Source organism: Ictidomys tridecemlineatus, chromosome 3 (assembly GCF_052094955.1).
Source record: "Ictidomys tridecemlineatus isolate mIctTri1 chromosome 3, mIctTri1.hap1, whole genome shotgun sequence".
Taxonomy (NCBI): Eukaryota; Metazoa; Chordata; class Mammalia; order Rodentia; family Sciuridae; genus Ictidomys; species Ictidomys tridecemlineatus.
Window position 1 is genome coordinate 126,608,961 of NC_135479.1, and position 72,089 is coordinate 126,681,049.

The window sequence follows — 72,089 nt, forward strand, 5'->3', positions numbered from 1 at the left end:
ATAAATAACACTTCACTTAAAACCTGAGGGGAATAAGAATTCTCCCAGTAAGGATATTATGTAAAAGATTTTCCAGGCTTTTGTTAAATTAATGTACTTTCTTCTCATTAAAACTTTTTTTAAAAGTCTAATGAAGAACACATACTTAACAATGCCATATGACACAACTATAGTATTGTTAATTAAATAAAGCAGCCCAGTATAGTTGTAAACATTTTAAATGTAGTAAACAAGACTTGGCATATCTTTTCTCCCCAAAACTTGCCATTACAATGCTCTTTATGAATAATTATTCTTCCTGGAAAATTTTTCAGGTATATTTTAGTATTTTCAAAAATAATACACTGAAATAATATGTGAAAAGATTTAGTCATGGCAATTTCACTGAAGTTTTTATTGCCTCTGTTGGTAATATGACAGGGATTGTAAGAAACACAATTGAACTTACAGAGATATGCAGATGATATTTACTAAAGATAACCTTGATTCTCAAGTATTTTTATATGTGGGTACTTCTAATTTTATACATTTTACTATTTAAAAAGCATTACATTTTAAAATGTGTACCTGTTCTGACATTTGGCAAAAACGAAACTGTACCTGTGGGTCAGTTTGAAACAAAGAATCAGCATGGGGAGTTGACCAGAATGAAGACTGAAACACTTATGAATTAAAGCAATTCAAGTTGTGTGTGTATGTGTCTTCCTCTCTCACAAACTCGCACACACTCACACATACATACAACCATACGTGTAAGCATTATTTAGTACAAAATATCCCTGTAACCATTTATCCTCAGAATAATCACACCACATTAAATCAATTTTCTCTTTTCAGCCCTAGTAATAGTTTTGTTTAATTCTAAGATGCCATCATAGTGAACAACCTTAACTTTAATGCTACATAATTATATTCAAGGTTTTATGTATTTTTGTTTATAATTACACAGTAATTATAAATGTTTAGTACCAAACTGATGACAAACACTATTTTGTTGAAGAGGGCTTGCATTTAAAAGGAAAATTCTGTAAAATCCAAGGCACTAGGCCACAACCAATATCAGATTTTTATGAAAAACAATTTATATTGGGGGAAAAAAAGGCTAATGTGATCTTATTTCAAAACACAGCATACTTGAATTAGTCAATCTGAAAACAATAACATAACTTGAAATCTTTAAGACAGAAAATAAAACTTGAATCTTTAAGACAGAAAACACATATATGTATCATTTAAATTTTTTTCATAATTGAAGTTCCTCTTCATATTTACAAAAATTAAATCAGGAAATACTGAAAACAGCAGGATTCTTTTCCTTCTTTTGTTTTTCTTTTATAATAACCAATTCCTGTAACTTGAACAGAAATTTTATAATTTTTCTTTCTGCAGACTTACATTCTTCAATTAAAGTTATGATTGGAATATTAATATAATATCTATGGGATAAGCTTTTTAGTCAATTTCCAAATCATGTAAATAAAAAGCAGTTTTAATGTCATTGTTTCTTAAAATCATTTCCACATCTGCATAAAACGTACTGCTATTCTGAAGTACATACATACATTCCTTTTTTAATACTAGACTTTAGAGAGTACCTGGAAATACCAAGCAATATCTGTTCCTATTAAGAGACCACAGTCATCTAACGTTTGAAGTTCAGCATTTTTAACATGCCTTACGGAAATGTTTAAGAAACCAATAAACCCTTCTTCACATGTCAGTAAATAAGCAGAGAAATGAGCACTTTCAGCAGGAAAGCAGTTCATGGGTCTTGTAATAAAAAAAAAAAATGCATACAAGAGAGTATTCTGCTTTGATGTGAAAACTGAACTAATTTGAGTGAAACAAAAACAGTAAAAAGACTAAGTTTACAAAAATAGAAGCCAGATTGGTATTTTGCATCAAGTATATGCTTGTTTGAAAATCTTTGCTCCTGAAGTAAATATTTGGCAACCACAGTGATTAGCAGTTAAAGCAATTTCAACAAAATAAGAAGTCATCAAAAATGGACTACTTTTCTGAAAGAGCAGTACCTATATTATATAGATTGAACTTCATGGCTCATCACAACCATTTCCAAAATTTAATTCCTACTATCTTTTTATAAATTAAAAGAATTTCATTTGTGTTCCATAGTGCGATGACCAGAAAGAAAAAAACAAAAACAAAACAAAAAACCCTTATGCCTAAATTTAGAATATTGTATTGTGTGGCAATCCAAAACATTCAAAACAAATTAAATAGTTTAACTTATTGATAGGCATATAAGCATTTCAAAAGCATAATGAAATCCAATTATGTAGCGCATAATGTAGATAAGAGTGGAATCTAACATTATGCAGACATTTTCTAAATAAAAGCTCCCTGTAGGACCATTATATATAAACATGGGTAAAGTTAAATGCAGACTAGTTCTGTGAAACCTTTTTGAAATTAATGAGTCTGAAACACATTTTTCAGGTAGGCACCAAGTTATCCTAAAAATTTTTCACGTTGGTTATTTTGACGTTTCTTTCATCAGATTCTCTACTCACATCGACAACACATGTGATTTGTCAGGAAAAAAAAAAATATCCCCCCAAACCAAAACACCATTTCAGATCCAGTACACTTAAATATATCACTCTCATTGGAAGTGCTATCAGCATAGTCTTTGCAACTAGCCCAAAGCATATATTTAAGAAGTTCTTATAAATTGTTTGTGATGTTCATTATGTTTAATTCTTATGCCAAACTGTTTTCTGATGAAGACAGCATTGTGCTTTATGCGAGAATGGAAACCTCAAAATAATCACCATAAAGCTTCTAAGACTTATGGGAGAATAAACTAGGATGGTCCACAGATATAAGATGAAATCCACAACGTTGGAATTATAAATGTTTAGAGCGGCCCAGACTAGAAGACAAGCCCAAACCACCATTAGAAGAATGAAATACGATATGGTCCAAGATGTATCCTTAAAGTTTTGTCTCAACCCTCAGTTTGAATTGTGAGGATTGATCTTCAGTTCAGTCCAGCCAGCAGAAATTGACTGTGCAATTTTCCGTTGTATTTATTGTACAGACTATGTACATTCTAGAAGGTTCCTTTAGTGCTACACTGTTGTACTTTTTGTCCCAGCAATTTGAGGGCGTGCAAATTCCACAAAGTCATCAATGAGAACAGGCCATGCTCCTGGGAAAAAAGAAAAACCAAAGTAAGGCTAATATTTTAATAGATTCCTTTGGTGGGGTTTTGTTTTTTTTTTGTTTGTTTGTTTGTTTGTTTGTTTGTTTTTGGTACTAGAGATTGAACCCAGGGGCACTTAACCATTGGATCACATCTCCTGTCCTTTCTTACATTTTGTTTATAGACAGGGTCTTGCTGAATTACTTAGGGCCTCACTGAGTTGCTGAGGCTGGCTTTGAACGATCCTCCTGCCTCAGCCTTCTGAGCTACTGGATTATAGTCGTCATGTACCACTGTACTCAGCCTTTCTTTGGTTTTTAAAAAATATTTTCCTAAGAGTTAAATTATATCATTCTTATCTTTTACCACTAATAAGTCTTTCAAAATTCAAGCTTTGTAGTTTTTACCCCAAATATTCCTTGTATTCTCTCTAATCTGTTAATCCAACATATGGTTGCTCCCTAAGTGATAAAAATAATTCTTCTGGTAATCAATCAATACTACAGCATTCTGGTTTCCTGAAGGCCACTGAAGTCTGGCAACGGAAGTAATTTGATCAAAACTGGCAGCCTAATGGATGGCCATTAAGTGATGACATGCTGCCAGTGCTGTGAGCATAGCAGGAAGAAACAAGTTTCCAGGCATTTTGTGGTACTCTTAAAAAGAAAACTAACAGCAAGTATCAAAATCTATTCTATTTCATGAAAATAAATGACTAAGATTTTAAATTGCACATATGCACATCGCTACATATCCTCATGCCAATCTCCAAATCAGGAAGGTCTCTAATTTTGCATAAAACCTAACAGAAAGCCTAATTATCAGGCATATGTAAGATTAAACACAGTGAAGACAATATATGACAACAAAAATGGAGAGAAGACATCATCCCTGGTTAGTTTAAATGGTTCCAGGACACTTATAAAGAGGTCAAGACCAGCCATAGAAGATTTTTCTAATACTACCATATTTAGCAATCTCATCCTGCTAGGGCTGGGGATATGGCTCAGTTGGTAGAGTGCTTGCCTTGCATGCAAAAGGCCCTGGGTTCAATCCCCAGCACCAAAAAAAAAAAAAAAAAAAAAAAAGCCATCCTGTTAATTTTCGAGGGGGATTAGGTAAGTATGTGTGAATAAATCAATTTAAAACAACAACAAAAAAATGTATATAGTGGTAGTAGATGGCAGCATCATTTTTATGAAGAAATAGCAGAAAAGTAATCAATGAATGTTTACTGAATACCTATAGCTAAAGTGCATTTCAAATTAGACAAAATCAGTGAACTTAAAGAGCTTGCAAACTAGCAGAAAACAATAAAAATACATAGGAGTAAATATAAAAACACATTAAGAAGAGAATATATTCTTTTAAGTGAAAATCACTCATGCTTTTCCTATGTTTTTCTGGCAGACACGAATACTGGTTGGCTTTTTTTCTTTTCTTTTGCTGGGGACCAAACTCAGGGCCTCACACATGCTAGGCAAGTGTTCCAACACTGAGCTACACCTCTAACCCACTCACTGGATTTTAAAGAAACCAAATGATATAGATGGTAAAGAAAATGAAGGCACTGCATACATTTAAAATAGCATACATAGGGGTTGGGGGCATAGCTCAGAAGTGGCAGTCTTGGCTAATGCCCAGGACCTTTTGGCCTTTAAACTGGTCCTGAAGCAGAGATAAGTGAAGAAAGAATACTACTAAAAATAGAGAACTATATCTTGGGAGCTGGGGTTGTGGCTCAGTGGTAGAGTGCTTGCCTAGCATGTGCAAGGCACTGGGTTCGAATTTCAGCACTGCATATAAATAAGTGAACAAATAAAGGCCCACCAACATCTAAAAAAGATTAAAAAAAAAAACTATATCTTCATAGGATAAATTGAACACTCTGAAGCCCCAAAACCAAAAAATAAAAGAGAATAAATAAAAACTCAGGAGGAAAATTCAACTCTAAGAAAAACAGCTTCTGGATAGGAGTTCGGGGATATGTGATAAAAAGAGATTAGAGGCTGGGTACAGTGGCTCATGCTACAACGCTAGCAGCTCAGGAGGCTCACAAGTTTAAGGCTAGCCTCAGCAACTAAGCAAGGCCCTAAGCAACTCTGTGAAACCCTGTCGGTAAAAAATAAGAAGGACTGGGGATGTGGCTCGTGGTTAAGCACCCCTAGTTTTAATCTCCGGTAACAAAAAAAAAAAAAAATTAAAACAGGGCACACCTACAATCCCAATGATTCAGGGAGGTTGACAGAGAAAGATTCCAAAATCAAGGACAAAAGGGGCAATTTAGTGAGACCCTGTTACAAAAAATACAAAAGGGCAGGTAATTTACATCAGTGGTTAAAGTGCTCCTGGGTCTAATCCCCAGTAACGCCCCCACCACATAAAAGATGGCAAATTATTAAAAAAAAAAAAAAGGGCAAAAAGTTTTATTACCTTCTTCATCGTAATTAGACATGTCATCTGCAATCATTGTACTGAAGTCTAAAAGAAGATTCCAAGTATCTTTTGGTATTGATCGTTTATGATGTTCCTATTGAAAAATAAAAACATTCATATCACTTTAAAGAGTTAGAAAAAAATAGTCCAGATGACACTAAATGTAAGAATGCAATTCTGATAATCAAAAATTTCTTATTCTATGTCTATTTACATGCTCTGAAATGAGTAATCATGCTCTAAAATGTTAATTCCTCTTTATATACAGCATAATCATGGAGAAAATATATGGAACTATAGAAAATGTGAACTTACCAACAAAAATTTATTCCATAAGTCTAAGAATTTAAATCTTCCATTAAGCACTAAGTTCCAGTAGGCAATGGCCATTTCTAGATCTGTAAGATTAAAAATAAATTATGTACTTCCATAAATATCCTATAAATATTTGTCCCTGCAAAAGAATAAGAACTAAAGAAAGCCTTTTAAAAAAACAAAAAAACAAAAAAAAACAAACCACACTTGTATCCTGAATACTTATGTACTAAAAATTTCCTAAAGTTTGTATCCTGTTTTCTCATGATGAATGGTGAATGGTCCTTCAAGGCCTTCCTTCATAATAAAGTGATAACACTTTACCACTTACCTCACAGAACTATCCTACAGTTTAAATTAGATCATGTAGTTCAGCCCTTAACTAGTCACTAAGTATTCAGATGTTAGTTAATGTACACCAAGGCAATTTAAACATTTTGAGCAAGATAATTCTTTGTTGAGGGGGGTTGTCCTATGCATTGTAGGATTTTCAGTAGAATCCCTGGTCTCTACCCACTCAATGCCAGTAGCAGTCTCACTCCATACCCAGTGGAGACAACAAAAAATGTTTCCAGATATTGACAAAGATTCCTTGAAAGGCAAATTTGTCCACAACTGGGAATCAATGATACACAACTATAGGATGGAATGCAAAGGACTACTACTCACAATCCTAAAAATCTCCCACTCCAAGTTAGTCCTGACCACAAAGAGACCATCAAGAATACTGATATAGGCTGGGAATGTAGCTCAGTGACAGAGTGCTTACATGAAGCTCTCAGTTTCATTCCTAGTACTGCAGGTAAGTAAAATAAAAACCAATAATTAATACATATGTATATACACACACAAATACTATATGAAGGGACACTTGGTCTCAGAGCAGAGACAACTGAAGCAATACTACCAACATGATAACTACATCTGTTATATGACAGCATGAGCTAATCTCTTTCAAGGAATTAAAACAGAAAGTAATCTAGCTTTTATGAGCAAATTTATATGTCCAGAACACAATCTGGGGACACATAAGAGATTAGGAAAATGCACACCCACAATCTGAGCTACTAGGGAAGCTGAGGCAGAAAGATTGCAAGTTGGAGACCGTCTAGGCAGCTTAGTGAAAAACTCTGTCACAAAATACGAAAAAAAGAAGCTGTGAATTTAGCATGAGTAAAGTCCTAGGTTTGATGCCCAATATCTTTAAAAAAAATTGTATAGAATTAATCTAATCTCACTTTCTCTTATGAGATTTCTTAGAATGCTAGAAGGGGGAGGTATTCAACATCTCTCTAATGATACAGAATCTGAAATCTAATGAAGAGAATCTGAAACTAGGATAATTAACAGTTAATTGATTAAACAACCATTTCCCCAAGCGTTAAGAGAATAAAGCCAACCTGAAGGAAAATCTCTCCAGAAACAGTAATATTCTATGTTAATAATTCCACTCCACTCAAATACTCCTTAGTGATTTGACCAAGATATGCTAAAGCTTGATTATCATATCTATACAGCTATGTCATCATCTCTGCTAATTCCCCTTCTATCCTTGTAGGAACTCAAGAAGACACTAAACAACTTTTATCAGAATTCCGTTTAAATTTTCAGACTGGTTAATCCCCTTTATCATTCCTAGCCATTAATCCAAACTGCAAACCTATCTGGTAATCTACCTTTTCTATTATCCCAATTCCTGTAACTGGCCTTTTCCTCCCAGATTTTTGTTGTCTCTGTAGGTCCTCCTTTCTGATCCTCCAGTGGCCCTCGAATGCCCTTTACAATATAACTAAACTCTGCATCCTGAACTTTTTTAGAGAATGCACCTTCAACCCTCTTGTGTTATCTAAATCCTAATTTACAGCATTGGTTTCAAGTGACAGCTGCATTTCCCTCTCAAAAGAAGGTGGACACTTTTCTTAGATCACCACTACCACCTCTAAATCACTACTCTTTCACCTTCATGCTTTATGAAATACCTAAAAACTAAATCTATCACTTAATCCCTTCTCAGCTCTATCCTTCTACCAAGCTCCTAATCAAATCTGCCACATTTGCTGACATCTTTGGTAACTGGTTCAGTCCTTCTTGATCCCATGTTCTGTCACCATTCTGAAGGTCTTCAATGCCCACGTAAAATGTCATATGACCACACACTCTATTAGGACAGTTACTACCTCTACTCTAGTCCAAAAGCAAATGTTCCTCTAAAAGATACGCTGCCAAAAGATGACTGGAATTAACCAAACAAATTCAGTTAAACTGTAAGAGCTTTAATCAACATGCAAACATCAGCAGCATTTTTAATATGCCAATAAAGAACATGCTAAGAAAGCAAGCAATCTCACTCACAAAGGCGATAAAAGAAAATACACAGGATTAAATTCAACCAAAGATCTGAATCCCAAAATGTCAAAAAATGGTAAAACACCCCAAGTTCGTGGACAGAATTGATAAAATGTCCATAGCTACCTAAAACAATTTAAGGATTCAATGCAATCCCTATCAAAATAACAATGCCATTCTTCACAGGGAAAAAAAACAACCTATTATTCATATGGAAACACAAAAGGTCTCAACGGCCAGGGATACATGACAGAGTGCTTGCCTAGTATGCATAAGGCTCAGAATTAAATCCCAAGTACCGGGAAAAGGAAAAAAAGAATAAGTAGCCAGAGCAATCCTGAACAAAAAGAATAAAGCTGAAGCCAGGAATGATGGCATATGCTTATAATCCCAGCTACTTGGAAGGATGAGGCAGGAGGATTGCAAGCTTGAGGCCAGCTGGGGTAACTAAGCAAGATACTGTCTACAAGAAAAGGTGGGTGGGTGCTGGAGATATAAATCAGAGAAGCCTCTTGGACTCAGTACCACCAAAAAAAAAAAAAAAAAAAAGAAAGAAAGAAAGAAAAAGAGAGGGGGGAGGGAGGGAAGCGAAGGGAAGACAGGGAAGGAAAGGAAGAAAAGAGAGAAAGAGAAGCTGAAGGTTTCATAATATCTGATAAAGTATAGTAATCAAAAACATCATATGGGGGGCTGGGAATGTGGCTCAAGCGGTAGCACGCTCGCCTGGCATGCGTGCAGCCCAGGTTCAATCCTCAGCACCACATACCAACAAAGATGTTGTGTCCGCCGAGAACTAAAAATTAAATATTAAAAATTCTCTCTCTCTCTCTCTCTCTCTCTCTCTCTTTAAAAAAACAAAAACAAAAACAAAACAAACAAAAAAAAAAAACATCATGGTATTGGCTTAAAACAGACACACAGATCATTGGACAAAACAGAAATCCCAGAAATAACCCCCTGCATCTACAGTCAACTGGTTCTTGCCAAAGATGACGATGGAGAAAGGGCAGCCTCTTCAATGCATACATAGTGCTGGGACAACTAGATTTCCATATGCAGAAGACTAAAATATATCTCCTATTTGTTGCCATATGCAAAAATGAACTCAAAAATGGATCAAAAACCTAAACAGATGACCTGTATAATGATGAAGCTACTAGGAAAAAGAAGAAACACTTCAAGACATCCACACAGGAAATGACATTTTCTAGATTAAGACCCCAAAAGCACAGGAAATAAAGGCAAAAACAGATAAATGAATTTTGTCAAACCAAAAAGCTTCTGCATAGAAAAGGAAAGAGTGAGGAGATAACCAAAAGAATGGGAGAAAATATCTGCAAACTATTCATGTGACAAATGACTACTCCCAGAATGCAAAAAAGAACTCAAACGCTGGGCACAGTGGCGCATGCCTGTAATCCCAGCAACTCAGGAGGCTGAGGCAGGAGGATCACAAGTTCAAAACCAGCCTCAGCAACTAAGCAAGGCCCTAAGCAACACAGTGAGACCCTGTCTCTAAATAAAATATAAAAAGGGCTGGGAATATGGCTCAGAGGTTAAGTGCCCCTAGTAATAAAAACAAGAAAAAAAAAAAAAACCCTCAACAATAAAGAAAAAATGAATAAATGACCTGACCAAGTATCTCTCAAAAGGTCAAATACAAACAACTAAGAAATATGTGGAAAAAATGCTCCTTATCCTTAGCAATTAGGGAAATGCAAATCAAAATCACAATGAATTATCATGTTACTCTAGTTAGAATAGCTACTACTAAAAAAAGTCATGGGGCTGGGGTTGTAGCTCACTGGTAGAATGCTTGCCTAACTCATGTGAGACACTGGATTAAATCCCTAGCACCACATAAAACTAAATAAAGATATTTGTATCCATCTACCCGCCCCCCCCAAAAAAAGTCACAATTGCTGACAAGAATGCAGAGAAAAGGGAACTGTTCTCTTAAACTACTGGTGGAACGTAATATAAATTAGTGTATCAATTTGAAGAGTATAGAAGTTTCTCAAAAAACTAAAATCAGATCTACTGTACATCCAGCTATTCCACTTCTGGGTATATATCCAAAGGAAGTGAAATTAGCACATTAAAGAGACTATCTACTCCCCATGTTTACTGCAGCACTATTCACAATAGCCAAGATACAGAATTAGCAGAGGCACACATCAATGGATGAATAAACAAAGTATGCTATATATACACAATGAAATATTACTCAGACATAAAGAATGAAGTCCTGCCATTTGCAGCAAAATGGATGGAAGTGGAGGATATTACATTATGTAAAATAAGATACAGAAGTGCATGTTCTCTCTCACATGTGGAAGTTAAACTTGAATTCAGAATAATAATTACTAAAGACTGGGGGATAAACAGAGATTGAATAAATGTACCAAAACACAGAAGGAGTTCTGGTATTCCACAGTTCAATAAGACAACTACTGTTCACACTGACTTATTATATACTTTGTGAAGATCTAGAAGTAGTTCAAACCTCCAAATATTAAAAAAAGAGATAGAAATACTAATTACCCCAATTTGATCAGTTTTACACCATTATACATGTATTGAAATAACAGACTGAATCCCGTAACAATAAACAATATTTCATGTTAATAAAAATTTTAAGTAAGATATCCTGGAACTTTATGCCACTTGTTATGATTTGGGTCTGGAATGTCCCTCAAGGTCTGTGTGTCAGAAGCTTGGTCCCCAAAGCAGCAAAGTTCAGAAAGTAAAGTTTTGGAGAAATGATTGGATCATGAGGGCTCTGGCCTTATCAGCAAATAAATCCACTAACTGGTGAACAGACTACTGGGAGGTGGTGGGCAGGTAAGGCATGGTTGGAAAAGACAGGTTAAGGCATATACTTTGGAGACGTTTATCACGTCCTGGTGTGTCCCACCTCTTCCCTGGATGCCATGAACTAAGCAGCATTTTTTCTGCAACACCCTTTTGCCATGATGTTTCTGCCTTGGGGCTGGTTGGTCAAGGACCCAAAACTCTGAAACCTGTGATCCAAAATAAATCTTTCCCCCTTTCAAGTCCTTATTGTTAGGTATTTTGTTACATGAAAACCTAAAACTGAAAATTGGTACCAGGAATAGGGTCATTCCTGTGATTATACCTGACCTGTGATTAAACCCCTGAAACTGGTTTGCAGGATTTTGGAAAAGTTTAAAAATGCAGGCTAGAAAACCCTTAGAATGCTGTAAAGAGAGTTTAATGGATCATTCAGGTGTGAGCTCAGAAGACAAAAATGCCAACAGGAACATGGACAGTAAAGACTATGTTCAAAAGATTTCATATGGAAAATAACTAGAAGCTACATGTGTTACATTCAAGCAAAGAACTTGTTTAAATTTTATTCCCTGAGACCTGGGGCTAGGCAAAATTAAAAGTAGCAAACTAATCTAGCAGAATAAATTTCGAAACAGCATAGCAGTCAAGTGGTAGTACATGTGGCTTTTAGTTAGGTTCACTGTTGAGAAACCATAAACAAAAAGAGCAGAAACATTTGGAAAATTGGCAGTATTGCCAAATTTTGGCCAAACTGTAAATTTACACAACTTACAAGTGTGAAAAATTAGGGCCAAGCAATCTGTGTTTGCTTGAGATATTATCACAATTAAAAACAAAGAAGTATTTACAGAGACAACAGGAAAGATGCTTTGAGGCATCTCCAGAATTGGTAAGACTCCACCCATGACAGACTCAAGAACATAATGAAAGCTCATTTGAAAGATGTTGCTTTCAAAGGAGAGCTGGAACATCCTGCTCACAGAGGGCTAACTAGAAAGTTGTTTCCCCAGGGTTCATTTAACTGTGCTCAGCTACCCTGGTAGAGGCTGCTACAGTGTCCAGCTATTCTTCAGCTGTTGGCAGACTTTGGCATTGTCCATATGGTGCTGGCTTTGCAGGAATGCAAAATCCTGGAGTTTTAGTTTCATGAAAGAAGGAAGGCTTGGGAGACCAAGCAGTATGTGTTGGGGCTAGGAATATCTGCAAGCAGTCCCTGAGAGGGTGATGTCTGACTCTGTCCAAGTGAAGTCAAAGCTGCATTAGATACCCTAAGTTAGAGACGCCAGAAACATGGAACATCTACCAAGGAACATTGCAGGGAATGAGTGGAGCCAGCCCAAGAGAGGTGCCATGTGGGCTGCAACCAGCAAGACCACCAGGGCCCATATCTAGCCACTTACATATAACCCTGGATATCAGACATGGAACTAAAAAAAAGACTTATGCTTGTCTTGCTTGGTTTCCATCTTGCTTTTGGTCCTATCCTTTCTATACCCCTACTCCTCCCTTTTGGAGTGGGAATATTTACTCTATGCCATTGTATGCTGGAAGTATGTAACTTTAAAGAACAGACACAAAACCTGGATTTTTTAAGAAAAGGTAGAATTGATTGCAAGGATTCATGGGACAGAATGCATTTTGCCTTGTCAGACAAACGTGGGCCTCTGGAGACAAGGGGAACAATGTATGGTTGGATCTGGAATATTACCCAATGTCTCATGGGTTGAATGAATGCTTGATCCCCAACACAGCAATGTCCAGAGATAGGAATTTTGGGTGGTGATTAGATTATGAGGGTTCTGACCTCATAAGTGGATCTACATCAACTGGATGACTGGGATGTAGTGTTAACTGTAGGCAGGTAGGGCACAGTTGGAGGACGTAGGTCACTAGGGATGTGCCCTTGGAGACTTCATTTTATCTCAGGCCCTTTTCCCATCCCACCACTGGACACCCATACCCTTCTGCCATGATGTTTCTACCTTGGAGCCAGTCAATCATGAACTGAAACCTCTGAAACTCTAAGCCTACTCTAAATTGTTTTGTTAGATATTTTGTTCACAGCAATGACAAGCTAACATACTACTCAAATTATTCTGACTCCTAAGCTTTAAACACCAATATTTCAGGGGCTAGGAATGTGGCTCAAGCGGTAGCATGCTTGCCTGGCATGCGTGCGGCCCAGGTTCAATCCTCAGCACCATAAACAAACAAAGTTGTGTCTGCCGAAAACTAAAAAATAATAAAATTCTCTCTCTTAAAAAAAAAAAAAATATTTCACATATATTCTTAGTCACTACTGATCTCTTGCTCTTTTTCCCTTTTAACATTATAGTTTTTCTTCAGTCTCAAGATCCCTTCCTTTATTCACTTTCCATGGTACTTTATTTCAACCATACTCTTTCTATATAATCCTCTTAACCTTTCCTTTGTCTTTCAGGACACAACTGCTCTCCAAAATTATAATCCTGAATGAGTACAATCTTCATTTCTCCTTGACAAAAACACCAATTCAACACTGATGCCACCAAATTAATATCATATAACTTTAGCAAGATGTCCACTGTTCTACCTACTAAAAATGGCCATCTATAGGACTAGGGATGTAGCTCTGTGGCAGAGTGCTTATCTAGCATACATGAGGCACTGAGTTCTATCCTCAGTACTGCCAAAGAGAAAGAGAAAACAAAAGCAAGCAAGTCACCTTGAAATGGAGGTGTTGGCTCAATGGCAAAAGACAAGATCAGCATAAATAAGGCTTGGGATTCAAACACCAGTGCGCGCGCGCGCGCACACACACACACACACACACACACACACACACACACACCCCATCTTTTTAATCTCCCATCTAACCAGGTCTTGACTTCTGCAAGGACAGGTGAAACACATCCCCAAATTGACAGACTGCAACAAAGAGCAGGCATTCAGAAACTGCTGAATGAGCTGTGTGCGGTGGCACACGCCTGTTATCTAGTGGCTCAGGAGGCTGAGGCAGGAAGATCAAGAGTTCAAAGCCAGCCTCAGCAACTTAGTAAGGCCCTCTCTCTAAATAAAAAACTGAAAGGGATGGGGATGTGGCTCTCAGTATTTGAGTGCCCCTGGGTTCAATCCCTGGTACAAAAAAAAAAAAAAAAGAAAGAAAGAAACTGCTAAATCAATAAACATCTCATGGTTTTACAAACAAATGAATACTTTTTTAAACCTTAAATCTATCATTTCCTGTCAAACTCAATAGAAAAGGTACCTCGTACCTCCTCTTCTTTTCTATTCAAGATGCCTTTCATCTGTTTATTCCTGCTCTGTTAGCATCTTCATTTTTTTAATATTTATTTTTTAGTTGTAGTTGGACACAATACCTTTATTTATTTATTTATTTATATGTGGTGCTGAGGATCAAACCCAGGGCCTCACATGTGCTAGGTGAGCGCTCTACCGCTGCGCCACAAGCCCAGACCAGCATCTTCACTTTTTAAGGAATCTTATATATTGATTAGCTAGCTGGCCTCTCTCTATACTTGGAACTTGCTGTTCCTCTGGCTTTTCTCACTCCACAGAAAAACATGCTTAGGGATCACCTATCTTTTAAAAATATTCCTTGGACTTCTTATCCCCTTTACTACCTACCCTTTTACTTCTTCCCTTCACAGATATCCTGAAATAGTAGATGTGGTATTCTACTTTTATATATAATTTGTTTCTAAAACCATGTATGAAAGTCAAAATCAGATCCTCCAATTTTGGTTTCTTTGGGGGGTTTTTTTGGTAACAGAGACTGAACTCAGGGTCACTCAATCACTGAGCCACATCCCTAGCACTATTTTGGATTTTATTTAGAGACATGATCTCACTGAATTGATTAGAGCCTCACTTTTGCTGAGTCTGGCTTTGAACTGTTGATCCTCCTGCCTCAGCCTCCTGAGCCACTGGAATTACAGGTGTACGCCACTACACCTCCACTCAGATCCTCCAGTTTTAAGAGTACTAAAAAATATTATCAATTCCTAATTGTACCTCCTTTTTAGTCTTTAAAAGTTCTATACTCAATATTCCTTCCAGGTTGTTTAATTCTGTCATTCACTAACTCGACAGAGTGGTCTGGCTTAAGCACAGTAAATAATCAAATGAAACCAAGATTTGCTGTTATTAATATACTTGATTTCACTTCACTTCAAATGCATTAAATTTATGAAAACTAAGACTAGTGTTGGTAGTTTTCTCCATTTTCAAATATTTTTTATAAAACAAGGATGACAGTAAAATACTCAAATACCTACAACCATAAGACATGTATTTGTCAGCTGATCACACTAAAGAAAGAATCTGACAAGTTAAAGAGTACATATGTATGGTATATGAAAGTTCAGGTTGCAAAAGAGGAGAAATTATTGTGGTCTACATTTAGGGTCCCACTGCTTCACTTCCCACACACTCTTTAATACTAGTAACTAGTATCTATCTTTGTTGCTCACCTTACAAAATTCAGTCATCAGATAACTCTGGTTGCCAAATTAAGTATTTTACTTTTTAATTTTTTTTTGTAGATGAACACAATATCTTTATTTATATGTGGTGCTGAGGATCAAACCCAGTGCCTCACATCTGAGGGGCAAGCACTCTACCACTGAGCTATAGCCCCAGTCCTCAAATTAAGTATTTTTTATGTTCTTAATTTATTTGTCTGCCATATTTGATAGAACTGAGCACATTGGCTGAATAGAATTGTCACTTCCTTCAGCTTTAGATGACAGTACTGTATCAATTTTTCTCTGTAATCTTAGGCCTTCTCATTCTCTTTTACTGGTTTATCTTCCTCCATTCACTTATTAACTAATGCTGGCATTCTGTAAGGTATGTGTTAATAATAATGACTTCTGCTTCCTTCAGCAGATCTTCAAACCTATACCTTTTTTCATGTTGTATACTCGACCACCTCTAATGATCACTAAATCAGAAAAATCTTCCAAGTTCTGAAAAACTCATAGCTACCTACCCTCAAGTCATCTTCAACTGGGTACTTAAAACAACTCAAATTCAGCAGGGCTAAAAATTAACTCATTTCTTACCTCCTTAGAACTGCTATTCCTTTCACTCTCAGTGAATGTCATAACACCCCACAATGTTTCTCAATGAAAAACAATTTCTGGGGCTGTGGTTGTGGCTCAGTGGTAGAACTCTCACTTAGCAAGTGTGCAAGGCCCTGGGTTCCATCCTCAGGACCACATAAAAAATAAACAAAATAAAGGTATTGTGCACAACTAAAAAAAATAAATAATTTTTAAAAATTAAAAAAAAAAAAAGAAAGAAAGAAAGACAATTTCTGATAGTGAGGAAATGTTCCAAGCATTGTAGGCCATTTAGCACCCCTATGATGCCAGTACAAACCCTTGGTCACTGTGACTACCAAACAACAACCCTACAGATTTCCAAATATTCCCTAAAGGTATTTAAATTCCCTGGGGAAGGCCCATTTCCTTCCTCATCTCACACATCCAATAGAAGCACTCTCGTTTTGTCTCTTAAGTACATTTTACATTTATTTCTTATCCCCAGTGGAGGGCCTATGTTAGGATACTCTTCAGTTCTAGCTTACTCCATGCAACAGCTCCATAACCAGTATCTCTTCATCAAGTCCTTCTATTCCTTTTAAAAGGACCAGTTCTTAGAGATGGGCTTTTTTGAATGAATCTATTGTTACTTCTATGTTAAAATTCTCCAATGATTCCCTGTAGTATACAGAAAATATCTGTATGTGTAGTCAAATGAACTTACTTCAGACCAGTGAACGTGGTAATCCCTGCACTTGAAATGGGTTTTTTCTTTTGGCCTCGAAAATATGCATCCATCAAGGCTCAGAAACTATTATCTTATTAAAACAGCACAAACTCCCCTGGATCAAGATTTCAATGCTGCTAACTCCAGGTTCTCAGAATAAGCAGTCAATAAATGTTTTTTAATTTAAAAGTCTTAAAAAGAGTAATAAATTAGAATTAAGAGCTGACATACATAGGATTAAATTGTACAAGGATGTTAATTACCCTAGTTATAGGGAAAAAATGCTATTTAGATATGAGTGACAAAGACAACAGGCTCACTAGACAAGAGGCAGCTGGACACAGTAATTTAGAGCATGACTTTTGGTCTTGTAAACATCAACTCTTCAAGACCCTAGTTATTGTGACACAGGCAACCAAGTTGACCTCTTTGTGATTCGTTTTAATATAAAGGTAATAGTACCTACCCTCGATGGTTGTTGTAAGACTGACTTAATATATATAAAACATTTATAACAGTACCTGATGAGTCCTTACTATTACCTCTATTTTAATCATTTTTAAAGTTATCATAGATTCTGAAGAACTGAAAAAGAACAATTCAGGATAAATTCTAAAAACAGTTTTCTCTAAAATTGAATAGCTTCCAGAATGAATCCTTAAGTTTAATTTAAAATGCAAAAAGATACTCTCAATGTCATTCTATTTTTTGTTAGTTTATTATTTTTTTCCAATGTCATTATTTCAAACAAAAATCAACAATGGCAATGTGGGATTTCATAAAAAATGATCAGTTGAGTGCAGAATGAACATGGAAATGAATTAACAGTCCTAAGGGGAACAAAATGTCACCAACTGACTAGGGTGGATGGAATGATGATTAAAAAAACATTCACAATGCCTTAATTTTTTTAAGAAATACCTAAATTAGTACTATTTGCTGACGATATGATTCTATACATAGAAGACCCAAAAAAACTCCACCAGAAACTTCTATAACTAGTAAATGAAGTTAGCAAAGTAGCAGGATACAAAATCAACACCCATAAATCAAAGGCATTTCTGTATATTAGTGACAAATCCTCTGAGAAGGAAATGAGGAAAACTACCCCATTTATAATAGCCTCAAAAAAAAAAAAAAAAAAAAAAACTTGGGAATCAAGTTAACGAAAGAGGTGAAAGAGCTATACAATGAAAACTACAGAACTCTAAAGAGAGAAATCAAAGAAGACCTTAGAAGATGGAAAGATGTAGCTTGCTTTTGGATAGGTAGAATTAATATTATCAAAATGACCATATTACCAAAAGCACTATACAGATTTAATGCAATTCTGATAAAAAATCCCAATGGCATTCCTCATAGAAATAGAAAAAGTAATCATGAAATTCATCTGTAAAATAAGAGACCCAGAATAGCTAAACAATCCTTAGCAGGAAGAGTGGAGCAGGTGGCATCGCTGGCAACCAGGGAGGGTAGGTACTATTATCTTTATATTAAACTATACTACAGAGCAATAGTAACAAAAACAGCATGGTATTGGCACCAAAACAGACTGGTAAACCAATGGTACAGAATAGAGAATACAGAGACTAACCCACAAAATTACAATTATCTTATATTAGACAAAGGTGCCAAAAACATGCACTGGATAAAAGATAGCATCTTCAACAAATGGTGCTAGAAAATTGGAAATCCATATGCAACAAAATGAAATTAAACCCTTAACTCTCACCATGCACAAAAACTTAACTCAAAATGGATCAAGGACCTAAGAATTAAACCAGAGACTCTGCGTCTAATAGAAGAAAAAGTAGGCCCTAATTTTCATCAGGTTCAATTAGGCCCCAACTTCCTTAATAAGACTCCTATAGCACAATAATTTTTTTAAAATTTTTTAGTTGTAATTGGACACAATATCTTTATTGTATTTTTATGTGGTGCTGAGGATCAAACCCAGGGCCTCGCACATGCTAGTTGAGCACTCTACTGCTGAGCCACAATCTCAGCCCCTAGCACAAGAATTAAAAACAAGAATCAATAAATGGGATAGAATCAAACTAAAAGTTTCTTCTTAGCAAAAGAAACAATCTGTGAGGTGAACAGAGAACCTACATCCTGGGAACAAATTTTTACCCCTCACACATCAGACAGACCACTAATCTCTAGAGTAATAAAGAACTCAAAAAAGCTAATCACCAAAAAAATAAATAAATAAATAACCCAGTCAACAAATGGGCCAAGGACCTGAACAGACACTTCTCAGTGAGAAGAGGATATACAATCAATCAACAAATGTTCATCATCTCTAACAATTACAGAAACGCAAATCAAAACTACTCTAAGATAGCATCTCACTCCAGTCAGAATGGCAGCTATTATGAAGACAAACAATAATAAGTATTGGTGAGGATGTGGGGAAAAAGGCGCGCTCATACATTGCTGGTGGGACTACAAATTGGTACAGCCAATATGGAAAGCAGTAGGGAGATTCCTTGGAAATCTGGGAATGGAACCACCATTTGACCCAGCTATCCCTCTCCTCATTCTAGCCCCAAAGGACTTAAAACAGCATACTACAAGGACACAGCCACATCAATGTTTATAGCAGCACAATTCACAATAGCTAAACTGTGGAGTCAACCTAGATGACCTTCAGTGGATGAATGGATAAAAAAAAATGTGGCATATAGACACAATGGAATTTTACTCAGCATTAAAAGAGAATAAAATCATGCATTTGCATGTAAATGGATGGTGTTGGAGAAGATAATGCTAAGTGAAGTTATCCAATCCCCAAAAAACAAATGCTGAATGTTTTCTCTGATATAAGGAGGCTAACTCATAGTGGGGTAAGGAGGGGAAACATGGGAGGAATAGATGAATTCTAGATAGGGAAGAGGGGTGGGTGGGAAAAGGAGGGGGCAGGGGATTAGCAAGGATAATGGAATGTGATAGACATCATTATCCAAACTTTATATGTATAAAAACACAAACTGGGTGCCAACATACTTTATATAAAGAGATATGAAAAATTGTGGTATTATGTGTAATAAGAATTGTAATGCAAAAAAGTACATGTCTAAAGACATACATTGGCATGAACATACTGTATAGCAAAGATATGAAAAATTGTGCTCTATATGTATAATAAGAATTGTAATGCATTCCACTGTCGTGTATTTAAAAAAAATAAAATTTAAAAAATAAAATTAAAAAGAGAAATCCCTACAGTTAGGGATAATATAACAAAAAGCATACAGAACGTACTCATAAGTAACTGGAGTCTACTCCTAGTTCTACCAACTATAAAGTTATGTGTTTTTAATAAGTCAGTCCTTGAGTATTTTAATATAATAGAATAACATTTTTTACTTAGCTCAAAGGGTTGTTATGAGAATAAAATGAAATTTTATAGATGAAAATGCTCTTTTATTTTTTTTAATTTATTTTTCTTTTTTTTAGTTGTAGTTGGACACAATCTTTATTTTATTTATTTATTTTTATGTGGTGCTGAGGATGGAACCCAGGGCCTCACACATGCTAGACAAGATCTCTACCACTGAGCCACAACCCAAAGCCCTGAAAATGCTCTTTTAAACACTATAAATCATTTCTAAACATGAAAGTAAAAAAAGATTTTTTTTTTTCTTTTTTGACTCAGGGGTCTCACTACATCATCCAGGTAGGCCTGGAATTCCTTGGTTCCAAATCCTTCTACGTCAGTCTCCTGAATGATGAGTCTACAGACGTGCACCACTGCACCTAGCTTTATAATAAATGTTTAATAATGTTTTATAATCAACTATAATAACAATGTTTAATAATATTTTCAATCAACTACTCAGTTATAAGATTTTAACTGAACCGTAATTCACAATAAAATGACCTATAGACTTTACTTAGTCTAACAAAATTTCAGCATGGTCCTTAAAATGCCACGGCTGCTAAAGAAAATATATCATCTTTAAACAAAATTAATAGAATGACCAGTCTCACAAATAATAATATATCAACAGTGCTTTATATTAAACAGCCCTCATCCGGAATATTGTGTTCAGTTTTTGTTTATTTATTTGTTTGTGGGGGTAGTTTACTGGGAATTTAATCCAGCAGTGCTTTACCTTTCCCTTTGAGCCTCTTCCCCAGTCCATGTATTTATTTATTGGTTGATTGGTTGGTTGGTTAGTTGGCTGGCTGGGGGAACTGAACTCGGGGGCACTCAACCACTGAGCCACATCCCTAGCCCTATTTTGTACTTTATTTAGAAACAGGATCTCACTGAGTTGAACTCTCAATCCTCCTGCCTCAGCCTCCCAACCTGCTGGGACCATAGGCATGCGCCACTGTGTCCAGCTTATTTTTTATTTTGAAACAAGGTCTTGTTAATTTGCTGATGCTTTCCTCAAACTTGCAATAATCCTCCTGCCTTGGCCTCCAGAGTTACTGGATGGTGTACCACCATGCTCAGATTCATGTTTAGCTTTAAGAGCTCTCTTTTGAGAGAAACCAATGAACTGGAAATGTGTTTGGCGGAACAGTAACAGGAATAACAAACACATCCTCAAATAAAAAACAAAATAAATTGGAACGCTGAACTGAGGGGAAAAAAAATACAAGGGGTAAATGATAGTAATCTTTAAATGGTGAGACTTCCTCTTTGTCGCACTAAAGAACAAATAAGAGCAATGGTAGAAGTTATAAGGACAAAGATGTTAGCTTAATAAGGAAGAACTGAGTAAGCACAAGTTATTTTGTGACAGAACAGACAACTTCCTAAAACAATGTTCATCCTGTATATTCAAAAGGAGAAACTAAATGAGCATCAGGGTAGGTTAGCTTTTATAGAGGACTTTAAGAATCCCTTTCAAATTTAAAATGCTAACAAGTATCAAAAATGGCAGATGATTGAATCAGATGGTGCTAGACAAAGCCCCCTAGCCTGATGTCCCAAGAAATAAAGTTATATATGGCTCAGGGTGTAGTTCAGTGGCAGAGCTCTTCTCTAGCTAATCTAAGAGGCCTGGGTTCCAACCTTAGCACTGAGAGAAAAAAGAAATGTAAAGAAAGTTAAGGCAAAAAAAGGAAAAACACCAAAACTCTCATTGTAACCAGCATTTTTTTTTGGGGGGGGGGGTACTGGGGATTGAACTCAGGGGTACTCAACTACTGAGCCACATCCCAACCCTATTTTGTATTTTATTTAGAGACAGGGTATCTCACTTAGCACCTCGCCACTGCTGAGACTGGTTTTGAACTCACCCCACCGGGCACCAACACAGCTATTTATAAACAAACCACAATGCTGTTACTATCACTCTGCCAATTTGCTTTGGGCCTCACCTCTTCTATGATTTTTAAAATTCCTCTATGCAAAATTTTGTAATCTAAGAACCCTGTGAACTCTTGCAAAGTTGTCAAGAAAACTGTTTCCTTCTTAATTAAGCTTTTCAACTAAGCAAATCATTATACTTAGTGACACCTAACACCAATGCAAAACAAGAAACTATGTCTTTTATTGTGCTTTCTTTTTTAAATAATACATTGTATATTTTAGTTTTAAGAGAAACTGAGCAAAAAGTACAGAGGTTCTTTTATAGAGGTTCCCATACTCTCCTTTCCTTCCTCACCCCTCAATTCCCACCTTTGTATGTGTGTGTGTTTGTGTGTGATATGCTTAGAGTTCAAACCCCAGGTCTTGTGTAAGCTGCGCAAGTGCTCTACCACTAAGCCACACCCCCAGCCCTATTCTATTTTTTAGGGTGGGGGGTAAATGGGATTGAACTGAGAGCCACATCTCCAGCCCTATTTTGCACTTTACTTAGAAACATGGTCTCACGAAGTTGCTTAATGGCCTTGCTGTTACTGAGGCTGGCTTTGAAACCTGTGATCCTCCTGTCTCAGCCTGCAGAGCAGTTCGGATTACAGGCATGAGCCAGCCTCACTATTTTTAACGTCTTGTTTTAGTGTGGTATATTTTATGCAACTGATTAATATAAATTTATTATTATTAAGAATACACTGTACATTAGGATTTACTCTGCCATTATACATTCAGTGTTTTAGGGTTTTCTTAATTTTACTATCACTCTTTGCCAATCTGCTTTGGGCCTCACCTCTTCTATGTGATTAAATACACAAAACATAAAAAAAAAAGTTTTTAAAATTGTAAATTTTAAGAAAGAGAATTTTAATATTTATTTTTTAATTTTCGGCGGACACATCTTTGTTTGTATGTGGTGCTGAGGATCAAACCCAGGCCGCATGCACGCCAGGCGAGTGCGCTACCACTTGAGCCACACCCCCAGCCCAACAATTTTAATCTTCTTAAGCATTCAGTTCATCAATGTTAAGAACACTCATACTTCTGTGCAATCTTCAGAATTCTCTTCACCTTGCAAAAGAGAAATTCTTTAACTCTTATTACAAATTTTTAAATCTAGCATCTTCACATAATCTTTTTAAACTTTTCCTGTAATCTAAAATTCCAATTAAAATATTCAACATCTATAAAAATTTAATTTTGCTTTATTTTTACCATATAATTAAAAAAACTTAGCTTCAACATCAAAACTACATATTCAGCCAGAACCACTTTTTTGTGCTCCTGTAAGAGGTAGAGTTATAATGAAGAAATAGATCCAGTTCTTTTACTTTGACATTAACAATTCTATGTTTAATATTACCAAAATACTGTGCTACATTTCTAGAGACCACAAAATATGTCTTTTAACACAAATTCTGAGGCTTTAACAGATTTTTATTTGCAAGAAGGAAAAGAAGAAGCTAGAAAAAATAGCCTGTTAACTGGTGCCTACAGATAAAGAGAAACTAACCCTAGATATCCCAGCTTATTTTGCCTGAAAAATGAGGATTTTTTTCCTATAAGAATAAAATCTATCTTGGTTTGATCACTATACATTATATAGTGAAATGTATTAAAATGTCACACTGCATCTTATAAAAATGCACAATTACCACCTGTGAATTAAAAGTAAAAATCTGTTTTAAAAAGTGATATACTGAATAATCAGAAAGCAGGCTTCATTAAAAGTTTGATTAAAGATATTTTATAAACCTTTAATCAATTCAGTCATGTTTATATTCTCCAATATAAATAAATGTTATATATTTATCCTTTCCTCTTTTTTAAAAAAAAAAAACATTTACTTTTTTAGTTTTAGGTGGACACAATATCTTTATTTTACATTTATGTGGTGCTGAGGATCAAACCCAGTACCTTGTGCATGCTAGACGAGCACTCTACCACTAAGCCACCACCCCAGCCCCTCCTCTCTTTCAATCACTTCCTCAGTCTAATCCCTACTTATATAATACATTTCTGAACATTTCCATGCCCCCACTCTAAAATACAACAAAGGATTAGTATGAAAGACCACATTAGGGCTCAGTAGAGTGCTTGCCTACTATGGATGAGGTCCTGGGTTCAATTCCCAATAAAACAAAACAAAAACTCATTTCCATCAATGGTCAAGTTATTTAACCTTCCTGTGCCTCAATTTCCTCATCTGCTAATTAAGGATTAAAAAATGACTCATAGAGGCTGGGTGGTGGCTCAGTGGTAGAGCGCTTGCCTAGCAGGTGTGAGGCACTGGGTTCGATTCTCAGCACTACATATAAACAAAATAAAGGTCCATTAACAACTAAAAAATATTAAAAAAAAAAAAAAAGAAGACTCATAGTACTCTATTTCTGCATATTGGGCACTCAGAAGGTGACAAACTATTAAATCAAAGAATAAATAACTCATATAATTATTAAACATTACATTTAAAATGACAAACATCAGCTATGTGTAAAGTGTTTAGCACACTGCCAGGCACACTGAAGGCTCACATTAAATAGAAGTTACTGTTATCATCAAAATCTTCAGTAGGTTCACATTTCCCACATTCTCCAATTGTCCCATTTTCAAAAGAAGCCTGTGGTTATTTAGTCAGTCTTACTGTGTCTCTCCAATTAAATCTCCAACAAAGAATTCCCACTGAAATCAAACTACAGAGAAGTCAACCTTATTTCTAAGATTGTAGATCCTCATTAATAACTATCCTCTCAATGAAATACCTTTTATCTTCCCATGTCAAGTCAAATATCAAATCTCTGAGGAGTTCATATCCCCCTGTTCAGAAAGCATTTCCCAAGCACTCCTGCTTTTATTCATTCCTTTCTCTAAAACCCGTATACCCATTTATTTTGTATTACCTGCTACTATCTAATCTTTTAGGTAATTTGTAAATTTACAAATTTTACTTTTATATCTCCTAGCTGTCTGTCCCAAAAGCAAATGTATGGATATTACATTTAGTATAAATCAGTTGATCTATTAATGAGATTATGTGGTTGAGTGGTTAAGTTGATCTTCACTGTTAACTAACAAAGTGTTTCCCTTATAATACAATTATACATGTTAATCATTTTCTTTTTCATCCTTTCTTACAGTTTTCAAATAAAAAGAATAAAGTTAGGCTGGGAATACAGCTCGGTGGTAGAACACTAGCCTAAGTATGTGCATGCCCTAAATTCAATCCCAAGCACTACACACACACAAAAGTTATTGGGTATTCAATTACTCAAAAAACTTAACAATGCTATTTCTATAGGTCCTAAGATCCTAAAATGTCTTGAATGAATAAAATAATAAATAATTGTCAGTGGAATTTTAACAATTATTTATTTTCTGTATAATTTTTATTTTTTTAAATATCAGTGGTTCATATGATATCCTATTATCCAATGTGCACAGTATTTTCTGACTAAAAGTTCGATTTCTCATTTTTTTCCCTAAAGCTGGTATTTTCATGACTTTATGATCAAAACACATAACTTCCTATTACAAAGTGATACTATCAATGTATTTAAATATATTTGAAACATCAAATATAACTTTAAAATATTCTTACCTAATCCTTTTTGTCCTGGATTCTTTGCAAAATTAAAAGTAAACTGGTAAAAATCCTTAAATCGTCCTGGTTCTTTCAATTCTTGTTCCATCTTGGGTATTTGGGCCTTTAGTTTTTCTATGCTGTCACATCTACATTATAAAATTAAGTTTATAAAGGTTAACTTTTTCACTATAAATTTAAAATTTCACTTATTTATTCCTATGAGGGCTTATATTTCCTAAGACTTCTTTTTTAAAATATCAGAGAGATGGAATTTCATCTTTTTACATGACATAAATAAGTACATAGTCCTCCCTTATCCATGGGGATACATTCCAAGTCTTCCAGTGGATGCCTGAAAGCTTGGACAATACCAAATCCTACATACACTAAGCTTTTCCATATACATACATAACTATGATAAAGTTTAACTTATACATTATGCATAGTAAGATATTAATAATAAAATAATCATACAATAAAATTTATGTAAATATGTACTCTCCCACTCTCAAAATATCTTACACTTTTTCACTTAAAGGAAGCATTTCACTTAAAGGAAGCAGCTTTCCTTTGGCATAAACAAATTGCCAACATCACTACTCTTGTACTTTGGGACTATTATTAAGTAAAATAAGGATTGCTTGAATATAAGCACTGGGATACTAATAGTTGATATGATAACTGAGACAGCTATTAAGTGACTGATAGGTAGTAAATACAATGTGGATACACTGGACAAAGGGAAGACTCACATCCCAAGCAGGACAGGACGGCACGAGATTCCCATCACACTACTAAGAATGATGCACAACTTAAAATTTCTGAATTGTTTATTTCTAAAATTTCCCAATTAATGATTTGGGACCAGGGTTGATCATGAGTCACAGAAACCTCAAAAACCAAAACCACACATGGTGCAGGGAACTCTTATATGAGGTTAGCTGAGGGAAGAGGAGGTTGAGAGTGATGAAATGTTAGAAACCATTACTATTTTTGAAGGAAATGGGTTATTACTTTTAATCACATAATTCACTGAACTATTAATGCTCTGACTTTTAGAAGTCAGTTTTGGTGACTAGGTAAAAAAGGTACAGTATTACAAAACATATCTTAAACCATATTAGACACTGCTTACATGGTAATCAAACACATGTCTAGCTTCCAAACTAAATGGAAACATGGTCTCTTGCCTAGGTAAGGAAGCATTCCTTTTGAAAACTTGTTTCCTATTATATACAAAGTACAAATAAAAAACATCAGCTGAAAACCCTACAACCTCCAACTGAATTATCTTAAATCAATTACTTTTTTCTACATTTGCAAAATATTCAAATTTCAAAGAGCTATAAAGGTTCAAGTACCAAGCCTTATCTTCCTCATAATAGTTTTATGATAGAAATATTCCATCTCTTAAAAACTCGACAAATCAATCCACATTTGGAAGTTCATCACATTTTATATGAATTCAGTTTCAAATGAAAAATAAAAACATGGTTTCTTTAACTTCTAATGAAATCTGTTCCTGGCATCAATAATTCCAGCAAATTCAAGAAAGAGCTGGCTGGGCTGGGGGTTGTGGCTCAGTGGTAGAGTGCTTGCCTAGCACATGTGGGGTGCTGGGTTCAATTCTCAGCACCACTAAAGAAAGATGTTGTATCCATCTACAGCTTTAAAAAGAAAGAAAGAAAGAATGGGTAACTTTGGCTTTAGAAAGTGTTTGGTCAAGTAATTAAATTTATTATCTCTCAGATTTAAACCCACCCTTCTCTGTTCAACTTTGTAAGAGTGGGTTACAAACTGTGACTTCATTTCTCTCACCAGCTTGCTGATGTTAGGCTCTACCAAGAGAGGGCAATAAAGGTCAAAAGAGGAAGAAGGAACTTTTACCCTAGAGCTTGTTTTCTGCAGAGGGCAATGATTGTAGTGTGTGAAGAGGTTCCAGCAGGGCCCACCAGCAGTGGCAACTCTCACAGCTCCTCAGTAAGTGGCCTCTAACCAGTTTTTTATCCACCAGAGTGGAAGCTTCATCACAGGCACCCTGTTCCTACAGCAGTCATGCCCTCTACCTCACTGTCTTGCTGGTTATCTTTTCAGTTCCTAAATTCCTTTGTGGTTTATTCATTTCACTCAGCCACAGGGGTGATAACAGATATTGCTACTTCTGTTATAACCAGAATTTTCTTTTACATAGTAAAATAGTTCATTAAATTTTCCTGGTCAAATTACTGATGTGTTTTTTGTGTCTTGACTGCACCTTGCTAATTATGATGGCCCTCAAGCTCAAGAGTGTCTGGGTTCAATCCTGATTCTATTATTTCCTAATTCTGTAATTTCTTTGAACCCCACTTTCTTCATCTCCAAAATGAGGTTTAAAAACACTATTTCTCTCACAAAGTTGTTGTGAAGAGGCAGGTAAAGTACTTAACACAGTTACTAAAACAAAATAATGCTCAATTAACCCTAGCTATTATTTAAACAGTGGCCCACTGAAAACACAAAGGGCAGCCTGTTATCTACCTATGACTGGATACTTTTATAATCTCATTAAGCAACTGGAGGTCATAATTAAAAGCTTCATCTATAACTTTTCAATCTATTCAAAGACATTCAGCTAATCATCTGTGAAGGCATAAGTGGAACAAAAGGCACTCAGTAACTTCTACCTTCCAGTTTTTAAATTCTAAAATTGTGTCAATTCAGAGTTTACAGCCTCACACTAGTAAATAACTTACAAACTTGCTCATTTCACTTTTCCATGTTAAATATTGATGCATAATACTTTTAATACTAGTGAACCTCTCTTAGAAACAAATGATGAAAATATAATGCAAATCAAATAGGTGATAGTAATTAAACAGGTAACTCAGCAAGCCCAGTTAAGAACTGCTTAACATAAATAGCCTGTTAGCCCATTTCTACTTAAACTAATCTTTGTGAGCCAGTAAAACTTTTAAATTTACATTTAAAAATTGATGACATAATTCAGTTCCTGAATCCTCACGTGCTATATCTAATTTTCTATGGTGGTTCTATACTCACCCTAATTCTGTCATGCCATCCATAAACTCCTGTTTGGAGAACTCGCACTGTGTTGCTGCTCTGAACTTCCATGCAATGATCAACACACTAATGCTGGCTGGATCAAGTGCGAGGTCATCACAGAACTGCTGTATACCATCTATTCCAATTTTATTTTCATCTTGAGGATCTTTAAAAATAACAATGCAATATCAAGTTAGTGCCATAATTTCTTGTGCTGTATTCCTAAAACTGAAAAAGGGTAATACTTTTATGTTCCATTCTAAAAACCAAAAGACATGAAGCAACATTACTGTTTTCTCAAAATTTAAAGCCTTTAAGGTCCCCCCCCATAGCATTATTAAAGTGTATAAGAGAATGAGTATATATGCAGATGTGCACTTAATTTTCAAGTCTCACTCATCCGTGTGAAAAATAGCCAATACCTATACACTTTCAGAAAATCAGATATTCCTACATATGGGCAAAGGATTCTATTCAGAATTATCCATATTTTGCTTAAGCAAACATTCTAAATTAACAGTACTACATATAGAAATTCTTTTTGTCTTAATGTTCATTTTATCACAACAATCACTTCTAAGTACCAGAAAAACTATACAATCTTTTTTTTTTAACTTTTATTTATTTTAATGTGGTGCTGAGGATTGAACCAAGTTCCTCACATGTGCTAAGGCAAGTGCTCTACCAGTGAGCCACGATACCAGCCCTCAATCTTAATCTCAACAATACAAGGAAAATTTCTAAATAATAGAAGGAGAAAGAGGCACTCTTACACTGCCATCAAATATGACTTGCTGCCAGGCACAGTGGTGCACATGTGTAATCCCAGAAACTAGGGAGTCTGAAGCAGGAGGATTGCAAGTTCAAAGCAAACCTCAGCAGATTAGTGAGGCATTCAGCAACTCAAGTGAGGCCCTGTCTCTGATGTGGCTCAGTGGCTCAGTGCTTCTGGGTTCAATCCCCAGTACCAAAAACAAAATTTGTTAACATCTTCCTAAAATGAACCTGGCAATAACTCAACAATAAAAACCAAGCACATCCTTTGACTATGAAACATAAATTTTACATATCATATCTCACTTTTTTTAGAGAAATTTTGAAACTGTACACATATTTATGCATAAACACAGAAGATTCAGAAGGGATCCATACAAGGCTATTAAATATTGGTTACATCAGAAGAATAAGGAAAAGATAAAGTATTATTTATTCTTTTATTTATTTACCTATTATATGCTATTAAACATTTTTCCCCTTGCAATGCTGAAGATCAAACCCAGGGACTGGTACATGCTAGCTAGGCAAGCACCCTATCACTGAGTTACATTCCTAGCCCTGTTTAACTTTTTTTTTTTTTTTAATATTTTTTAGTTGTCAATGGACCTTTATTTTATTTATTGATTCGTAGTGCTGAGAATCAAACCCAGTGCTTCACACATGCTAGGCAAGTGCTCTGCCACTGAGATACAATCCAAACCCACCCACCCACCCCCCGTTTAACTTTTTTAAAAGTACATATTACTTATAATTCTTTAAAAAGTTGTTCTGTAAGTTTTCTTAAAATATGGCTCAGCCGAGCTTCACAAAAAGAGGGGAAGAAAAAAATGGCCCCTCGTTTTCCTTTCTCAGACTGGAAAACAGGAAAGGAAAGATGTGGCTCAGTGGTCGAGTGCCCCCGAGTTCAATCCCCAGTACCCCCCTCCAAAAAAAAAAAAAAAAATCTGTTAAAAAAAAAATCCAAAAGGCCAAGATGAAATTTTAGTGAAAAGAGGAAAATAATTTCTCCTCTCGGATCTCTCAAATAATTTCAAGACCTGCAGAGTTCTAAACATACCCACTCAATTTATATTCTGTGTAGTATCTGATTTCTCACAACAAGCCCAGAACTTTGGAAAACTTGGAGCAAAATATTTAAAGTCACAAGCACTCACCTTTATATCTATTGTATAGTTGTTCTAACTTCTTCCTGTCCAATGATCCTTTTACACTCTCTCGTATATAAAGTTCAGGATTTTGGAAAAAATTATCTGTTGCAACATCTAACTTCCAGTCATTTTGAGAAAGACAACTTACTGCTGTTTTTTCACTAGATTGTGTGAAGATCATAAACTGACGAACTTTATCCTTCTGCGATGATTTCAACTTGTTCTATTAAAACCAGAAAATAAACTGAAACTCTATGTAAAATCACATAAGACTAAGTATTTCTTTATGACTAATTATTCTTAGTAATATTTTTCCTCATAAAACATTAAACCATTTTAACTTAAAACTTATTTTTGATAATTATTAATCAGAAAGACTTTTTTTTTAATTCTGAAAAAGATAAAATTTTAAAATTCTGAAACATGAAATTTGGTATAGTTTTGGGAAAAGACATTAGCACACAGGCAAAGGAAGCTCAACCACAGCATCTCTCCTATAGTGAATCCTGAGAGCATGCATAAAAACTCTAGAAGGAAAGTGCAGCAAATCCTAAAACACTGACCAATAACAAAGTTCCACAGGAATAAATAAAGAGTGGTGGGAGAGAAGGTGACACTATCTAGCTAATCAGTCAAATGACTCTGGGGAACAATGATTAACAGGTATTTGTTAATCAGGTGTTTGCTATGGTACCATGCTCCCCCAGCACTGTGTACCTTGTTTTCTTGTCATTTTTGGCTAATAAAAGTAATAGACATTCCTACATTTCTACCAGGAACCATTAAATTGATGGCTAGAATTTCCTCATATCTTCATCCAAATGGGAAGCATCCTTCCCACTGAGCTACTTTTTTAATAGGATTTTTCTTCTGTTTCCACTTAAGGAGTCACCACTTTGCCTTAGCAAGAGCCCAACACAGGCTCTTGCTCTCTCCAAATGGCCCTTATAAATGCAAACCTTCCACTTGCTCACACAAAGTTTCTTTTCTCATCTGACCGGAACCTAAAACAAAGTGAGGCAGGGCAATTAGGCCCCCCACTCTTCCCCAGTAACAAGAACCATGTCTTCTCCCTCAAGACTCAGCTCAAAAATATTCTCTGTAGCTGGCCTGGTGGGTCACGCCTATAATCTCAGCAGCTAGTTAGGCAGAGACAGGAGGATCATGCGTTCAAAGCCAGTATCAGCGAAAGGAAGGAGCTGAGCAACTTAGTGACACATTATCCCTAAATAAAATACAAAATAGGGCAGGGATGTGGCTCAGTGGTTGAGTGCCCCTGAGTTCAATCCCCAGTCCCCCCCCAAAAAAAAAAAATCTGTTAAAAAAAAATACATTCTCCCTCCTCTTCCACCCAGACTGGTTCCCCTGTGCACCTTGTACAACTTCAGCTTCCCCATTATTACTCTTGCCCCTCCTACCCCACACCAAGTGCGAGTTCTTCTACTCTACTTATGATAAACAGAGGGAAAAAAAGTACTTGAGTAAGGCAAACATTAAGCGGTATCTTATTTTTTTAATCTGTATTTTGTTATTTTATGTGATGCTCAAGATCTATCCCAGTACTTCACATGTGAGAGGCAATCACTCTGCCACTGAACCACAACCCTACCCTCAAAATTTATCGTACAGTTTAAGCAACACATCTAAGAACCCCAAAATCTCTAGTATGGTCCAAACCTAGAGATTACAAATCTTTTTCTTTTTTTAAGTTGTTGATTGACCTTTAATTATTTACTTGTATGTGTAGCTGAGAATCAAACCCAGTGCTTCACACACACTACCACTGAGCTACAACCCTAACCCGAGACCATAAATCTTTTTTTTTAATATTTATTTTTTAGTTTTAGGTGAACACAATATCTTTATTTTTTTATTTTATTTTTTTATGTGGTGCTGAGAATCAAACCCAGTGCCTCACGCATCCTAGGCAAGGGCAATAACCACTTGAGCCACATCCCCAGCCCCATCCGAGACCACAAATCTTAATCCCGTCTGGACACATGAAAAAGAACCCAGGTTGAAGTATTTGTTCACAAAAACAGCCAGATCGAACTGGGAATGAGTGATTCAGTGGTAAAGTGCCTGAGTTCAATCCCCAGTGCCACAAAAAAACAAACAAACAAAAAACCCACCCAGGTTTTTAGTAGGAATGATTCAAAAACAAAGAATTCTCACAAATCCAAGTCTCTTTATTTTTTATTTTTATTTTTTAGTTGTAGATGGACACAATATCTTTCATTTTATTTATTTTTATGTGGTGCTGATGGAACCCAGGGTCTCGCATGTGCTAGGTGAGCGCTCTACCACTGAGCTACGACCTAAGCCCACAAATCCAGGTCTTAATCATCATTCTTCCCCCAGAACTGGGGACTGAAATTAGGACTCATGCATATTAGGTAAGTGCTCTACCACTGAGCTAACATCTAGCCCCAGTAACTTTTCCATAAAGTACACTGCTTGCTGTACATATTTATAAAGCTTTTGACAATCTCAAGAATGACAACCAAAGATATATTTCTACTCATCAGAGTAAAAATAAGACTGTGCAAAATCCAATGAAAACCAATCGTATATCATGCAACATGAAATATGTTTGTGATCAGTAGTCTGATCTAGCAGTCACACTCCTCTTTGTAAATATGTTACTGTTTAGAACTAGATTAAAATCTCAACCTCTGTTCTCCATTAATATTAAAGACTATAAATTTATTAATTTGCTACTTTATTACTAATAATAACTACAACCTCAGGACGCCAGGTAAATCATATCCCATTATATAACACATCTTTCAAAGATCTAGGATTCTTCCCTTTTGAAAACTCTCTCATCTTTGAGATTTATTATTCAAATTGGCAATAAACTCATAAGGAAATCAAATGCCAAGGAAGATAATTTACATTTCTGAAAGTTAGTTAGCTGAAAGTAAACAAGACAGTCATTCAGATTTCAATTTTTATTATTGAAAATTTTTTAAAACATAAACCTTGGGAGCTGGAGATATACCTCACTAGGTTGAGTGCTTGCCTCTCATGCACAAGGCCCTGGGTTCAATCCCCAGCACCACCAAAAAAAAAAAAAAAATACCTTTCTCCCTTGAGTCATATGGTACACACGTTTTAATCCTCCTTTGAAGAGCAGGGAAGTACCTGAGGGTCACTGTGATCAGTGACTGCTGTACAATGTTGTAGGAAATGGAGATTAACCTGGAAGTATACCAACCACAATCCATATCCTGGAAATTACTTTTTAATTAAATCTGATATAACTTTTTGCATAACTTTCCCCCAGTCTCCTAAAACAATCAGGTTTATCTGAGGATTTATCACATGGTATTAAACCCAATACTCTGTTTCCTGAAGTTTTAACCATATTTGTTAAAGGGAAGCGGAAAAACAGGCCCTAAGGCTCTATAGAAAATATGAGGGGTAGGGGTGGAACAAGGATAAAAGATTGTATAACCCACACAAATAAGAAAAGTAAACAAATTAATTATTTAATTTCAAGTCATATCTTATTTTTAAGTTTATGTAATGAAAACTATTTTAACTGGTTTATGTGTAATTTCCTGGTATCTGTGGCAATATCAATATATTTTAAGAAAAGAGGCTACAGTGACCCATTTCCAATATCATAAAGGCTAATGGATGATACCCAACAAAGAACTGATAGTAAGGATTCCAGACAGACCAAGGGTAATGGGCAATCCTATTTCTGCAAAGTCTGATAAGTATGCTCTACTTCTGCTCATTCCTGTCAGCTTTCCCTGACTAGAATAAACATTAACACTAATTTTCATATACTCAAATTCTGTAGTCTCAGAAGTAGATTATATATACTTGCCTTCTTCTCAAGCCTATTTAGGTGGACCATAACACTCTCACACCTTTTACCAGGCCACAAAAATGTACCGGGCAAGGTGATTTTGAAGGCAAAGCATCAAAAGTTTAAATTTTTATCAACTTAAAGACAGGAAAGGGATGACTAACCAGAGAATTATTTTATAGGCAATGAGAGGGTAAACAAAAAAACTGAGATGGAAGAAAAAAAGCAGATCTATTTCTACTATAAACCCAGTGGGGATCTTCCCAAATACAAAAACATGTGATGACTACAATGATTCAGCACTCAAATGTAGTATACACCTTTTACTTTAATACTTTTGAAAAACAAACTTGAGTGATCATTAAATAACACTAAGCATTACACACTCAGTACTCAAGTGTTAAAATTACCTACATATTATCCAGTTTTCAAGGAAATTCAATAGTGTTAAGTATGAAAACTGTAAAACACAGGATATATTTCAATTAAATTCTAGCAAAAAAAAAAAAAGAAAAATGCTACACCTTGTACATAATGTTAACTCTAATTTTATCAATATTACCAAACTTAAGAATAGTACCATAGGGCTGAGGATGTGGCTCAAGCGGTAGCCCGCTCGCCTGGCATGCATGCGGCTCGGGTTCGATCCTCAGCACCACATACAAAGATGTTGTGTCCGCCGAAAACTAAAAAATAAATATTAAAAAATTCTCTCTATCTTTAAAAAATAGTACCATAATAATAAAGTACACTTATTTGTTCATCCTTCCAAAATAAAAATGGCTGGATTATCATCACATTATTATTGTATACTAATACTTCTCCATTTTTATTCATTGTACTCAAAAAATTTAACTTGACATTTAAAGTAACAGTTTAGGGGCTGGGGATGTAGCTCAGTGGTGGAGCACATGTTCAACATGCATAAAGTCTTGAGTTCAATCCCCAGTACCAATAATAATAATAGTTTATCTGGGGAAAAAAATTCAAATATAGCACTTCGGATATAGCCAAGTATACGGTCAAATATAATTTAACACCAAATCTACATAGTATTGTGAACAGAAGAATGGCCCTATAGTTAAAAAAAATTATATATATACTATATATATATATATATATATATATATATATATAAAGTTTTAATAAAGTCTTCCTACTGTTAAGTATGTCCAGGCACCAAAAACAATTAAGGAAAATTCCTAACAATTGCAAAACAGAAATCATTTTAATGAGTAAGCAATTATTTTTTAAAACAAAAAAAAAACAAGATCCGTTTGATTATTTATATTACTCTGAATTTTCATCTTCTCACCCTTAAATTTCAACTTCAGGCTGAACTCAGAAAGAAACAGATACTCATTTATAGTTTTATAAGAATTACTTTTCAAATGTAATTCTTTTTTTTTTTTTTAGTTGTAGATTCACACAATATCTTTATTTTACTTTTTTATGTGGTGCTGAAGATTGAACCAAGTACCTCACACATGCCAGGCAAACGCTCAACCACTGAGCTACAACCCCAGCCCCTTCAAATACAATTGTAATTATTTGATGAATCTAGTTCATAAAAGTCAATGTTTTTAACATTGAAACATTTTTATGATCATCCACAATTCCCAGGATAAACACTGTATGTCGACTCCTTGTGGTTATCATATAGTTAACAATTTAACTTCACATGAAATTTTTAAGAACTTGTTTTAGTCTAGAAAAATCATATTTTTCATATATGATACATAGTATTCTGCAGATACAGCCAAATGTTACCAATATCCAAAGATACTCATCTACAAAAAAGGCCTTCCCACAGATTTATAGATCTCACACCAAAAGTGTAGGAAAAATCAATACAGTTAATGAAACTACCTGCTCCTAGGAAGACTTTCGCCTAGGGGCAAAGTTCTACTGCAGGAAAAGTCAGGCTAAGAATCTAAGTAGGAATAGGTCTTCCTTCTATTTTTGCCCTCTACCTGCACAGAGAGACATTATAACATCATTAGTTAAGAATACAAACTCTCAAACTGGCAGGATTTTAATCTCACCTGTGCCTCTTAATTGCTGTGTGATTTGGGGAAAATCACTTAATCTCTGTGCCTCAATTTCTTCCTCTGTAAACAAGGTGTTAAGATTACATGAGTTAATTCAAGTTAAATGCTTAGAACTGTAACTAGCATACAGTAAGAACTCCTTACAAATCCATAAGGAAGAAAAGTCTAGGGGGAAAAAAGGTTTTTTTGTTTTGTTTTTGGTACTAGGGATTGAACTCAGGGGCACTAAACCACTGAGCCACAACCACAGCTCTATTTTTTGTATTTTATTGAAAGACAGGGTCTCATGAGTTGCTCAGTGCCTGTCTTGCCATTGCTGAGGCTGGCTTCAAACTCTTGATCCTCCTGCCTCAGCCTTCCGAGCTGCTGGGATTACAGGCGTGCACCACCGAGCCCAGCAGAATAAAAATAAATTTTCTTTTCTTTTTTTTTTTTTAAAGGTAAAAGGAAAAAATAACCAGAACCAAAAACTAGCAGTTAATATTTATCTGAGCTTCTACTGTGTGTTAGGCATTGTGTTGGCATTTAATTAGGAACAATCTTACAAGGTGGTCTCACTGATCCCATTTTAAACAATGAGGAACAAGGTTCAGAACACACAATTTAAAGTCATCCAAAAAGTAGCAGAGCCAGGATTGAAATTCTGCAGCCAATTTCAAAGAAAACTGCTTTTCCATTTATTCTACAGTCTTCATGTGAAACAGAAAACAAAAGGCAAAAGTGTAACCACTAACTTATTGTGTGCACTGGGGGGGGAGGACAGGAATTATGAGCAATATTTCTTTACCTCCTTTTATGGAAAAGTTAAGTAACTGACCTTTCCCTTTTCAAATGTAAACAATTTGTATTCTCACTAAAAATTCCCCATTAAGCATTCTCCCACAACCTATCTAAAAGGATAATTTGGGGGTAGAAAGACTATTAAGTGTTTTGTTGGGAGTGGCAGGGAAGAAGATGATAAGATTATTTTAAAGACAATATATAACAGGAAGAAAAAATGTGTTTATGGTCCTGTTACTTATTTTAAAAATATGGCTACAATTACAGGTTGGAGGAACAGGTAGAAAAATCAAAAGTACTAAATAAAATCAAGGTTTCCTTTTCCAATATAAAAGAAACAGAAAATGCATATACATATGCAGGTTATGGCCAGAAAATATAAGGAAATGTTTGCACTTTCAAATGTTAATCCAAAACAAAACTCTCACAGTATTCTTTTAAATTAATCTTTACAATACTTATTAGGACTTTGCTGCTTATCATTCTTGCACTGTAACAGTTAAAATTAACTTTTCTTTAAGAGGCAGTGTTCAACTACTGGGTCCAATGTGGAATAATGTGCTACATAAGTATTTTAAACAATGAAATATAGTGTCAATCCACCTTAAAAAAAGTCAGAAATATTTTTTATACATGTAGATATTCAAGTGGCTCTGTAGAATTTCTCTCACAGATTTTTAAATAAAGTATCCCATTAATGGAAATTTAAACAATTTTCTCTTCACTACCAACATAGTGAAATCTCATCTCAAATAAATAAATTTGCTTTCCTTTCATTTTTCTGAAGAAATTTCCAATTAACACTATTATTGAGATACAAACAAAAAACTCAAGAGTTAAATGTGATTTTTAAAGTTCCATAGGTACCTCATTTATAATGGCTAGCATTCAACAATTATACAATATTTTTTCATAAAGATAATAAATGATCCCTGAAAAATAAAATCCAATTCTAAGAACTGATATTTACGCAAATCTTAAGTAGAAATATTAAGATCCTATTAATAATAAGCACTCTAAATATTTATTAAAATATAACAAGAAAATGGGCTGTGTACTTTAGCAAGCTATCTCTGTGCTCAGTTAGAAAAGAACCATTTAAAAGTAAAGTCTTTTAAATTTTTTTTACAATACATAAAAATGGTCTAATAATTCTCAGTGACTAGATACTAATTATATAAAACCAATTCAAAAAAGTCATGAAAGATTATTTTAGAGGCATTTTTCCCCTTGCATTTTTGCTACTATGATATACACCTAAAGTGGCTAGGTAAACCAGATAGTCAGCCTGTTTCTATCCACAAAGCAACTGAATCATATTTGGAACTATTTCTCTTCATCAAATGTCAAGGCTAATACTATTGCAACTTTAAAAACCACACATACTGAAATTTAAAAGGGGGCTTCCCCCCAGATTTTCCTTATGCTTAATATGAGACCATAATCAAAACAGCCATTTGACTCAAATGAATTTTTAAATTTAAAACTTAAAAAACCAAAATTCACAGTGTTAATTTTACTTTCCAACTTTTTTACCATATGCACAAAAGTGCTGTAATTTTCAACCATACACTAAATGCTTATTTCAGATCATTTTATATGAAACAACTGCTGCTTTTCAATATAAGAGAGAAATCAGACTCCACACCTGTACTGAAATGGTGCTTGCTGAGTTTAGAAGAGAGGGAGGGATGGGGGTTGGTGGGGAGATAAAAGTGTGGAACCAGAGACCATGCTTCTAACCCTTGCTCTGCCACATACTAGCTCTTAAGCTACCTTGGTCAAATTATCTAGAACCACTACATTTACATCTCCAGATACTCTAAATAATGGTAGTAATACTATTTCATAAGTGGGAGTAGAGAATAATTTTAACCTAAGAAGCACACAGTATCTTCTCCAATGTCAATTTTCTTTTTTCCCCACAGGCCCAATTTTCTGCATATAGACATTAAACTCAGAACAACCACTGGAACATATTCAACAAATCTATGAAAGAGGTTTTGGTGTGTTGTTTTTATTAACCATAGTGTAGGAAGGTAAACTTGATAACCAACTAGTTTTTATTGAACATAGATAGTCATCATAAATAGAATTCAAAACAGTACACATAAGCTAAATGGCAAATAAAACTTTAAGAAGGGTCTTGTCTTTTAAAAGCTGTTTTAAAAATAATTATGATATTGTAATAGGTCACTAAGTGTCGGTAGAAACAAAGACCCAGAATCCCTCAGTGAATTCCCATCTCTATTGGAATAAGCCAATATCTTCTCAATGCTCACCTTGTACCCACTCCCTAGCACTCATAGCTCATTTGCTCCATAACCCTATATTACAATTTACACACTGAGCTATAGTCACACTGATCTCATTATTCCTCAAATTCTCTCCACCATATTTTTGCATAGTTTAGTCCCCTCATCTCCTTAGTATGCTCAAAATTCACATCTCCAGTATTACACACACGATTTTGCAACACCACTTCCACCACACACCAGCATTCCCAAACCCTTTCCTGAACACTTTGTTTTCACATATAACTTAATACCTTCTAAACACATTAAAAAAGATTATATACTTGTTATTGTCTTTTCCTATTAAAAATGTAACCCTCACCAGAGCAGGGATTACTGTTCAGTGATATGTGTATGTGCGTGTGTGTGTGTTTAACACAAACAATCTCCTAAGTGCCTTGAAGAGTGTCTAGCACATAATGAACATTTAATAAATAACCGATAAAATCAATCAAGGCCCTCCTTTACTTGTGGATGTGCAAAAAGTAAAGCAAGTTCTGAAAAGAGAACCTGGAACAGACTTACACATTTGGATTTATAAGTTCTGATTTCTGTAGAAAATATAAACTTAAATTTCAAAGTTCACACATTTATAAGAAGCCATTAAAAATACAGTAATTAATAACATTAACTACCTGTTAATTTGAATTTTGTTACTTAACACATTCACTATAATACTAAGGTTTTCCTCTGTTTAATGTAATTTCAAATGCAATTTTCAGTCATATCGCTAGATTTCATGTAATTTAAAAGATTTATTTAGATGTACCACAAATGGGGGAAATGGAGGCTAAGAGAAAATAGTTTTCAGTTCTGTAACAATCTTACAAATTTGAACCTGAAAACCTCCTTCAGCCTGAATTTCTTCTTCTATAAAAGTAGGGAGGAGCAAATGAAATGATTTTTGAGGCCATTTCAGGTCTTGAAATTCTGATGCTGGGTGTATAAAAACCTAACAGCTTACACAACCTACATACACATTTAATAAAAATTATTACAATCATAAAATTGTAAACTGGGTAGAATTTTAGAAATCATTATATCTGACCCTGCCCTATTACAAATGAGTAAAAAAAACCAATTGAGAAGTTTTGAACACTTTTTAGAAGATTATAATATCAAGGGGCTGGGGTTGTAGCTCACTCTTCCTACCATGTGTAAGGCACTGGGTTCAATACTCAGCAGCACCACTCTAAAATAAATAAAAGTATTCTGTCCATCTACCAAAAAAAAAAATCTTTTAAAAATAATATCATATGGTCTTGTTTGGGGGTTATTTTTGACACATATGATAGGATGAGTAAGCTGACTGAATAATTTTTTTCTTATAGAACATATTTCAATGTCCCATCATTTAAGTTTATTCTAGAATTGACACTAATATGTACTGTAGAAATGGGCTGCACTCCTCACATCAAAAATTTAAGATTAGCCCAAAAACTATCTAGACAGTTATAAGTTTATAATAAAATAAATTTTTATGGACCCATGTTGCATTTCTAAATTAACAATGGCATACCAAGACAATCCTAGTGATATGAAGGGAGTTCTGCCACAGTGTTCTAAATTAATGGTATCTTGTCACCGCCAGTATAATTACATGACTTATGGATAAGTTCCAAAACTACCTAATTGAATATTAACCAAAAAGACAAAAGCTTACAAGAAGCTCCAACCCAAGCTGAACTCTTTATCTGAATCACATTAATCCTGAAAACCTGAACAAGTGAAGAACATCACATGGATGATCTGGAGACTAGTATACTAAACTATACTACTGCACATTTCAATGCTCTTAGTATTTACCAGGGAATTGCATTTCATTATTTCAAGCTTTTTATACGCAACTGAATGCGAAGAGTTTTATTTACTGAAATTCCTGGTGGAACTCTGAACTTACATCGTACTATCCATCCAAACATTAACCTGTACTTCATAGGAAAGTTTTCTTACAAATCATAAAGTTTTATGAAACTTATCAAAGAACAGAACCCTGAATATGTGGCAAACTAGACCACTTATCCATACAGGACACCAAAATACTGAAAAGTTGGAATGTTAGGGCTAGAGTCGGTCAGCGAAAATAACGCACTAAAACCAAAGACACTGAGGCATTCCTTTAACACCGGCGCGCACATACACGCTCCTCAAAGAGGCCTTTATGTTCCCCATAAGCAAAAGGACAATATCATTTTTACTATTCATACAGTAACCTGCAAGGAATTCCACTCAAGCTCAGACTGTAAAATGCCAAACATCGCTTCTGAAAAACAAAGAGTGTGCAACAGAGTCAGATACGTAATTACCAAAGTAAACAATGTGATTATAAGGGTCTTTAAGCTTGGAAGACTTTTACCCCCCAAACGAAAAAGGGGAGTAACTTGATAAACTGTTTTTTAAAAATCACAAATGGTCCTTAACTGCTATAATAAAGCCATTACTCCTCCCACCCCAAGCAAATAAAATAGGTACTCCAAAGGCAGCAAGTCTTTTTTCCCTAACTCTATGAAATGAGAACAGGTTGCACTTCCGTACCCCCCTCCCCCAAGTTCAGTAGTCTCCCTTGTTTTCAGTAGCGAGGTAAATATAACCTCCACCAACTGGCCAGTAAAACTCTTCTTTCCCCCAAATCATGGGACGCATAGGGAAATGATGGAGAGAGGAAAAGGTCTGATACCCCTCCCCAAGCAGAACTGCCTGGGAGACTTGAGGGGTGCCAGAGCCCGGAGTGGAGGAGGGAAAGAAGCGCCACCAAAGTCTTGCCTTCTCCCGGGCCGGGCAGAGAGGGAAGCTCCGGCTCCGGAGCGGGAGGGAGGCTCCTCACCCGGGACCCAGGACCCCAGTCCCCAACCAGACACAATGGAGCCGGCGAGGGGGCCGGGAAGGGGCAGGGCCGTTGCCCCCTCCCCTCCCCCCCGCCCCAACGCCTCCCCCACCCGCGCCGAGCCCGGGCGAGAGGCACCGGGGCCGCTCCCCGCGCCCCAAACTCCCTGGGGCTCCCGACTAGGCCCGACTCCGCTCCGCCTCCTCGGCTCTCGCGTAGCGGCGGCGTCCGGGCGGGAAGGGGCGAAGGAGGAAGGGAGAGGCGGGGAGGAGAGCCCCCGCCCGGGAGCGGGACGGAGGGCCGCGGGCCGAGGCTCGGGGCTACGGGGTCGCCGCGGGGCTGGGGGCAGAGGGCAGCCGGGGCGGGGTGCGCGGCAGCGCCTGGCCCCAGCCGGCGGGGCGGGCGGGCGGCGGGCGGCCGCAGTGCCTCACCATGTTGGTGTCCTCCAGGCCTCTCCCCTCCTCCTCCGGCTCCGCAGCGAATGGACGGCGGCGGCGGCGGCGGCTCCTCTCACGGGCTCGCCGGGCTCCCGCTCATGCGCAGTGCGGAGCGGCCCCGGCGCGGCCCGAGGAGGCAGCCCCGGGCCTCAGGAGGCGGAGGGACGGGGGCGGGCGGCGGTGCGGAGCGCGGGGCTTCCCCGGGCGCGGGGGTCCCCGGGGCTGGGGGCGCGGGCGGGAGAGAAGGAGTGGCGGGCGGCGCACGCCCTCCGCGCGCCGGCATCCTCCCGCCACGCCTGCCGGTCTCCAGCGCGGCGGGGTGGGGGCGCCGAGGGACATCCCACCTCCGCTTCCTACGCCGCTCCTTCCGCCGTCGGACCGCGGCGGTCGGTTCTATACCGGCTCGAAAGGTGCGATGGCCATTAACTTGAGAAGCTGGGGGCGACTGAAAAGAATGAATGAAGCGCTTGATCCATCCCAAACCACCCCTCCCCATCAGTACAAAAAAAAAAAAAGTGGGGAGAAAGAAATAATGAAAACACTATGTTAGTGCCCCAACTCCCTGTTCCACTATCTGGACTGCATCAGTTCACCCGCGTGTATATGCCAGGGAAGATCTTAATCTGGCCCTGTGTGAATCCTAAAATCCTTTAGGATGGGACAGTTTCTTCCCAGACCTAAGGGCCAGGAAGACCTTTAGGATAGCCCTAGAGTTCTGGGGGGCGGGGGGGATTGGGCAATTGAGGCTCCGCGCATGAAGGCCTGCTGACTGCTTGCTCAAAATTGCCCCTCAGTTCAACCTTTCCAGGATAAGTTTTGGAAGAATTTACAGGACTTTTTTTTTTTTTTTTCCCCTGAGGGTAGATGTCACCAGGTGGACAGTCCAAATGTGACCTACCATGGGTTCTAAGTCAGCTGGGGCAGAAGAGCACCAGGATTGTGAGCTGGGGATCTAGTGAACAAATAAATGGTGCAAGGAGTACGAAAGACTCATTTGGAGTAGTCCCTATCCTTAAAAAAATGTCTGTTGGAGACAAGCCACCTTCCCATACAAAAGAAGGAAATAAAGGTAATATATAGCAAACCTACTCATAAAATCATATCTAAGACTTGAGGCAAGAGTTTATGTTTCATAACAAGACCAACTGGTGTAGACCTGTTGTCATCACCAAAATTGTCCTCCCCCCACCCTAACACAGGCATGTCCTTTCAGATCCCCCATATCTTAACAACTCTGAATTTCTTATCAAATCAAAAAAAATTTTTTTTAAAAAATTTGTGAGGGCCTCCTGGAACCAACCGTATATTGAGAGGCCCCTAGGCTCCACCAAGACAGACCTTTGGCCCCCGAAGACCATTCCTTCATTCATTCCACCAACATTTAGTATGTGCATACTAAAGTGGTAAACTTCTTGCTAATCCCTAGGAAGGCAATTCTACAAAGACAAGCTAGATTTGCCTCATACAGCAAGCCTGAAAAAGGACCCCATCCATGGGTGTTCCCCAGGAATTCATCTAACAACATAAAATATTAGGTTGACCTAAAACATTAACATCTAGGATCTTAACAAAGAGGATTCACTGTATCTCTTAGCCAGCTGTGCTCTACTTCATTGAAGTATAATAGCTTGTGGGTTTTGTCAAGCGGTGTTTTTTCCAAATTGCCCATGTCGAGGGATAGTTCTTAGCTTTCATTCTACTTGACCTCACTCCTACATTTTAAGGCTTCCTGTTTGAATTTCCATCATTTTTTCAGAACTCAATTTTCTACTTTCCTCCTTCCTCTGTGACCACTGTCCTTTACTGGATGTACTCTTTGCCTTTTCAATGTTCAGCTTTCCAGAATCATCCCCAAATATCTTCCTGTATACACACTGTGTCATGTTCTCACATTCCTACAGTGGTTAGTTCTACCTATAACTCAAGTAGCCTCATTTCCCCTACTTCCAGCTCCTAAGCAACATACCTAATACTAGTCATTCCACAGGCTCCCTCAGGCTCAACAAATTCAAAATCTTATCCCTGAACCCTCTTTCCTCTGGTATTTTTACCAGATCATCCAATTAAGAAATCTGAGAATCATCCACAACTGAACTCTTTCTGTCTCATCTGCCTTGATCTAAACTGTTAACCAAGTCTCATCAATTTCATCCCCTAAATAATTTCTAAATCTGCACCCTCCCTTCTATCCCTTAGCCAAGTCTTTATCATCTCTTTCCCTCTATTCTCATTTTACCAGCTAGCCTCTTACCTAATGTGGTCCCTACTCTTTTCCCACTGTATCAGAATTGTTTTTCAGTAATGCAAATCCTAATTTGTTTCTTAAATTCTCCTAGGAATATTTTAGCATAAGCCTCTTTGGCAAGGCATAGATTCTCTCTTCTTATCTGTCTATTCTTGCCATTCCCCACTACCTTCTACACAACTGCAGCTCATGTTTCAGTTTTAAATAGCCAAACCTACATACTTCTTGATATTTCCTTGCTTTCACTCATTCTGCTTTCCTTGGCATACTGGCTAACCCTGACAGAGTTTTCTATAAGTCATACACTGTTCTAAGTCCATCACACACTTGTAATTCTCAATTCCACCCTCTGAGCTATGCCTCGTTTTTATGCCCATTTTACAGAGGAAGAAACTGAAACAGAGATTCAATAACATGCCTAAATTTCCACAGCAAGTTAGTAGTAGAGCTGGAATTTAAATTCAAACAATCTGACTACAGTCTATTCTCTTAAGCACCACAATGTATTTCCTACCAAGACCTTAGTAATCAACTTAAAGACGATCTTCTCTGTGATTTTCTCCTGACTCATTTCTGGGCTCCAGCAGTTGGGCATGTTTCTCCTTCAGTGCTTCTATGACACCTTGTATATACTTCCATTACACTTATGACATCATATGATAATCATTTGCCTCCATGACCACCTCCCCTGCCAGACTCTGCACTGCTCCGGGGCAGAGACCTGATTGTATACCTATTTTGAGGTCCTGACCCATGTAACATATATATATGAGCTACAGAGTAGTAGTTGGATAAATAAAAGAAAGAAAGGTCTTATGACTATCTAGGGCTGAGAATATGGCCCAGTGGGAAAGTGCTTACCTAGCCTGAGCCAGACCCTGAGTTCAATCCCCAACACTGCAAATAAATAAACAAAAAGACTGTGCCTATATGGTTATTGTAATGGAATTTCTGTCCTTGGCAGATGTATATTGTACCATATGGTCAGATGGTGAAAGTAGTAGCAACTGTACCCATCACTGCACTTCCTAGCTACAGTACTGAATGTGAAATGGAGAATTATTACTCAATCATCATTGTGTGAGAGAAACATACTTGTTAAAATTGTCCTAGTTATTTTTAAAATGAAAAAGAGTCCTGAAGATAAAGCATACATTACAATGTTTGATTAACAAAAGGATATTCATTAACATGTTCTATTATTTTTTATGAGATTTCAAATATTTGGTTTAAGGTTTTGCATTTTTTCAAGTACAGAATTTCTAAAGATTATTTTTATAGTAACAATCTCAATACAATAATAAGAAATAAGATGGAAACTTCTCACTGAAATCTACTCTTTCTTCTCCTTTCTTTTTCTCTCCCCCCACACAAACACACACATACCCATACATAATCATTGTACACTTACAGTGACAAACTAATACAGAGTATTTGTAGATATGTGATATTTCAAAGTAAAACTTCTAAGTTGAAAATAATTATTGTTGCAAAAGCTTAAAAATTCACATTAGTAATATTCACTGATAAAATAGTTTTAGTTCTGTTTCAAGCAACAAATAAAACTGAGGATTCTATACTTTCAGAATCTGTCTTTAGCAGAAAGGAAGAGCAGAAGAAATCTGAAGAGACAGATTGCTGACATTTCTGATAGTTCATCTAACTAAAATTAAGCTGTAGGGTTAGGTATAATTCAAAGGCACTAGGGATGCATAGCCGCCAACCTCTCACACTTCACTTGGGTAGACTTAATTTTGTCCAATATTTACATTTACATTAATAGAGTCAGGCTTTCCTACTTATAAATATGTAAATGAGATTGGTCAATGGAACTTATTTTGGTTGGAGTAAAACATGGCATTTACATCTTATCAATCCAGCATTATAACTTCTTTTATTTTTTCATGCTGGAACTTATACATTCTAAGCATACACTCTACCACTGAGCTATCCCCTCAATCTCCAGAATTATAACAATTTCTCCTTCTTCTCCTTTTTCAGTGCTAGGAATCAAACCAGGACTTCGTGCATGCTAGACAAGTGCTGTACACTGAGCCAAATACTCAGCCCTACAACAATTTTTTAAAGATTTTTTTAGTTGTAGGTGGACACAATATCTTTGGTGTTTTTGTTGTTGTTGTTGTTGTTGTTTTTGTTGTTGTTGTTGTTTTAATGTGGTGCTGAGGATGGAACCCAGTGCTTCACATGTGCAAGGCAAGCACTCTACCACTGAGCCCCAGCCCCAGCCCCCCCACAACGATTTTTCAAAGGGTAAATCAGACAAAGTAGATCTCAGGGTCATAGACCCAAATTCATTCCCAAATAATCAGAGTGGGGGGGTTAAAATCAAAAGTTTTCGACTTTCCCCCTCCCCAAAAGAACATTACCAGTAAACTGATGGAATGACTGCTTAGGACTCTTCCTTCATGTTCTGAATCATTTGAAGAAGAATCCTTAATCAGTACAAAAGGAAAAACCTCAAGGACTGCGTAAAAAAACAAGATTCCAATGGGTCACCTTCTAAGAAAAAAAAAAAAAAGGAAATATTCACCAGAGCCAGTCTGTCACCTCAAGGTACATGTGGATCTGTTGATTTTAGCTGCTCCTCACTCATGGTAGAGGAATGGACTTGCCGTAACAGCTGGGACTTCAGGATCAGCAATGGGAAGCTATCTGAGACAATCACTGATGATGTCACAATGTTCCACTGTCCCACACTATCCATCCTAGAGCTTCCTGCTTGGCCCAGCTTGTCAGTCCCAGATGAAACCACACTCAGCCCAGGATAGCTTGTTTTGGTTGTAAAGAATAAGTTCACTGAAACCATACTGACTGAAACACCCAGAGAGCAGGGTAGATGATCCTTGCAGAATCCTGGGTATTTGGATACTTTTGGTACATGACCAAGGCATTTTCCACTGATGACAGAGGGATGCTGGTATTGAATCACTCCCTGCTTTCCTCTCTTTATTCAATAGGTGGTACTTAAGGCATAAAAATTTTTCTGGGATTTGGTATTTCGAAGCATAAAATGAAAAGATTAGAATTACAATAATTTTCCATCAAACACTGATTTTAATTGATCCCTTTCTAGTAGACTGCTATGAGCTTCCCTCACAGATCAGGAAAATATGGCCAGTTACTTTCATCCATTCATTCCAAGTATATAAAGTGTCTATGACAGCCCTGTCTGACAAATATAAGACAAGCCACAAATGTAGAGCAAATATTAAATTTTTAATTCTCTGATAGTGATATAAATAAGTAAAAACTGTTTGTTTTTGATATTTCATTTAATCCAAGATATCCAAAATATCAGCACTTTAACAGGTATTCAATGTAAATAATTATTGCAATATTTTACCCTTTTTTTTAAGTCTGAAATTTGATGAGTATTGTTATGGTTTGGATTTTTTTTTTTTTTTAATGATTTGGGTCTTAAATGTCTCCCAAGAGTTCATGCATTGAAGACTTGATCCCCAACTGATGGCATTATGGGGAGATAGTGGAACCTTTAAGAGGAGGGGCCTTGTGGAAGGAAGTTAGGTCATGGGGTCCTAACATGAAGGGCAAATTGGGACTCCAGCCCCCCACCCTCTCTCTCTGCTTCCTGACCACCAGAAGGTGAGCAGCTTTCCTGCCATATGTTTCTGCCATTATAGACTATCTCACCAAATGATTCTGGACTGAAACCTATGAAACTGTGATCCAATATAAGCATCTCCTTATAAGCTTATCTCCAATATAAGCTGACACAAATATTTTATACCTAAGGTACATCTTCATTTGGACAAGCCACATTTTAAGTTCTTGGTTGCCATATATGGTGGTGGCTCCTATTTTGGTCAGCACAGCCTAGGCAGTGGCTGGCCTGAAGTAAATGCTCAACAGATGGAAATTATAGTACTCTTACCTTCAATATCAATGAAAACCAAAGTAAACCTGAGATATTTATATGTAATCAATATTAGGCACAAAAATACTTAGCACTGGGGAAATTAATCTCCTTTGTTGGAAAGAAAATTTGGCAAGAGAGCAATGTCTTCTTCCTCTTCTTCTTCAACTAAGAGGTGCTTTACTACCAAGCAACATCACCAGCCCTTTCTATTTTTGTATTTTGAGACAAGAGCTCACCACATTGCCCAGGCTGGCCCTGAACTTGCAATCTTCCTGCCTTAGCCCCCTGAGTTCCTGGGATTACAGGCATGTGCCACTGTGCCCACTAAGAATTATTTTTTAAAAATAAATATCTTACCATGGCACCTGCCTATAATCCCAGCAGCTCAGAAAGCTGAGGCAGGAGAATTGCAAGTTCAAAGCCAGCCTCAGCAATTTAGAGAGACCCTGTCTTGAAATAAAAACTAAAAAGGGCTGGGAATGTGGCTCATGTGGTTAAACACTGCTGAGTTCAATTCCCAGTACAATAAATAAATAAATATCTCAGATCTGGGCTTGTAGCACAGGCCTGTAATCCCAATGACTCAGGAGGCTGAGGCAGGAGGGGCGAGAGTTCAAAGCCAGGCTCAGCAAAAGTTAAGCTCTAAACAACTCAATCAGTCCCTGTCTCTAAATAAAAATACAAAATAGGGCTGGGGATGTGGCTCAGTGGTGGAGCATTGGCTGAATTCAATCTGGTACCCCAAAAATAAAAATAAAAAATAAATATCTCTGGGATAATCATCTTCAGTGTACAAAACAAACTAGGAAAAACATCCATACAAATTTATAAATGTCTTCTAAGCACCCATAATTTGCCTGGCTCTGAAAAAGTCATTCTTTTTAATGTGATTTCTGCACAAGGATTTTTCAATCAAAAAACAATACATGAAACAGTAAAATACATTTCCAAAGTACTTCAGGGCTATACGGTAAATAAATAAATAAATGTTATCTTCTCCATTTCCTTCAGAAAAAAATGTCATTTTCTCCATTTTGTTCTTTCTTCCTAAAGGAAAATGGAGAAATTTTAAAGAAATTTCTCTTTCCAAAGAAGTTACTTAGGACAGGTAAGGAAAGAAGAGTTTGGGGGAAAAGTTTTCTTTGCAAATATAAGATTTAAAAAATGTATCAGGGTCAGATTAGCCTATTACACCAGGAAAGAGAAAAAAATATGAAAATTACAGAATGTTTATATTATGACATGATCATTTTGAAGAGAGAGAAAGAAATTCAATGAAGAAATCAAAAGGTGAAGGCTGAATAGTTTAACAGGAGACCAGGGAGAATCCTTCAGGACATTGGTCAAGGAGACTCCTAGGTGAAGGTTTTTAAAGATAAAATGTGACACAGTAGCACTTAATTGACCAAAAGGAAACGAAAAGGCTAGGGTCACAAATGAGCACGATGAAACAAGATAATTAATTTTAGAAAATTTGAAGAGGTCCCTTGATTTGGTTGACATCCAGACCATAAATGGGACATGTAAGAAATGGATGTTGACTAGAGAGGAAGGAAGTACCAAGCCTCATGGTTAGGCCTGCTGGGTGAGCACTTGGGGAGGCGTTGAGTGCAATGAGCAGATCAGGTCTGGCTGGATAGAACAGCAGGCATGGGAGGGGTTGAGAGAGAGGAAGAGATTATTTTCAGTCTTGATCGATAGGATACAGCCCTGCAGAGTAACAGCATAGCTGTGGAATGTGTAAGAGAATACCTGGTTCAGTCTGTGCAAATGCGACAGGACTGCATACCTTGGGTGAAGTCTGTGGCACAGAGCCCAGGTTCTTAGTCTACCTCCCTTGAGCCAGGTGTTCTGTTTGGTTGTTGATTTTGTGCTTGAGAAGGGTCTAAGAATTAATTTCAATCCTTCAGATGGGGTATTTTTTCAAAAGAACTAATAAACTATTGATAATCATTTATGAAGTCAGTGTAGTTTTCAATGTTATCTCCTATATTACTTGAAGTTCAGATCCTTCTTTTTACATTTTTATTATTTTTATATATTACTTTTATATAACTTGGAAAGTGAGGTGTGACATCAACTTGGAACTTCTGAAATAGGCCTCTGGGTTATGTAAAAGAATATGGACTCAAAGTACATTCTAGTTTGGCCATACGACTGGGTAAATCACACCTACCTTCTTTAACACTCAATTCCCCTGACCTGGCAATAAAAGGAGAACTTTGGATTAAAATAAACTTTGGTTCCCTTCCAACTTGAAATATGAACTTTCCTCAAAATTCCAGGATGTATAATTGTTTTCATTAAGTCATCTATTTCGATATTTGTTGAACATATACCAGTTAGCCACAGTATGAAATGTTAGGACTATGGAGAAAGAACAAAACAGTCCTGACACCCCCGTCCAACCTTCTCAACCCAGGAACTCAGGATCAAGCAATGGGAATGTAGGGGAGGTAAAAAAGTGTGTCTGGGAAGGTTGTACAAGAACTGCCTCTGGGGAGCTCAGGAGACTATGAGCATAGTAGTGGCTGTGTTTTGTTACAGAATTTGGGCTTTGAGTGACCTGGATTTGTGCTTGAACCAGTCTATGCTATTTATTCCAAAGGTGACGATGGCACATTTCTCAACCTCTCTGAATCCTAGTGTCATCATTTGTAAATGCCTACCTTGTAGCATTGTGTGAAAAGTAAATAAGACAACTTGTATGCTAGTGGCAGACCCTAGACAACTTTGACAATTAATGGATGCTCATTTTAGAAGTGACATATAAATGGAGCTCCAAACAATGAACAATAGTGAGTCCCTAATGGAGGTGACTCAGTTTGGCTTTCAGAAAAGGAAAGTCATTTTAAATATTATACACCATGAACAGTTGAACAACTTAGAAATAAGCAAAAATTTCAGTTGCAAATTAGATGTCTCTTTAGCCAAGATGGTGGGGTATAGTTCAGTGGAAGAGTGCTTACTTACCATGCATGAAGTCTGTAGTTTGATTCCCAGAACCCCCCCCCAAAACAAAACAAAACAAAACAAAATCCCCTAGATGTCTTTTTTGCCCCAAAGCACCCTCAACTCAAGAACTGGTACTTAATAGACTAAAAAATAATCCAAATCTGCCACAATCATAGGAATTATTAAGGTTACACAATGGGACAACATTGGATAGATAATCAGTTCCCTTTAAACACCAGCCAACACAGATTATTCTGACAGTTGACTTGGTTCTAGCATCTGGAAACATTTTGACCACAACAGCCAACTTGATTGGTTACAAATATCTTCATACCACTATCACATTTCTTCTCTAAATCTTAAGGGGCCATGATAAGAAGTTATGATGATGATGATGATGGTCAATGACTACTTAGGAAACATATTTTTTTAACCTTTCCGGGATGCAAAATAGAGCAGGAGGCAATTTCTTTCTCTCCTATCTGTAGTTAATGGAACAATTTGACTCTGAGGCACTTAGGTCCTGACATGTCATCTGTCTCTGTTCATTCAGTGTCAATAGAGGACTATGGACAGATCCTCAGATGAGGCACTGATCAAATGATTGTCAAATCAGTAGATAAAATCTGCTTTAGCCTTTAATGATAACTTATGGAACTTGTTTCACAAAAGGAAAGAGAAGCATTTGAATAATTGCAGAAATTACAATAATGCAAATTATCCCTACATATGTCTGTAGAAGTAAGGCAGATGTTTCCATTCCATGAAGACACTATTTTCCTGATTCCAAACATCACATTCCCTCAAAAAAGACCTTAACAAAAAAAAAAATAGAACTACAGAGTAATATCCGTCTTAAACATAGATGCAAAAATACTTGAAAAGAAATTGACAGACAACTGGGGGTGTAGCTAGCAGTAAAGCACATGTGTGAGGCCCTGGATTCAATGCCCAGCAAAAATTCAAAAATTCAAAATAAATAAATAAATAAATAGAACATTTTAGAATGAGCACACACTGAGTTGAATAATGTACAAAAAGAATTATACACCATGATCAAATACCCAGGAATGCAAAATTGATTTTATAGTTAAAAACAATTAGCATAATGCATCACATTAATAGAATAAAAGACAAAAAGCTTACCATTTAATAGGTGAAGAAAAAAAAAAACCTTTAACAAATTCCAACATTCATTCATGGTAGCAATTCTCAACTAGCTAGAAATAAAGGGAATTCCTTACATCTGAAGAGCATCTACAAAAAAAAAAAAAAAAACTTCACACCTAATCCCAGCAGCTTGGGAGGCTAAAATAGGAGAATTGGGAGTTCAAAACAAACCTTAGCAATGGTGAGGTGCTAAGCAACTCAGTGAGACCTTGTCCTAAATAAAATACAAAATAGGGCTGCGGATGTGGCTCAGTGGTCAAGTGCCCCTGAGTTCAATTCCTGGAACCTCCCAAAAATTAAAAATAAAAATAAAAATAAACTTGCACCAATGTCCTACTTATTGGCAAAAGACTGAATGCTCTTCCCTAAAACAGAAACAAGGCAAAAATGTCTGGTATCACCACTTGTACTGTTCATTTTCCATTGCTGTAACAAAATACTCAAGCCTAGGTAACATATAAAGAAAAGAGAGTTATTAAACTTACAGGTTTGGAAGCTGAAATCCAAGTAGTATGCATAAGATTTGGTAAGGGTCCTTTTGGCTGCATCTTATCATGACAGATGGCATCATGGTAGGAGGATGTGTCAGACTGAAAGATCACATGGTGAGACAGGAAGCCAGAGAGATAGGGGAGGGGCCAGGCTTGCTTTTTATAATAATCCTTTCTTAAGAACCAACAGGGATCCCACAAGAGCTACATCAGTTCTTTCCAAAGGTAGTGCTACTAATGATCTAACCAACTCCCACTATTCAACATTGTATTGAGGTTCCAGCCAGCTCACTAAGGGGGGAAATGTTAAGGCATGCAGAAGAAAAAAGAAATAAAACTATCTTTATTCTCAGATTACTTTGCCCTATATGTAAAAAAAAGATGCCCCACCACTGGCTAAAACTGCTAGAACCAAAAAAAAAAAAAAAAAAAAAATTAGTTCAGCAAGGCCACTGAACACAAGATAAATATTTTAAAAATCAAATTGTAGTTCTATACACAAGCAACAAATAATATGAAATTAAGAGAACAACTTAGTTCACAATAGCATGAAACATAATAAAGTTCTTAGGGATAAATAAAAGAAATGCAAGATTTGTACATTGAAAATCATAAAACCTTGCTAAGAGAGATAAGGAAGGTCTAAGTTAAGGTTGGTCCATGTTCATGGATTAAAGAGAGCTGATATTGTTAAAATGGCAATTCTCATCAGGTATGGTGGCACACACCTATAATCGTAGCAGCTCAGGAGGCTGAGGCAGGAGGATTGTAAGTTCAAAGCCAGCTTAAGCAATTTAGCAAGGCTCTAAGCAACTCAGCAAGACCCTGTTTCTAGGGCTGGGGATATAGCTCCCTTGGTAGAGTGCTTGCCTCCCATGCATAAGACCCTTGGTTCAATCTCTAGCTACCCCCCACACCACACACACACACAAACACATACACACACACAAAAGACCCTCTTTCTAAAAAAAGTAAAGTAAAAAATGGGATGTGGTGTGGTTAAGCATCAGTGTGTTCAATGCCTGGTACCAAAAAAAAAAAAAAAAAAAGATTAATTTACCCCAAATTAATGTATAGGTTCAAAGTAATCTCTATCAAAATATCAACAGATTTTGCAGAAATTAAGGAGTTTATCCTAAAATTTATATGGAAATTCAAAGGACTTAAAAAGAATAACAAAGTCAGAGGACTTGTATTTCCTTTCAAACTGTAGGAAAGCTATGGAAATCCAGATACTGTAGTCCTCGCATAGACAGACATACATTAATTGCACACAGAGAAAACCAGAAATAAACCCTTGTATGTATGGTTAGTTGATTTTTTTTTTTCCTTTTTTGCAGTTCGGGGATTGAACCCAGAGCTTTACACTTGCTAAATAAATGCTCTACCACTGAGCTATGTCCCAAGACCTAACTGATTTTTAATCAAGGTAACAAAGCAACTCAATGGGAGGAACAGTCTATTCAATAAATGGTGTTGAAACACATGGATATCTTATTTAAAAAATGAATTTATAGTTCACTTTGTACCATTTAAAAAAAAAACAAAAAGCCAAAAACTAAAATTTGGATCACAAACCAAAATGTAAGAGCTAAAATTGTAGAAAGCATTGGAAAAAATATTCATCACCTTGAGTTAGTCCAGGAGTCCTTGAACATGATCCCCAAACACAACCCAAAACAGAAAAAAATGATAGACTGGACTTTATCAAAATTTAAATTTTTATACTTTCGGGGCTGGGGATGTGGCTCAAGCGGTAGCACGCTCACCTGGCATGCGTGCGGCCCAGGTTCGATCCTCAGCACCACATACAAACAAAGATGTTGTGTCTGTCAAAAAAAAACTAAAAAATAAATATTAAAATTCTCTCTCTCTCTCTCTCTCTCTCTCTCTCTCTCTCTCTCTCTCTCCCCCTCTCACTCTATCTTTAAAATAAATAAATAAATAAATAAATTTTTATACTTACAAAGACATTAAGAAAATGAAAAGACAAGTCACAGACTGCAGAAAAATATGTGCAAATCACAAACCTAATAAAGGTCTTTTTTAAATTTATTTTTAAATTTTTTATTGATTTTTTAAAATAAATGACAGTAGAATGCATTACATTTCTTATTATACATATAGAGCACAATTTTTCATATCTCTGGTTGTATATAAACTATGTTCACACCAATTCATGTCTTCATACTTCGGGTAATGATGTCCATCACATTCCAACATCCTTGCTAACCCTCTCTGCCCTATCTAGAGTTTGTCTATTCCTCCCATGCTCCCCCTCCATACCCCACTATGAGTCAGCCTCCTTATATCAGAGAAAACATTCAGCATTTGTTTTTTGGGGATTGGATAGCACTTAGCATTATCTTCTTCAAAGCCATCCATTTACCTGCAAATGCCATGATTTTATTCTCTTTTATGCTGAGTAAAATTCCATTGGGTATATGTACCACATTTTTTTTATCTATTCATCTACTGAAGGGCATCTAGGTTGACTCCACAGTTTAGCTATTGTGAATTGTGCTGCTATAAACATTGATGTGGCTGTGTCCCTGTAGTATGCTGTTTTTAAGTCCTTTGGGTATAGACCAAGGAGAGGGACAGCTGGGTCAAATGGTGATTCCATTCCCAGTTTTCCAAGGAATCTCCATACTGCTTTCCATATTGGATGCACCAACTTGCAGTCCCACCAGCAATGTATGAGTGTGCCTTTTTCCCCACATCCTCGCCAACACTTATTGTTGTTTGTCTTCATAATAGCTGCCATTCTGACTGGAGTGAGATGGTATCTTACAGTAGTTTTGATTTGCATTTCTCTAACTGCTAGGGATGATAAACATTTTTTCATATATTTGTTGATTGATTGTATATCCTCTTCTGAGAAGTGTCTGTTCAGGTCCTTGGCCCATTTATTGATTGAGTTATTCGTTTTCCTGATAAAGGTCTTATATTCAGAGTATAAAAAGAAATTTACAAATCAATAAGACAAGAAACTTAATTTTTTTTTTTTTTTTGTATTAGGGATTGAACCCAGAGGTGCTTAACTGCTGAGCCACGCCTATGGTCCTTTTATTTTTTATTTTGAGACACGATCTTGCTAAGTTGCTGAGGCTGGTCTTGAACTTGAGATCCTCTTGCCTCTGGGATTATGGGTATGTACCATTGCACCCAGAAAACAATTTTTAAATGGATGAAAGATTTGAATGGCCATTTCACCAAGAAATATCTGAATTTTTTTATACCTTTATTTTGTTTATTTATGTTTATGTGGTGCTGAGGATGGAACCCAGTGCCTCACACATACGAGGCAAGCACTCTACTACTGAGGTACAACCCCAGCCCCAATAAAGATCTATTAGTGTCTAATAAATTTATGAAAAAATGTTCATAATTAGTCATTAGGGAAATGTAAAATAAAGCCATAGTGAGATAATACTACATAGCCACCAGAAAGCTATATTTAAATTTTGGGCCTTTCCAAGTTTTGACAAGCAGACAGTGAAACCAGAACCCTCATGCATTGTTGGTAGAATTTAAAATAGAAATTGTTTTGAAAAAGTTTCGCAGTTTCTTAAAAACTTAAACTTACCATACCACCCAACAATACCAAGATTAGGTATTTGGGTGGGTCATGGTGGCTCACACCTGTAATCCCAATGGCTCCAAAGCCTGAAGCAGAGTGATAATGAGTTCAAAGCCAGCCTCAGCAATTTAGTGAGGTCCTAAGCAACTCAGCAAGACCCTGTCTCCAAATAAAATATAAAAAGGGTCTGGGAATGTGGCTCAGTGGTTAAGCACCCCTGGGTTCAATCTCTGGTATTAAAAAATGAAATAGAGGGGCTAGGGATGTGCTCAAGCAGTAGCACACTCAACTGGCATGCGTGCGGCCCAGGTTCAATCCTCAGCACCACATACAAACAAAGTTGTTGTGTCCGCCGAAAACTAGAAAATAAATATTAAAAAAAAAATTCTCTCTTAAAAAAAATGAAATAGAAAAAACAATACTAGGTACCAGATATTTACTCCAAAAATGAAAGATATGTGTAAGAATGTTCATAGCAGCATTGTGCATAATAGACAAAAACTGGAAAATATTCATATGTTTATCAATTGGTGAATGGACTAAAAAAAGATGGTATACTTACACAATGGAATATTAGTCAGCAATTAAAAGGTGATATAATATGGTTCCTTTTCCCCTTTTGCTTAAAAATTAGAGTCTCCCTGGGCAGAAAACAAGCTAGGAAAGTGAGCTACTGGCTTCTAAGTGGGGTGGAAGCACCTTAATATAAAAAATTCTTCAGACACAGAAAGGATTTTCAATTGCTTTTATTGGGTATTGCAAAACATAAGAAATATCCACTGATATCTTCCTTTTTAAGACACCGAAATGGGTTACAAATTTGGGATTTTGATGTAATTAAAATTTTCTAGGCTTAAAAGATGACTGAGAGAAAAGTATCAATGTTAAGGGCAAGGTAAGCATTGTGTGCAGTCCTGTCTTTTTCCCAAAAAACACAAAAGCAAGATTTGTACACTGAATCCTAGCCACAAAATTTCTACTCCAACCTCCCGGATCACTTTGTCACACCACTCAACTGATGTTCTGGGCTCTAAAGCCAAGCCTCAACTCTCTCTTTACCATTGAGGTCTCAATCAGCTTCACTCACCATGTCTGGCTCAAAAATAATTCCAGTGGTCACTTCCGGTCTATATCATCCAAACTCTTTAGCTTGAGCTTTAGGAACTCCATTCTCTGAACACAACCTGTGATGACTTGGAATGCATCTGAGCTACATTTCCCTAGACTCCCTTTCTTGTATGTTTCCTACTAGGGTGGGCCATAAGGAAGATTTGGGGCAACTTGGAGGCAAAAGGGAAGCAACAGCCACTGGAGATCATAAGCATTTTGGCTGACCTGCTGACTCATCTCAATGGATAAAACAGTGGGCAAGCCTGGCTTCTGTCCTTTGCCCTATATCCTCCTTCAGCTTCTCCAGCTCCCAGGACAGGTTTTGTGTTCAACCTTGTGGCAAGGGGCCCTAACTTCTACAGAATAGTGTACACAACAGCGTCAGAGGTGACAAGAACTGACATGATGGCATTTAGTCCATACTTTCAAAGTTCCAGTTGTTGCTTGGGTTCCAGCCTGCTCTGGATCTTCTCCATTTCCCATTCATTGTTACAGTTTGCATGTGGACTTCAAGCTCTGACTTTAGACATGGACTGACTTTAGACAGTCTTACAAAGCTTAATCGGCTCCCGGCTCCCGCAATTGATTGCTTAAGGTCAATTCTCAATATATATAATTTCTTCGTGGTTCTGCTTCTCTCTCAGGAACATCATATTCCCATCTCCCATCTTTACTTTCCACAAGCCTCCTCCTCTTTCAACATTCAGCTCCTCCATGAAGCTGTCCCAGCTCCTAGAGTCAGAAGTGTGACCCCTTCAGTTGTGCAGCCCCAACTCCTAGTGCTAGAGGTAAGCCCCTGTCCATATTTGTGCAGACCCAATTCCTAGAGATAGAGGTGAGCCCCAGCTCCCAGAGCCAGAGGTGAGCACTGTTCCCCCTTCCCTTCAGCCCCCCATCCCAAGGGCTAGGACCATGTGTTGTACATTTTTAGGGCTTCCAGAGTATTAGTTGAACAGAACTGAATATCCAAGAGGGAAAAAGAAGGTTGGCAGGGAGCTGAGGAGCTTCAAAAAAGCTATCTACTTGACAGAAAATTTAAAATGGCAGTAAGTATTCACCCTAAAATTTAACTACTAGTTCATGCACTTTTATGCATATCCCTGATAATGAGAAGGGTCAATATCTACATTGTTTTATATACCCATGTCCTTTTATGGGCACCTTGAGCCTATAATTTAATTGGTAGAGCTATACCCCAACTGTATATAAACATAGCAATATAAAAGTTTTCCAGAAATTGTTTAGATGAAGGATAAAGCTTTTTACTGCCAACAAGTTGAAATTCTTTCCTTTTAAGTGGGATTATCTCAGTTCAGGGTGGTAATACATATTACCAAGCTCATTTTCAACTATATGTGGTTTTTGATTATGAGAGAGGGAGACAGGAAGAGAGAACATCTTAAAAAGGATATGTGGCTTGTTAAACCCACAAAGTTAATTCTAACACCAGAGTCCCTTTTGATAGAAATAATTGAAAAGGATCTAGAGGAGTGAAGAAGTTGGGAACTTCTAAGTATTAATAGATATTAGAAACTGAACCTTTTTAGGCAGGCACAGTGGCACATGCTGGTAATTTCAGTGACTCAGGAGGATTTCAAGTTTGAGGCCAGCCTCAGCAACTTAGTGAGACCCTGTCTCAAAATAAAACTAAAAAGGGTTGGGGATATAGTTCAGTGGTAAAACTTTCCTTAGTTAAATTCCCAGTTCTAAAAAAATAAGAAAGGGAGAGAGAGATAGAGATAGAGATAGAGAGAAAGAAAGAAAGATACTGAGAAGAAAGAAACTGAATCTTCAAAGTATTAAAATTTTACTTCTTTCACATGGTGTATAATGTAAAACCAGAATCAAATAATGGTAGCACCAGATTATTTATTAACGACAATGATTTGAATAATTAGTAATGTAATGAGGTGTGTAGGTCAGCTTTTTGATGCTGTGATCAAAATGCAAGTGTGGAAGAGGAAAGATTTCTTTTGGTTCATGGTTTCAAAGTTTTAGTCCATGGTCAGCTGAATCCAACACAAAAACATCAGGTGGAAGAGGATGGCAGAACAAAGCTGCACAGCTCATGGCAGCTGGGAAGCAAGAAACATATGAAAGGGAGAAGGTAAGGGACTAGGGACAAGATAGTAGTCACCAAGGGTAGGTTCCCAGTGACCTACTTCTTCCAACAATGCCCCCACTTGCCTGTAGTCTCCACCACCTCCCAGGAATCCATTCAAATCATTAATCCATCAAATGGATTAATCCACTGAAGAGGTTAAACATTCATGATCCAATCACTTTCTAAAAGCTCCATGTGATATTGCTGTATTGGGGACGAAGGTTTCAAGACATGAGCTTTTGGGGAACATTCCAGATCCAAACCATAATGTGAGGTAAACCAAAAACAAACAGTTTCAACAAAGAAGGACTACAACTAGGGAAATGGTTTGGGAGAGTATTTCAGGTTTATATGATCAATTTCAGTGCTTAAATTCTTTTCAAAATTCAAACCAACTTAAAACAAAAAGGAGTCACTTTCACCTTACTTGAAAAACTACAAAAAACTGATCTTTCATATTCTTTTATTTTGTCATTTTTCCATTTGTTTTGTTGGAAATTTTTCTAAAAGCTAATTTTTTAGTTGTAAATGGACACAATACCTTTATTGTATTTATTTATTTTTAATTCAGTGCTGAGGATCGAACCCACTTCCTCACACGTGCTAGGCAAGCGCTCCACCACTGATCTACAATCCCAGCCCTGTTTGAAAGTTTTTGTTGTTCTAGTTATATAGTCTATTGATTAATTCAACCCATTGCCAAGAAGGCAGGAATTGGGGCACTGCCAGATGTTGCTGCTTCTAGCTGTTGGAATATATAAGCTAAGAAGTCAACTGGTTTCCACGTAGTGCTTTCAATTTGCACTTAGAATAAATAAACTCATCCAAGAGAATTCAGCATTCCACTGGCCCTAAAGAAACTCATAAAATGAGCCATTTCTGTTTTATTCCCCCCAAAAGCACAGGCAGGAGTGAAGTCAAGTGAGACAGTATCTCACTAAACAAAACTTATTGTTGACATTTCCCTTCCAGGGACACACACAGGCCAGATACTGAGACCTGACAGCAGGACCCACTTAGAGGCAGGCTGGCTGGGGAACTGAAGGATGTTTCAAGGGGTGTGTGGTGAATCCTGAGGCTCCAGTAATATTTAGTGTTTTGATTTCACAATTGAAAATAGACTAAGCCGGGGGCAGTAGTGTACCCTGTAATAATCCCAGCTGCTCAGGAGGCTGAGACAGGAGGATTTAGAGTTCAAATCTAGCCTCAGCCAATAGCAAGGTGCTAAGCAACTCAGTGAGACCCTGTCTTAAAATAAAAAATAGGTCTGGAGATGTGGCCCAGTGACTGAGTGCCCATGAGTTCAATTCCTGGTACCCCACACACACACAAAAAAAAAAAAAAAAAGAAAAGAAAAGAAAATTATCTAAATAAAGTATAATACTGTTTTATGTTAAAAGTTTTCAAATAGATACAAAGGTAGACCTAATGACATAATTAACTCCTATCACCCATCACCCAACTTCAACAACTATCAACTCAAAGGCCAGTCTTTTCTATATCCCACTCATTGCCAAGATACATATAATTTTGATGCAAATTCCTACTATCATAATGCTTCATTTGTAAGTATTTCAGGATACATTTGTAGAAGAAGGTTTCATAGTAAAGGTAATTAAATTTATAATAGACTAACTTTTGTAATTTTCACAACTCAGAAAAAAAAAAACCAGTCCACGTGATCAGATTTTTGGTACAGAGAATAGGGACAGTGTAGATCCTAAATTTCTTGAATTAAATTGCAATAAAAATGGCATATATAATATAATTAGTTAATTGCAAACCTTAAAGGCCTACTAAAACTCTTTTTTGACAGTTATTATAATTTTTGAGTACTTGAGAAATGGGTTCTACAAAGAGTAACCTACTCTGTTTATTTATTTTTATGTGGGGCTGAGGATCAAACCCAGGGCCTTACACGTACTAAGCAAACGCTCTACCACTGAGCCACAACCTTAGCCTCACAGTTTTGGCACAATATGCAGAGACAGACAGACATACATACACACACACACACACACACACACACACACACACACAGAATAAAAAAGAAAAAAAAAGTAAGAGTACATCCCCAGTAAAAGAAAACTGCATACTATGAATCTTTTTTTTTTTTTTTTTTTTTTTTGATACCAGGGCTTGAACCCAAGGGTGCTTAACCCCTGAGCCACATTTTCAGGCACCGCCTGCCCCCCACACCTTATTTTTCTTTTGGGTGGTACCGGTCATTGAACTCAGGAGTACTTGGCCACTAAAACACATCCCCAGCCCTACTTTGAATTTTATTTAGAGATAGGGTCTCACTGAGTTGCTTAGCGCCTGGCTTTTGCAGAGGCTGGCATTGAACTCACAATCCTCCTGCCTCAGCCTCCCGAGCAGCAGAGTGTACCATGATGGCCAGTCATTATGAATCTTTTTTTTTTTTTAAGAGAGAGAGAGAATTTTTTAATATTTATTTTTTAGTTTTCAGTGGACACAGCATCTTTATTTTATTTTTATGTGGTGCTGAGGATCAAACCCAGCACCTCGCGCATGTCAGGCAAGCGCGATACAGCTTGAGCCACATCCTCAGCCCTCCATTATGAATCTTAATATAAAAATTAAAAGGATTATCTTGGATCAAATCAAGATAAATAATTTTTAATATCTACATGTGAAGGATGTTTCTTTTAGTACCAGTTCCCTAACCTGTTTCTTTGTCCTCTTTTTACCGAATTCTACTTCTTTTTTCAGAGTATAAAAATGAAATACATGGATTTGTAAAAAAAAAAAAAAAAAAAAAATGCATCCTTGGGCATATGACCCCAATATGAAAAAGAAAACCAGGTACACCACAATGTAATACTTAAGAATAAAAAATGGTATTATAAATAATAATATATCCATTTACTGAGAAGAGCAAAGGAATAGTTATACTGCTTTTCTGTTATTTATGTATTTATTTTTTTTATTGGGGATTGAGTAAAAATGAGGTGCTTTATCACTGAGCTACATCCACAGCTCTTTTTATATTTTATTTTGAGACAGGATCTTACTAAGCTGCTAAATTGCTGAGGCTTGCTTTGAAAATGTGATCCTCCAGCCCAGCCTCCTGAGCTGACAGGCATGTGCCACTGTACCTGGATTGTTTTTTTAAATTAGGTTTTCTTTCTTTCTTCTTTTTTTTTTTTTTTTTCTTTTTTGGTACTGGAGATTAAACCCAGGTGCATGCTAAACATTAGCTCTACCGTGGGGCTTGGAATGTAGCTTAGTGGTAAATCACATACATACTCAAGGCCTGGGTTCGATCCTCGGCATCTTCTTCACAAATCATAAAGACCATGTAGCAACACAAAACATGTTTATGATATTTTGGTAAAAATCAAGATGAAATTTATGAATGCTATGATTTTAAGTATGTAAAAGAATGCCTATAAATAGAAGGGAAATACGTTTATGTCAGTGTTGTAAAATCATGCATATTGTAAAAAATATAAAGCAAATAATTACTAATTTGTTTTTTTTGTTTTTTTTTTTTTTTTTGTGGTGCTGGGGATTGAACGTGGTGCTGGGAATTGAACCCAGTGTATGCAAGGCAGGCACTCCATCAAGTGAGCTATATCCCCAGCCCTTGCCACCAATTTGCTTTGTATTTCCTCTTTAACATCATGTAATTATAAGTTTAAAAAATTTAAAGGTAAAATAATAGAACTTTGGTTAAGGATATTAAATTTAATTTTTTTTCTTTTTGAAGTCTGTATCTAGTAACATACATACATATATACATACATATACATATGTATGTGTATATACATATATAAATATATAATAGTAGTAATTAAAGAATAAGATTAATTTGTTTAAAAAAATGGTAAAGCTGGGCATGGTGTTATACACCTGTAATCCAAGCAACTCAGGAATCTGAGGCAGAAAGATCATAAGTTCAGTCTCAGCAATTTAGCAAGACCCTGTCTCCAAAAAAAAAAAAAAAAAAAAAGAAAGGACAGTTCAGTGGGGGTAAATTGAACCTGGGTTCAATCCCTAGTACCAAAACAAATAAATAGATAAATAAAGTGAAAATGTAAGTATTTACTTCTCTTTTGTCTTAAATATTAAATGATAGTACAATAATATTTAATAACATAATATACCTTATACATTTAGGTCTTTTTTATAAATTTTAAATATATATATATATATATATATATATAGTTGTAGGTGGACATAATACCTTTATTTTATTTTTATGTGGTGTTGAGAATTGAACCCAGTGCCTCATGCATGCTAGGCAAGCACTCTAATGCTGAGCCATAACCCGAACCCCACGTTTAGGCCTTTAATACATATTGGCTGAACAGATTTAAAATCACTCATTCTTTTGCTCATTTATTTAACACATATTTTTTATATGCCTTTATTTGTTTATTTTTATGTGGTGCTGAGGATTGAACCCCATGCCTCACAGACATGCTAGGCAAGTATTCTGCCACTGAGCCACAACCTCAGGTCTAACACATATTTATTGAAGACCTATTTCACCCAATGAAAAGGTACTTTTCCTCACTTAGAAAAGGGCCAAATGATTTTTTTAAATCACAAAAGATAACGAGTATCCATGAATATACAAGAAATAATCTGTACAGTTTAACAAGTTGCTGTCAAATGACCCCCTAGGGTAACCACCTACTCAGCCAGGTCAAGAAATAGAATGTCACCAGCCCAAGAGCACTGACACTTCTGGTCCTGATCTTGACCCCTGCTATGCCCCCCTGGCCACCAGAATACGGCCCTATACTCTGAAAGCTCCATAACCCAGCCATTTGATTTTTTTTTTCTGTTGTTTTGGTTTTGGGTACTGGGGGTTGAACCCAGGGGTGCTTAACCACTGAGCCACATCTGCAGTCCTTTTTTTAATATTTTATTAGAGACAGGGTCTCATTTAGTTGCTAAGTGCCTTGCTAAATTGCTGAGACTGGGGCTGGGGTTGTGGCTCAAGAGGTAGAGCACTCGCCTAGCATGCACTGGGTTTGATCCTCTGCACCACATAAAAGTAAAATAACTATTTAAAAATAAAATAAAGATATTGTGTCCACCTATAGCTAAAAAAAAATATATAAAAAATGAGTAAATTGCTGAGACTGGCTTTGAACCCCTCCCCCCCTTTTCCTGCCTCAGCCTCCTGAGCTGCTGGGATTACAGATGTGCACCATTGCACCTGGCTTGATTTTTGTAAAATTAAGATCTCTTTTCACTTTTGTAACTAGTTTTGTACTCATAATTTCACATTTTCTTTCTTTGTGTATGTGCATGTGTGTGTGTATGTGCATGTGCTGGGGAGTGAACCTATATTGCCCATTCTAAACATGCCCCCTACTACTGGACTATATTCCTTGTCCTGACATCTGCATTTTCCCCAGCACATGGGTGTTCTACTGCTGAATCACACCTCCAATCCTTTTTTGATTTTTTATTTTGAGACAGGGTCTCGCTGAATTGACCAGGCTGGCCTCAAACTTGCCATCCTCCTGCCTTGGCCTTTTTGTAGCTGGGATTAGGGGCAAGGGCCACCAATGCCTTGCCACCCTGATGATATTTTCTTATATACAGTTCCCCCCAAATCGTATTTGCCTCAGGACCCACAAAACCTGGATCTGTCCTTAGAACCACTCTTCTGACTATTAGGTATTCTTTGCTTCCACACAGATGGCACAATATGAAAATGTCCATTTCCCAACAAAAAATGTTCCCGTTATTTCAATGAGCGCTAACACTTGGCTGCTCAGGGAACTACTTTGAGAGAAGAACTGTCTGGCCTTTCACTGTTCGGATTTCACCGCAGGCCCTCAGAACTGGAAATGTGCACCTCAGCTAGGTTAGCTTCTTTGTGAGACAATGACCCAGGAAGGGAGAGCCAGGCAGCCCATTCATCTCCCCGGCCTGTCCTCCAAGGTAGAGTTGCTAACTGAAAACCAGCTTGGTTAGGAATATAGAATATCTACATTGAATCTGAGCCATTTGCCAAAATTGAAAAACCAAGAGATTTCATGCAAGAAGTTGGAAGCCACGACCACCCTGGGCCCGACCTGACCCAGCCTGAGGGGCCAGGAATGGAGGAGCAGCTGATTTCCCAGGCCTGCAGGTCCCAGGGGCCCTGGCCAAACTTCCCCCTCCACCCCAAGTTACTTCACCTACTGGTGTTATCAGTGTGCTTGGTCCCTTTAGGGTTTCTCATCTGCAATCTTGTTCTGACCTTTTATCTTATGCTAATACTTTAAAGCTTAAGCTGACAAGGTACAAGCCCCCCCAGTACCAAACACTCCAAGATGACTTTCTTGCCAATATTTCCAGAACCATTTACAATGGTACTAGCAAGTCCTCTTCCCAAAAGAAATTAAATTACGCAAATGTACCTAAAACAAATAAAATTAGTAATGTGCTTGTCAACTGAAATAACTTACTGCCAGAAGCAGGAAGAAGGAATTAAGCTAACCACAGAGCTGCAGTTGTTGAATAGTAGTACAGCTCACCAGGAGGCCTTGCAAAAACAAGTTGCTGAGCTCCAGCCCCAGAGATGCTTTTTTTTGTAGGTGTAGGGTGGGGCCGAAGTTTTACATTTCTAACAAGTTCCCAGGCTGCCAATGCTGCACTCAAATGGGGTCCACGGGCTGGCAGCCTGGCAGCTTGTTTGAAATAGAGAATCTCTTAGCCCTTCTCTTGCCCAGTGGAATCAGGTCAGGCAAGTGGTTTGTGGGGACATTGCGTTTGAGATGCACTGGACTAACTCCTTATTCCCAAACCTTCCTGGTAAAAATGACTTGGGGCATTTGTTAAATACACCGATGCCAGACCTCTCTCTTAGCAATTCTAATTCAGAAATTTGCTTTTGGCAAGCACTCCAGGAGATTCTTGTCATCAGGGAATTTTAGCAAAAACAGGCTAATGATAGAATTTATAAACCTAAAGAAAAAATATGTTCATAAAATGGAGATGAGCCCTGGGTCGCTGGCACACATCTGTAATCCCAGTGGCTAGGGAGGCTGAGACAGGAGGATCAAAGCCAGCCTCAGAAAAAGCCAGGTACTAAGCAACTCCGTGAGATACTGTTTCTAAATAAAATACCAAAAGGGCTGGGATGTGGCTCAGTGGAGTGCTCCTGAGTTCAATCCCTGGTACCCCCCCTCCCAATTGAGGTGGAGCCAGATGGGCGACAGGGAAACAAATTTAGGAGGGATGCCAGTTTGAATTATAATTAACATAAAGCCTGCTTTCAATAATGAAAAAAAAAACACAATACTTTTATGATATAGTTGGTAATGATAAAAGGATAATTGGGTTCAAGAAGGTCAAGTCCCAAGTTATGTTCCATAGGTGGATTTTTGTTGTGGAGGAGGGTTGGTTTGAGAATGAAAATTCTTTTCTTTTTTGGGGAGGGGGAGCAGTGCTGATGGCTGATCCCAGGGCCTCCCGCCTGCTAAACATGTGCTCTCCCAAAGAACTACACCCCAGTCCTTTGAGAATTATTTCTAACCTAATTGAAAGGTTTAGCAAAATGACACTGAGGGGTGATATGTTCAGAGAATGGAATTAGCCACTCGTAGTGGGGAGGGAATTCACATCTACCCTATGATTTGGAGGTTCCAGAATGGAGTGAGGGAGCCCACACTGTACTTGGAACTCACCACAGGAGACTGTTTGAGGCACTGAGGTATTTCAATTCCCTGGGGATCCAGCAGATGGGAAACAAATGTCAGGTGGCAGGGTAATCTTGCATATCTGGGCTGTTGTCTACTGAAGGCTCAGTAGATAACCCAGTGGGCCAATGAAAAACCAGTCTCTACCTCAGAGCAAAGCCTGTCCAAGGAAGGGGGCGTGACCTTTGTCCTTGGAAAGACCCACAGAGCACTCCTAGGCACATACCCACCCTGCTGAGTTGTTTATCTACAAATAACAGGAGAGATCAGCTGCGCCAGGTGTCCCTGGCTCAGTCAGGCTAGGTGGGGACCCATAGCAACCCCCTAGCAGCCACCAATCAGCATGAGACCAGGAAAATATCTGGGATGCCAGATGACCCTCCCAGTAGTTTTATGGTGGTTGACAACATGTTGGGAAACCATGTAGTTCAGCACGTACACCCCTCATGGCCTAAACCTATCAGTTCAAACAAATCCTCCTCTTGTTCTAGCCAATCACTCTTACCCAACTTGTTCCCGCCAGTGAATGTGCTAATCATGTTTTAGAATTGTTTTATGATTTTTCCCGTGGTGTGTGATGATTTGCTAAGAGATGCTATGATGTATGTGAAGTCCCTGCCTTCCCCAAAGAGAGTATAAAACTGCTGCAAACCCTGGGCTCGGGGCCTCTCAGCGTCACTAGTTGCTGTGTGCGCTCGGAGGACCGAGCTAGCTCCCAAACACCTCTTTGCTGCTTACATCAATCTTGGTCTCTGGTGATCTTTTGGGGGTCCTGAATTTGAGCATAACACCAGAAGGAATGGGGTCTCCAGGGTTATTCTCCGGGGATGGGGGAGGTTGGTCAAGACTGCTTTCTCCCAGCCTAGGGTTTGAGCACCCTGGGCAGGGCTTCCTGGAATGTCCTGTTCTACTCAGGATATGGTGGGGAAGAACTACTAACCCCAAGAATGCAGCACCCTGGGATGCCCTCAGGGAACAGTTTGCATTATCTGGAAAGAACCAATGGCCCAAGGCTGCCTGCAGAGGGAGCGTAGATCAAAACTTTTGGGGACCCCTTTTCTCCTCACCTCTCACACACAGTTTCAATCACTGGTGTCCTTTCTTCCTGAGAATTTTGAAGCTTAGTGTGAATACCTGGGAGTGCCTTTTTTTTTTTTTTCTTGAACCAGGAATTGAACTCAAAGGTGCTTAACCACTGAGTCACATCCCCAGCCCTATTTCTATTTTTTTTTTAATTTTTTATTAGAGACAGAGTCTAATTGAGGTGCTTAGGGCCTTGCTAAGTTGCTAAGGTTGGTTTTGAACTCGAGACCTCCTGTCTCAGTCTCTCCAGCTGGTGGAATTACAGGTATGCACCACTGCACCTGGCTTGGGAGTGCTTTTTTTTTTTTTAATTTTAATTTTTTTTTTTTTTTTAGTTGTTGATGGACGTTTATTTTACTTATTTTTATTTGGTGCTGAGGATCGAATCCAGCGCCTCACACATGCTAGGCAAGCGCTGTACCCCTGGGCTACAACTTTAGCCCTTGGGAGTGCTTTTTGAGCTCTTCTGGGGGAAAGGTGTGATAGAAGTGCAGAGTATTACTATCAACACTGTAAATATTTTAACAACAACCGAAGTGCCTTGATAAGGTAGAGCACAGATGCACATTTCAACTTGTAGTATTCCTAAGAGAACTAGTTAAGGGTTAAGAAGAGTAAGTGTATGGGAGTGATGAGAGAATATGATCACAGAGGAAAAATGAATGAGTTGGGCTGAGACCACCCTGCTCTGCTGCCCAGCAGAAGTGATGATACTCACACACACTGGGGCAGACGCCAGCCAGGAAGGCTTCCCTACAGCGCCAGCTACACATGCATATGACAACTGATTGGGGCAGATGGAGTAAGTCCAGACTCAGCCTTCATATAAGAGGCAAGCTGCCCTTGGGCATGTGGCTGTCCCATCAGCACACAGGCTCTAGTGACAGGCCAGCCTGGCAGTCGACTGGAGGCAACACAATCTGCTTGTGGTTGACAGGTGCCTGGGTGACACTGAAACAAGCTAGGGCTGGGGGGAGGGAGGGTAGAGAGGGCACAGGGTGATGCACGTCCAGGCAGGCGTTTTCACCACTCTGAGGACCTGGCATTTTTGCTGGCAAGAGTAACCAGTTAAACTGAATTTAGTCCATTCTTTTCAGTGCTCGCTAGCAATAACTGGCTTTAGAAATGAATAACTACTAGTAACTACTAGTTGAGCATAAATGTCATTCTAGAGACAATGCTAAAGGCAATAGCTATATTTTCTCATTAATTTCCCAGAACAATCTTGTGAGGTACATCGGCCACCTCAATTACACAGACAAAGCTCAGAGAGGTTAAATGACTTGCTGTAGGCAATATGAGTAGTAAGAGACAAAGCTAGGCTCTGACTGCAAAAATTTCAACTCCAAGGCATTGTTTTGACTACAATGCTATGTATTCTCCCCCAGGATTAAAAAAAATCCTGGGGGAGAATACATAGCATTGTAGTCATGAATCAGCTGGTTGTAGTGACACATACCTATAATCCCAGCAGTTTGGAAGGCTTCAGCAGGAGGATTGAAAGTTTGAGGCCAGCCTCAGCAATTTAAGGAGACTCTGTCTCAAACAACCACCAGAAACTGGGCCCAGTGCTGCAGGCCTGTAATCCCAGCGATTTAGGAGGCTGAGGCAGGAAGATCACAAGTTCAAAGTCAGCCTCAACAATTTAGTGAGGCCCTAAGCAACTTAGATTCAGTCTCAAAAAAAAAAAAAAATTAAAAGTCTGGAAATGTGGTTCAGTGGTTAAGCACTGCTGGGTTCAATCCCTGGTACCAAAAAACAAAAACAAAAATAGAAAAACCAACCACCACTACCTACCATGGGGCTGGGGTGAAGCTCAGTGGTAGAGCATGTGCTTAGCATGTATGAGGGCCTGGGTTCCATCCCTAGAACACCACCAACAACAATAATAAAAGCAACAAGGCTCTGTAACTGTATTGTTCTCTTAGTTATGGTAGTCTTGAACAGATGCCCCCAAAATGTTATTGTCAAAGAAAGGAGCAAACTGCTTTTTCCAAGTGTATGACTCTATTTGGGGTCCTTAAATATTTTGTTTTTGTTTTTGTTGCTAGGATGGAACCCAGGGCCTAGCCCATAGTAAACATGTACTCTTCCATCTATTTACACCCAGCCCAGAAGAACTACTTTTAAATCAAGGAGATGGGCACCAAGGTCTGTCTTTCTCATCCCAGGTCTCCACATTGAGTGCCTTCTTTGAATGACTTCCACTCTTTCTTCATGCTCCAATCTGAACTCCAGACTGTGCACATTAAACAACTTGGAAAATAGTTGTTTGAAAATCTCTAGTGGCTCTAACTGCCTCAGAATAAAGTCTGGGACAGGAAAAAACCCTTTTCCTGCTGGGCAGCTGCTTTCTCAGCCCCTCTCTGCCAAACCCGTTGTGGTCTGGTCCATGTCAGATCACTCTGTGCCCCCAAACCATTGTGGCTTTCATGCCTTGTTGTTATTATTAGCTCTTGCTAGTCCCTCTGCCTGCCATGGCCTGGGCTTGCCACCTTCTTTCTCCATCTGGCAAATGGCTAACCTCCAAATCCTGGTTCAAATGTCACCGCCTCTCCCAGCTTCCAGACCCAAAGTAGAATTACTGTACTCACTGGCCCCCCCACAGGATAAAGGTGGAGTTATCACTTGCTATCAATTATATGTTTCTATATTTTGGGATCCAATTTCCCATTACAGCAAGGACTGTTCTTGTTTCCAGAGGTCCTGGTAGACAGCAAGTCTTCTGGAAGTGTCTGGAAAATAAATAGGCATTCATTTGAAGGGAATTATGCTCATACAGCACCACAACTAGGGTGATCCTAAAGAATGAATTTCACCAATGTGGAGTAATCAGGCTAACTGGC

The 72,089-nt window shown here is 37.4% G+C and overlaps 1 protein-coding gene across 9 annotated transcripts; it reads right to left on the minus strand.

Moving 5' to 3' along the window:
* Positions 1-365: 365 nt before the first annotated feature.
* Positions 366-43,074, minus strand: Dcun1d1 (defective in cullin neddylation 1 domain containing 1). 9 transcript variants are annotated; one of them, XM_078043724.1, is made up of 9 exons: positions 42,929-43,060; positions 36,594-36,659; positions 35,129-35,234; positions 30,732-30,948; positions 28,798-28,966; positions 25,774-25,904; positions 5,921-6,003; positions 5,603-5,699; positions 366-3,175 (listed from the first exon to the last, which is right to left on the minus strand). In XM_078043724.1, the coding sequence occupies exons 3-9, from the start codon at positions 35,177-35,179 to the stop codon at positions 3,096-3,098; spliced, it is 828 nt and encodes a 275-aa protein (XP_077899850.1). In that variant the 5' UTR covers positions 35,180-35,234; positions 36,594-36,659; positions 42,929-43,060; the 3' UTR covers positions 366-3,095. The 9 variants fall into 9 exon arrangements, with proteins under 9 accessions (XP_077899850.1, XP_077899851.1, XP_077899849.1 ...); XM_078043725.1 differs by lacking the exon at positions 42,929-43,060 and adding an exon at positions 42,437-42,581; XM_078043723.1 differs by lacking the exon at positions 42,929-43,060 and adding an exon at positions 41,887-41,903.
* Between the last annotated feature and the right edge of the window lie 29,015 nt (positions 43,075-72,089).

Coding starts and splice junctions, on each gene's coding strand:
- Dcun1d1 (XM_078043724.1), bottom strand. CDS start 35,179: ATGCATGCCAGGCGAGCGGGCTACCGCTTGAGCCACATCCTCAGCCCT. Junction 6,004..25,773: donor TCCAGGACAAAAAGGATTAG/GTAAGAATATTT, acceptor TTAATCTTACAG/ATCTAGAAATGGCCATTGCC. Junction 5,700..5,920: donor TATGGAATAAATTTTTGTTG/GTAAGTTCACAT, acceptor ATTTTTCAATAG/GAACATCATAAACGATCAAT.